The 72,089-nt window shown below is 41.9% G+C and overlaps 1 protein-coding gene across 1 annotated transcript; it reads left to right on the top strand.

Moving 5' to 3' along the window:
- Window positions 1-31,219: 31,219 nt before the first annotated feature.
- Window positions 31,220-54,210, top strand: slco4a1 (solute carrier organic anion transporter family, member 4A1). The gene is made up of 12 exons (XM_061735099.1): window positions 31,220-31,614; window positions 32,442-32,967; window positions 40,615-40,705; window positions 41,071-41,192; window positions 42,108-42,219; window positions 43,253-43,407; window positions 44,186-44,447; window positions 47,598-47,760; window positions 48,997-49,169; window positions 50,819-50,883; window positions 52,801-52,949; window positions 53,835-54,210. The coding sequence occupies exons 1-12, from the start codon at window positions 31,324-31,326 to the stop codon at window positions 54,060-54,062; spliced, it is 2,337 nt and encodes a 778-aa protein (XP_061591083.1). The 5' UTR covers window positions 31,220-31,323; the 3' UTR covers window positions 54,063-54,210.
- The last annotated feature ends 17,879 nt before the right edge of the window (window positions 54,211-72,089 follow it).

The raw sequence follows: 72,089 nt of genomic DNA, 5'->3' as shown, positions 1-72,089 counted from the left end.
TGTATTTCTGTAAGTTTGTGTCTCTTTTTACTTTATTTCTGTAAGTTTGTGTTTCTTTTTACTTTATTTCTGTAAGTTTGTGTCTCTTTTTACTTTATTTCTGTAAGTTTGTGTCTCTTTTTCATCTATTTCTGTAAGTTTGTGTCTCTTTTTCATGTATTTCTGTAAGTTTGTGTCTCTTTTTCATGTATTTCTGTAAGTTTGTGTTTCTTTTTCATGTATTTCTGTAAGTTTGTGTTTCTTTTTCATGTATTTCTGTAAGTTTGTGTTTCTTTTTACTTTATTTCTGTAAGTTTGTGTCTCTTTTTACTTTATTTCTGTAAGTTTGTGTCTCTTTTTCATGTATTTCTGTAAGTTTGTGTCTCTTTTTACTTTATTTCTGTAAGTTTGTGTTTCTTTTTCTTGTATTTCTATAAGTTTGTGTTTCTTTTTCATGTATTTCTGTAAGTTTGTGTCTCTTTTTACTTTATTTCTGTAAGTTTGTGTCTCTTTTTACTTTATTTCTGTAAGTTTGTGTTTCTTTTTACTTTATTTCTGTAAGTTTGTGTCTCTTTTTACTTTATTTCTGTAAGTTTGTGTCTCTTTTTACTTTATTTCTGTAAGTTTGTCTCTTTTTCATGAATTTCTGTAAGTTTGTGTCTCTTTTTACTTTATTTCTGTAAGTTTGTGTTTCTTTTTCTTGTATTTCTGTAAGTTTGTGTCTCTTTTTACTTTATTTCTGTAAGTTTGTGTCTCTTTTTCATGTATTTCTGTAAGTTTGTGTTTCTTTTTCATGTATTTCTATAAGTTTGTGTTTCTTTTTCATGTATTTCTGTAAGTTTGTGTTTCTTTTTCATGTATTTCTGTAAGTTTGTGTCTCTTTTTACTTTATTTCTGTAAGTTTGTGTCTCTTTTTACTTTATTTCTGTAAGTTTGTGTCTCTTTTTCATGTATTTCTGTAAGTTTGTGTCTCTTTTTCATGTATTTCTATAAGTTTGTGTTTCTTTTTACTTTATTTCTGTAAGTTTGTGTTTCTTTTTACTTTATTTCTGTAAGTTTGTGTTTCTTTTTACTTTATTTCTGTAAGTTTGTGTCTCTTTTTACTTTATTTCTGTAAGTTTGTGTTTCTTTTTACTTTATTTCTGTAAGTTTGTGTCTCTTTTTACTTTATTTCTGTAAGTTTGTGTCTCTTTTTCATGTATTTCTGTAAGTTTGTGTCTCTTTTTCATGTATTTCTATAAGTTTGTGTTTCTTTTTACTTTATTTCTGTAAGTTTGTGTTTCTTTTTACTTTATTTCTGTAAGTTTGTGTTTCTTTTTACTTTATTTCTGTAAGTTTGTGTCTCTTTTTACTTTATTTCTGTAAGTTTGTGTTTCTTTTTACTTTATTTCTGTAAGTTTGTGTCTCTTTTTACTTTATTTCTGTAAGTTTGTGTCTCTTTTTCATGTATTTCTGTAAGTTTGTGTCTCTTTTTACTTTATTTCTGTAAGTTTGTGTCTCTTTTTACTTTATTTCTGTAAGTTTGTGTCTCTTTTTACTTTATTTCTGTAAGTTTGTGTCTCTTTTTACTTTATTTCTGTAAGTTTGTGTTTCTTTTTCATGTATTTCTGTAAGTTTGTGTTTCTTTTTACTTTATTTCTGTAAGTTTGTGTTTCTTTTTCATGTATTTCTATAAGTTTGTGTTTCTTTTTCATGTATTTCTGTAAGTTTGTGTTTCTTTTTCATGTATTTCTGTAAGTTTGTGTTTCTTTTTACTTTATTTCTGTAAGTTTGTGTTTCTTTTTCATGTATTTCTGTAAGTTTGTGTTTCATTTTACTTTATTTCTGTAAGTTTGTGTCTCTTTTTACTTTATTTCTGTAAGTTTGTGTCTCTTTTTACTTTATTTCTGTAAGTTTGTGTCTCTTTTTCATGTATTTCTATAAGTTTGTGTTTCTTTTTATTTTATTTCTGTAAGTTTGTGTTTCTTTTTACTTTATTTCTGTAAGTTTGTGTCTCTTTTTACTTTATTTCTGTAAGTTTGTGTTTCTTTTTCATGTATTTCTATGAGTTTGTGTTTCTTTTTCATGTATTTCTGTAAGTTTGTGGGTAACACTTTACAATAAGGGTCCCTTAATTAACGTTAGTTAATGCATTATTAAGCATTAATTAACAGTTAATTAATGCATTATTAAGCATTAATTAACAGTTTAATAATAGTTAAATAACCATTATTATGTATTACTTAACATTAATTAGCATATTAGTTAATGCATTAATAAACAGTTAGTTAATGCATTATTAAGCATTAAATAACAGTTTAATAATAGTTAAATAACCATTATTATGTATTACTTAACATTAATTAGCATATTAGTTAATGCATTAATAAACAGTTAATTAATGCCTACTGCTCAGAGTTAATTAATACATTAGTAAGTTTGTGTCTCTTTTTACTTTATTTCTGTAAGTTTGTGTCTCTTTTTACTTTATTTCTGTAAGTTTGTGTCTCTTTTTACTTTATTTCTGTAAGTTTGTGTTTCTTTTTCATGTATTTCTGTAAGTTTGTGTCTCTTTTTCATGTATTTCTGTAAGTTTTTGGTTTCTTTTTAAAGTATTTCTGTAAGTTTGTGTTTCTTTTTCATGTATTTCTGTAAGTTTGTGTTTCTTTTTACTTTATTTCTGTAAGTTTGTGTTTCTTTTTCATGTATTTCTGTAAGTTTGTGTCTCTTTTTACTTTATTTCTGTAAGTTTGTGTTTCTTTTTCATGTATTTCTGTAAGTTTGTGTCTCTTTTTACTTTATTTCTGTAAGTTTGTGTTTCTTTTTCATGTATTTCTGTAAGTTTGTGTCTCTTTTTACTTTATTTCTGTAAGTTTGTGTCTCTTTTTACTTTATTTCTATAAGTTTGTGTTTCTTTTTCATGTATTTCTGTAAGTTTGTGGGTAACACTTTACAATAAGGGTCCCTTAATTAACGTTAGTTAATGCATTATTAAGCATTAATTAACAGTTTAATAATAGTTAAATAACCATTATTATGTATTACTTAACATTAATTAGCATATTAGTTAATGCATTAATAAACAGTTAGTTAATGCATTATTAAGCATTAATTAACAGTGTCATAATAGTTAAATAACCATTATTATGTATTACTTAACATTAATTAGCATATTAGTTAATGCATTAATAAACAGTTAATTAATGCCTACTGCTCAGAGTTAATTAAGACATTAGTAAGTTTGTGTCTCTTTTTACTTTATTTCTGTAAGTTTGTGTCTCTTTTTACTTTATTTCTGTAAGTTTGTGTCTCTTTTTCATGTATTTCTGTAAGTTTGTGTTTCTTTTTACTTTATTTCTGTAAGTTTGTGTTTCTTTTTACTTTATTTCTGTAAGTTTGTGACTCTTTTTCATGTATTTCTGTAAGTTTGTGTTTCTTTTTACTTTATTTCTGTAAGTTTGTGACTCTTTTTACTTTATTTCTGTAAGTTTGTGTCTCTTTTTCATGTATTTCTGTAAGTTTGTGTCTCTTTTTCATGTATTTCTGTAAGTTTGTGTCTCTTTTTCATGTATTTCTGTAAGTTTGTGTCTCTTTTTACTTTATTTCTGTAAGTTTGTGTCTCTTTTTACTTTATTTCTGTAAGTTTGTGTTTCTTTTTACTTTATTTCTGTAAGTTTGTGTTTCTTTTTCATGTATTTCTGTAAGTTTGTGTCTCTTTTTCATGTATTTCTGTAAGTTTGTGTCTCTTTTTCATGTATTTCTGTAAGTTTGTGTCTCTTTTTACTTTATTTCTGTAAGTTTGTGTCTCTTTTTACTTTATTTCTGTAAGTTTGTGTCTCTTTTTCTTGTATTTCTATAAGTTTGTGTCTCTTTTTACTTTATTTCTGTAAGTTTGTGTTTCTTTTTACTTTATTTCTATAAGTTTGTGTCTCTTTTTACTTTATTTCTGTAAGTTTGTGTCTCTTTTTACTTTATTTCTGTAAGTTTGTGTTTCTTTTTACTGTATTTCTGTAAGTTTGTGTCTCTTTTTCATGTATTTCTATAAGTTTGTGTTTCTTTTTCATGTATTTCTGTAAGTTTGTGTCTCTTTTTACTTTATTTCTGTAAGTTTGTGTCTCTTTTTACTTTATTTCTGTAAGTTTGTGTTTCTTTTTCATGTATTTCTATAAGTTTGTGTTTCTTTTTCATGTATTTCTGTAAGTTTGTGTTTCTTTTTCATGTATTTCTATAAGTTTGTGTCTCTTTTTACTTTATTTCTGTAAGTTTGTGTTTCTTTTTCATGTATTTCTGTAAGTTTGTGTCTCTTTTTACTTTATTTCTGTAAGTTTGTGTCTCTTTTTACTTTATTTCTGTAAGTTTGTGTTTCTTTTTCATATATTTCTGTAAGTTTGTGTTTCTTTTTCATGTATTTCTGTAAGTTTGTGTTTCTTTTTCATGTATTTCTGTAAGTTTGTGTTTCTTTTTCATGTATTTCTATAAGTTTGTGTTTCTTTTTACTTTATTTCTGTAAGTTTGTGTTTCTTTTTCATGTATTTCTGTAAGTTTGTGTCTCTTTTTACTTTATTTCTGTAAGTTTGTGTTTCTTTTTCATGTATTTCTGTAAGTTTGTGTTTCTTTTTACTTTATTTCTGTAAGTTTGTGTTTCTTTTTCATATATTTCTGTAAGTTTGTGTCTCTTTTTCATATATTTCTGTAAGTTTGTGTCTCTTTTTACTTTATTTCTGTAAGTTTGTGTTTCTTTTTCATGTATTTCTGTAAGTTTGTGTTTCTTTTTATTTTATTTCTGTAAGTTTGTGTTTCTTTTTCATGTATTTCTATAAGTTTGTGTTTCTTTTTACTTTATTTCTGTAAGTTTGTGTTTCTTTTTACTTTATTTCTGTAAGTTTGTGTCTCTTTTTCATGTATTTCTGTAAGTTTGTGTTTCTTTTTCATGTATTTCTATAAGTTTGTGTCTCTTTTTCATGTATTTCTGTAAGTTTGTGTCTCTTTTTCATGTATTTCTGTAAGTTTGTGTTTCTTTTTACTTTATTTCTGTAAGTTTGTGTCTCTTTTTACTTTATTTCTGTAAGTTTGTGTCTCTTTTTACTTTATTTCTGTAAGTTTGTGTTTCTTTTTCATGTATTTCTGTAAGTTTGTGTTTCTTTTTCATGTATTTCTATAAGTTTGTGTTTCTTTTTCATGTATTTCTGTAAGTTTGTGTCTCTTTTTCATGTATTTCTATAAGTTTGTGTTTCTTTTTCATGTATTTCTGTAAGTTTGTGTCTCTTTTTACTTTATTTCTGTAAGTTTGTGTTTCTTTTTCATGTATTTCTGTAAGTTTGTGTTTCTTTTTCATGTATTTCTATAAGTTTGTGTCTCTTTTTCATGTATTTCTGTAAGTTTGTGGGTAACACTTTACAATAAGGGTCCCTTAATTAACGTTAGTTAATGCATTAATAAACAGTTAATTAATGCATTATTAAGCATTAATTAACAGTTTAATAATAGTTAAATAACCATTATTATGTATTACTTAACATTAATTAGCATATTAGTTAATGCATTAATAAACAGTTAATTAATGCCTACTGCTCAGAGTTAATTAATACATTAGTAAGTTTGTGTTTCTTTTTACTTTATTTCTGTAAGTTTGTGTCTCTTTTTACTTTATTTCTGTAAGTTTGTGTCTCTTTTTACTTTATTTCTGTAAGTTTGTGTCTCTTTTTACTTTATTTCTGTAAGTTTGTGTCTCTTTTTACTTTATTTCTGTAAGTTTGTGTCTCTTTTTCATGTATTTCTATAAGTTTGTGTTTCTTTTTCATGTATTTCTATAAGTTTGTGTCTCTTTTTCATGTATTTCTGTAAGTTTGTGTCTCTTTTTACTTTATTTCTGTAAGTTTGTGTCTCTTTTTACTTTATTTCTGTAAGTTTGTGTCTCTTTTTACTTTATTTCTGTAAGTTTGTGTTTCTTTTTCATGTATTTCTGTAAGTTTGTGTTTCTTTTTCATGTATTTCTGTAAGTTTGTGTCTCTTTTTCATGTATTTCTGTAAGTTTGTGTTTCTTTTTCTTGTATTTCTGTAAGTTTGTGTTTCTTTTTCTTGTATTTCTGTAAGTTTGTGTCTCTTTTTACTTTATTTCTGTAAGTTTGTGTTTCTTTTTCATGTATTTCTGTAAGTTTGTGTCTCTTTTTACTTTATTTCTGTAAGTTTGTGTTTCTTTTTCATGTATTTCTGTAAGTTTGTGTTTCTTTTTACTTTATTTCTGTAAGTTTGTGTCTCTTTTTCATGTATTTCTGTAAGTTTGTGTCTCTTTTTCATGTATTTCTGTAAGTTTGTGTCTCTTTTTCATGTATTTCTATAAGTTTGTGTTTCTTTTTCATATATTTCTGTAAGTTTGTGTCTCTTTTTACTTTATTTCTGTAAGTTTGTGTCTCTTTTTCATGTATTTCTGTAAGTTTGTGTCTCTTTTTCATATATTTCTGTAAGTTTGTGTTTCTTTTTCATGTATTTCTGTAAGTTTGTGTCTCTTTTTACTTTATTTCTGTAAGTTTGTGTCTCTTTTTCATGTATTTCTGTAAGTTTGTGTCTCTTTTTCATGTATTTCTGTAAGTTTGTGTTTCTTTTTACTTTATTTCTGTAAGTTTGTGTCTCTTTTTACTTTATTTCTGTAAGTTTGTGTTTCTTTTTCATGTATTTCTGTAAGTTTTTGTCTCTTTTTCATGTATTTCTGTAAGTTTGTGTTTCTTTTTCATATATTTCTGTAAGTTTGTGTCTCTTTTTACTTTATTTCTGTAAGTTTGTGTCTCTTTTTCATGTATTTCTGTAAGTTTGTGTCTCTTTTTCATATATTTCTGTAAGTTTGTGTTTCTTTTTCATGTATTTCTGTAAGTTTGTGTTTCTTTTTACTTTATTTCTGTAAGTTTGTGTCTCTTTTTCATGTATTTCTGTAAGTTTGTGTCTCTTTTTCATGTATTTCTGTAAGTTTGTGTCTCTTTTTACTTTATTTCTGTAAGTTTGTGTCTCTTTTTACTTCATTTCTGTAAGTTTGTGTCTCTTTTTACTTCATTTCTGTAAGTTTGTGTTTCTTTTTCATGTATTTCTGTAAGTTTGTGTCTCTTTTTACTTTATTTCTGTAAGTTTGTGTTTCTTTTTACTTTATTTCTGTAAGTTTGTGTCTCTTTTTACTTTATTTCTGTAAGTTTGTGTCTCTTTTTCATGTATTTCTATAAGTTTGTGTTTCTTTTTCATGTATTTCTGTAAGTTTGTGGGTAACACTTTACAATAAGGGTCCCTTAATTAACGTTAGTTAATGCATTATTAAGCATTAATTAACAGTTTAATAATAGTTAAATAACCATTATTATGTATTACTTAACATTAATTAGCATATTAGTTAATGCATTAATAAACAGTTAATTAATGCATTATTAAGCATTAATTAACAGTTTAATAATAGTTAAATAACCATTATTATGTATTACTTAACATTAATTAGCATATTAGTTAATGCATTAATAAACAGTTAGTTAATGCATTATTAAGCATTAATTAACAGTTTAATAATAGTTAAATAACCATTATTATGTATTACTTAACATTAATTAGCATATTAGTTAATGCATTAATAAACAGTTAATTAATGCCTACTGCTCAGAGTTAATTAATACATTAGTAAGTTTGTGTCTCTTTTTACTTTATTTCTGTAAGTTTGTGTCTCTTTTTACTTTATTTCTGTAAGTTTGTGTCTCTTTTTAATTTATTTCTGTAAGTTTGTGTCTCTTTTTACTTTATTTCTGTAAGTTTGTGTCTCTTTTTCATGTATTTCTATAAGTTTGTGTTTCTTTTTCATGTATTTCTATAAGTTTGTGTCTCTTTTTCATGTATTTCTATAAGTTTGTGTTTCTTTTTCATGTATTTCTGTAAGTTTGTGTTTCTTTTTCATGTATTTCTATAAGTTTGTGTTTCTTTTTCATGTATTTCTATAAGTTTGTGTCTCTTTTTCATGTATTTCTATAAGTTTGTGTCTCTTTTGAGATGAGGGAAATCCAGAGTTTTCAGTTCCAGAAAGCGAGTTAACTCAAACTCTGAGTCAGTTACTATGGCAACTGAGCCTGTGAACCTAACCTGCTCGCTAGCAGGTTTACTCCAATAAAGCCTGAGTTTCTCTCTGTCTCCTCCCTCAGTGGCATCAATTCAGCCAACGGGGCAAGCAGCAGAGAGAGCAGAAAAAGCATATCTAACAAACGCAACGTATTTTATTCACTATGTCGGTGCAACAATATCACTGGGACATCCCAGTTTAACTTCCAACAGTTAAAGTCCAAATGCAAAAATCAGAGTGAGGTCAAAATAAAAAGTATAGGGGGGGTGGTATGAGTGTTGGGAAACATAATACCTAGTGAAATCCATCATGTTGTTCTGATATGCATTTGTAGTTATTTTATATGTATTAAGTAATAGAATAAATCATTACAAATAGACACCAAGTAATTCCATAAATGCATAAAAAAAAATTGAAAAAAACATTTTCCTCTGAAGCCAAGGCTGCCCCTGATCTAAATGACAATAAAATGTAATTAAACACCATTCCACCACTGCTTTCATCTGTAATACTATAAGACAGTGTGCTTTCTCAATCCTGTTCCTCGTGGGCCCCTGTCCTGCATGTTTTAGATGCTACCCTTCTTCAGCGCACCGTGATACAAGTACCTGTGTCATCAACAGAGCTGTGCAGACCTTGGTGACAAGCTAATGAGGACCTTTAATTAGAATCAGGTGTGTTGGTGCAGGGAAACATCTAAAACATGCAGGACAGTGGTACTCGAGGACCAGGATTGAGAAACACTTAAATGTTAAATGAATACTGCATTCAAACTTACACATTGATGCAGCAACTTTCCCCCACGCCATTTCTCTCCTCGTGTTTCGTGTTTTTTTTCTGAAATATGCTCTCATACTCGCCATACGCATGTATTGACACTTCTAACTCCAGTGGCGTGAAGTATGTGGATCTTCAGATGCAAACTAATGTTTCCTCAAAGGGATTTTGTAAATTGAAATGTTAAATAAAGTTTAAAACGAAAAAAGAAAAAGTATGTCACTCTTTTGTTGTCGCCGGTTGCCATGGTGAATCCTTGTTTCAGGGCTCTGCTGATGATGCTTTTTAACTCGAGCTTAACAAACTCAGAGTTGATTGAACTAACTCAAATCCGCTGTTCTGGAACCGAAAACTCCGACTTTCCTTTCTCAGGTTAAGTCAACTCAGAGTTCAGGTTTAAACTCGGAATTTGTTGAACCTGCTTCCTGGAATAAATACCCCTCTGGTCCTGGTCCTGGTCTTGGTCCTGGTCCTGGTCCTGCACCTAGTCCTGGTCCTGGACCTGGTCCTGGTCCTGGTCCTGGGGCCTGTACTACGAAAAAAGTTCAACATATCCAGGATATCTTTTCCTTATCCAGATTCACTAAGCGGGACAATTGCAATCACGCTAAGCGGTCACACGACGGCGGTTATCAACTCGGTATATCAACCCAGGTTTCTCCAATCTGGATATGAGCGCGTGCACATGAAAGGGGCGGTGTTTTCAGCGCATGACCAATCGCAAGCATGGAGAAGTCCGCTGTCAGAGCCGCTTATTTCAGTAGCGAAGAGCAAACTATAATTTTACGGAAATATGATGAGTATAGGCATATAATACAGGCAAAAAGCAACACAGTTGCAGCTGCAAAATGCAGGAAAGACAGCTGGCAAAAGATCGCTGACTGTATAAATGCGTAAGTTCATAGGGATATAAACATATATTTGAATATTCTGGGAATCTTAATCTTAAACTGTAAACCATGATCAGCAATATTAAAATAATAAAAGGCTTGCAATATTTCAGTTGATTTGTAATGAATCCAGAATGTATGACATTTTTTTTGTTTTTGTGTTTGCATTACAGAAAATCACAATATTCTAATTTTCTGAGACAGTCTGTATATATTGGTTCTATAACTATTGTTGTTGACCGATAACTTGTGCTGATGCTGTACCAAAGAATTGGGTTTTTTTATTTATTTTATTTAATTTTTTATTTTTTCAGGAGGGGGGTATTTAGTATTTTAAAGTGACTTCTCAGAATGTTCGAGGGACGAAATTGAAAATCCCTATTTTTTGCTATCCCCTTACAAATGCATCTTCTTTTTCATTTCTTCTTGATTTATTTATTTAATTGGTATTAGTTTTGGATTGACTGTACATCGGATTTTGGGTGATGATTTGTTTTATTTATTCATTGATTGATTTATTTTTTATTTTCTCCTCCACCTCTTTTTTCTTTTTTTCCTTTTTTTCTGGATCGTTCAAACAGGTACTCATCAGGGAAAGCAAAGGGGTTTTGGTGGTCCCTGAATACGCGTTCTCTTCGGAGGGATCCTCTCACGATCCGCGCACAGAGCTCCACTGATTCTCTTCGAAAGGGCATGCCATTTTCCAAGAGAGCTGATTGGTCAGTGGGCGGTGCTTTTACACCCGGCGATCTGTATCTCGAACATAACCTGCTCCGGAGCAGGTTAGCGGTTCAGCATAAGTTACCATGGCGATGTACCCCGGTGAGAAGTGAACCACCGTCGTAGTCCTGAAAACCCAGGGTTAAACCTGAAGTTACCTCGCTAACCCCAAATCCCGCTTCGTAGTACAGGCCCCCGGACCTGGACCTGGACCTGGTCCTGGTCCTGGTCCAACCAGCAGAACCAGAGAGGAACTACATAGATGATCAGGTGATTCCTTTAACCCTATTATCATACAATCAATACTAGACAATGTTTATAAGGAAGTGCAGGAAAAAAAGGTCATGATTGTTAGAGAACAAAAACTAAAGACAAATAAACAAACAGTTTGGGCTATCCAAGTATAAATATACATAGTGGGATGTCCATAAACATCTGCATCCATGTTTTTGTAGTATCAGTACCATGTGATATTAACAATTAAAAATGAAGTTTGTTGCTTTACATGAATACATCTAGTACAGAACTTAAGTTTGTGTCTCTTTTTCATGTATTTCTGTAAGTTTGTGTTTCTTTTTACTTTATTTCTGTAAGTTTGTGTTTCTTTTTACTTTATTTCTGTAAGTTTGTGTTTCTTTTTCATGTATTTCTGTAAGTTTGTGGGTAACACTTTACAATAAGGGTCCCTTAATTAACGTTAATTAATGCATTATTAAGCATTAATTAACAGTTTAATAATAGTTAAATAACCATTATTATGTATTACTTAACATTAATTAGCATATTAGTTAATGCATTAATAAACAGTTAGTTAATGCCTACTGCTCAGAGTTAAATTAATACATTAGTAAGTTTGTGTCTCTTTTTACTTTATTTCTGTAAGTTTGTGTCTCTTTTTACTTTATTTCTGTAAGTTTGTGTCTCTTTTTACTTTATTTCTGTAAGTTTGTGTTTCTTTTTCATGTATTTCTGTAAGTTTGTGTCTCTTTTTCATGTATTTCTATAAGTTTGTGTCTCTGAGGGAAATCCAGAGTTTTCAGTTCCAGAAAGCGAGTTAACTCAAACTCTGAGTCAGTTACTATGGCAACTGAGCCTGTGAACCTAACCTGCTCGCTAGCAGGTTTACTCCAATAAAGCCTGAGTTTCTCTCTGTCTCCTCCCTCAGTGGCATCAATTCAGCCAACGGGGCAAGCAGCAGAGAGAGCAGAAAAAGCATATCTAACAAACGCAACGTATTTTATTCACTCTGTCAGTGCAACAATATCACTGGGACATCCCAGTTTAACTTCAAACAGTTAAAGTCCAAATGCAAAAATCAGACTGAGGTCAAAATAAAAAGTATAGGGGGGGTGGTATAAGTGTTGGGAAAGATAATACCTAGTGAAATCCATCATGTTGTTCTGATATGCATTTGTAGTTATTTTATATGTATTAAGTAATAGAATAAATCATTACAAATAGACACCGAGTAATTCCATAAATGCATAAAAAAAAATAAAAAAAAACATTTTCCCCTGAAGCCAAGGCTGCCCCTGATCTAAATGACAATAAAATGTAATTCAATACCATTCCACCACTGCTTTCATCTGTAATATTATAAGACAGTGTGCTTTCTCAATCCTGTTCCTCGTGGGCCCCTGTCCTGCATGTTTTAGATGCTACTCTGCTTCAGCACACCGTGATACAAGTACCTGTGTCATCAACAGAGCTGTGCAGACCTTGGTGACAAGCTAATGAGGACCTTTAATTAGAATCAGGTGTGTTGGTGCAGGGAAACATGTAAAACATGCAGGACAGGGAACACGAGGACCAGGATTGAGAAACACTTAAATGTTAAATGAATACTGCATTCAAACTTACACATTGATGCAGCAACTTTCCCCCACGCCATTTCTCTCCTCGTGTTTCGTGTTTTTTTTCTGAAATATGCTCTCATACTGCCCATACGCACGTATTAACACTTCTAACTCCAGTGGCGTGAAGTATGTGGATCTTCAGATGCAAACTAATGTTTCCTCAAAGGGATTTTGTAAATTGAAATGTTAAATAAAGTTTAAAACGAAAAAAGAAAAAGTATGTCGCTCTTTTGTTGTCGCCGGTTGCCATGGTGAATCCTTGTTTCAGGGCTCTACTGATGATGCTTTTTAACTCGAGCTTAACAAACTCAGAGTTGATTGAACTAACTCAAATCTGCTGTTCTGGAACCGGAAACTCAGAGTTTCCTGTCTCAGGTTAAGTCAACTCAGAGTTCAGGTTTAAACTCGGAATTTGTTGAACCTGCTTCCTGGAATACCCCTCTGGTCCTAGTCCTGGTCCTGGTCCTGGTCCTGGTCTTGGTCCTGGACCTGGGGCCTGTACCACGAAGCAAGTTCAACATATCCAGGATATCTTTTCCTTATCCAGATTCACTAAGCGGGACAATTGCAATCACGCTAAGCGGTCACACGACGGCGGTTATCAACTCGGTATATCAACCCAGGTTTCTCCAATCTGGATATGAGCGCGTGCACATAAAAGGGGCGGTGTTTTCAGCGCATGACCAATCGCAAGCATGGAGAAGTCCGCTGTCAGAGCCGCTTATTTCAGTAGCGAAGAGCAAACTATAATTTTACGGAAATATGATGAGTATAGGCATATAATACAGGCAAAAAGCAACACAGTTGCAGCTGCAAAATGCAGGAAAGACAGCTGGCAAAAGATCGCTGACTGTATAAATGCGTAAATTCATAGGGATATAAACATATATTTGAATATTCTGGGAATCTTAATCTTAAACTGTAAACCATGATCAGCAATATTAAAATAATAAAAGGCTTGCAATATTTCAGTTGATTTGTAATGAATCCAGAATGTATGACATTTTTTTGTTTTTGTGTTTGCATTACAGAAAATCACAATATTCTAATTTTCTGAGACAGTCTGTATATATTGGTTCTATAACTATTGTTGTTGACCGATAACTTGTGCTGATGCTGTACCAAAGAATTGGGTTTTTTTATTTATTTTATTTAATTTTTTATTTTTTCAGGAGGGGGGTATTTAGTATTTTAAAGTGACTTCTCAGAATGTTCGAGGGACGAAATTGAAAATCCCTATTTTTTGCTATCCCCTTACAAATGCATCTTCTTTTTCATTTCTTCTTGATTTATTTATTTAATTGGTATTAGTTTTGGATTGACTGTACATCGGATTTTGGGTGATGATTTGTTTTATTTATTCATTGATTGATTTATTTTTTATTTTCTCCTCCACCTCTTTTTTCTTTTTTTCCTTTTTTTCTGGATCGTTCATACAGGTACTCATCAGGGAAAGCAAAGGGGTTTTGGTGGTCCCTGAATACGCGTTCTCTTCGGAGGGATCCTCTCACGATCCGCGCACAGAGCTCCACTGATTCTCTTCGAAAGGGCATGCCATTTTCCAAGAGAGCTGATTGGTCAGTGGGCGGTGCTTTTACACCCGGCGATCTGTATCTCGAACATAACCTGCTCCGGAGCAGGTTAGCGGTTCAGCATAAGTTACCATGGCGATGTACCCCGGTGAGAAGTGAACCACCGTCGTAGTCCTGAAAACCCAGGGTTAAACCTGAAGTTACCTCGCTAACCCCAAATCCCGCTTCGTAGTACAGGCCCCCGGACCTGGACCTGGACCTGGACCTGGTCCTGGTCCTGGTCCAACCAGCAGAACCAGAGAGGAACTACATAGATGATCAGGTGATTCCTTTAACCCTATTATCATACAATCAATACTAGACAATGTTTATAAGGAAGTGCAGGAAAAAAAGGTCATGATTGTTAGAGAACAAAAACAAAAGACAAACAAACAATCAGTTTGGGCTATCCAAGTATAAATATACATAGTGGGATGTCCATAAACATCTGCATCCATGTTTTTGTAGTATCAGTACCATGTGATATTAAAAATTAAAAATGAAGTTTGTTGCTTTACATGAAAACATCTAGTTCTGAATTTAATCTGCATTAGTTCAAAAAACAAGACATTGTGCATTTTTCCTTAACAAGCAGTATTTCTATAAATCCCAGCAGTGGCGTCTATTCAGTCTTACTAAGGTACGGCAAGGTTACGAGTCACAGAACTGAACTAGAGTATCAATAACACGTCCAGCAAATCCTCATCACAGAAGTTTATGTATCTGATCTGTGTGGTCAAGAAAACTGGAACTTTTTACAATGCAGTCTCACTCACTGCAAAAACTCAATCTTACCAGGAATATTTGTCTTATTTCTAGTTAAAATGTCTAATTTTTAGTCAAAAAATCTCATTACACTTAAAACAAGAGTCATCACCAGAAAAAATAACTTGTTATTTGACCATTTTCACCTGATTCAAGTAAATTTTCACTTAAAATAAATAGAAAAATCTGCCAGTGGAACAAGATTTATCTTCTCATTACAAGCAAAAACATCTTGTTCCACTGGCAGATTTTTCCACTTATTTTAAGTGAAAATCTACTTGAAACAGGTGAAAATGGTTGTTTTTGAGACTTGTCTTAAATATAATGAGATTTTTTTGACTAAAAAATAGACATTTTAACTAGAAATAAGACAAATATTCTTGTTAAGATTTTGAGTTTTTGCAGTGTATAATAACTAGTGAAATCGATCGTTGTTCTGATTTTAATTTGTAGTTATTCTATATGTATTAAGTAATAGAATAATCAATACAAATAGACAGAGTAATTCCATAAATGTATTTAAAAAACAAACATTTACATTTCCCCTGAAGCCGAGGTGGCGGCTGCCGGACCTTCAGACCCGACTGACGCCCCTGAATCCCAGTAATCTTTTCATTTACACACAAACAACAAGCAATGATCTTGTTGTATTTACTTTAACAATTTTAATCTATTGGGCAGATTGACCAACATTTAGATGAAACATGCTTTATTTGTTTAAGCAGAAACCACAGTAAAAAATATCTGGCTTGATCGACTTTAAAAAATGAAGGCAACTTTTTCACATGAGATTTTTATGTAGATCAAGAAAGACTAGTCTTAAACGACTTCATTTTTAGTATGTACAAAATTCATTTGCAAGTAAAGTCAATTTAATTTTGATAAATAAAGTAAATTTAACACAATTAAGTTGAGTGTACTTGCAAAATGTATTATTTACATACAGAAAATTAAGTAGTTTATGCAAAGACTAGTCTTTCTTGATCTACATAATAATCTCATGTGAAAAGTAGATCAAGCACAGATGACAGATTACAGTCGTGACGTCACGAACAGCTGTTCATCGCCTCATCTGGAGCCGATCACGTGACAGGAAGCCCGTCCGTGTTGCGTGAGAGGAGGCGGAGCGGCCGACGGCGTGTTTCCACCGGGATCCTGGTCCTGATGAGAGGGAGCAGGTCTGCATCCCTCCATCCTCCCTGCATCATCCCTGTATCCCTCCATCATCCCTCCGTCCCCGCATCCTGCATCCCTGCATCCATCCCTTCATCCCTCCATCCCTCCGCCGGCAGGTGAGTCTCCATCTCCGGGGAGACGGAGCCGGAACGGGGGGCTCGCTGGTCCTGCAGACCCGGTACCCGGACCCGGTACCCGGTCCCGGTCCCGGTCCCGGTGGTCCCGGTCCCGGTGGTGCCGAGCACGTGGCTTTAATCGGTGTAAAAACAGGCTTCCTATGGGGCGAAGTTGGTTTCGGTTTGGTGTCGGGTTCGGTTCCGCGTTCAGCGGCTCTGCAGCGTTTCCTCCTGACGGCGTCCGCACCACGTGACCCGCGGACCAGACACCTTATATATTATATTATTATATTATATGATGTTATTACGACGGAGTATTAGGGGCAAAATAAGACAAAAAAAGATTGGAAATTACGAGAATAAAGTCCTAATATTACGAGAATAAATTCTTAATGTTACGAGAATAAAGTCGTAACATTAAGAGAATAAAGTCAAAATGCTGCGAGAATAAAGTTGTAATATTATGAGAATAAAGTCGTAATATTACGAGAATAAAGTCGTAATATTACGAGAATAAAGTTTTAATATTACGAGAATAAAGTCATAATATTACGAGAATAAAGTCGTAATATTACGAGAATAAAGTTGTAATATTACGAGAATAAAGTCGTAATATTACGAGAATAAAGTCGGAATATTATGAGAATAAAGTCTTAACATTACGAGAATAAAGTTGTAATATTATGAGAATAAAGTCATAATGTTGCGAGAATAAAGTCGTAATATTATGAGAATAAAGTCCTAACATTATGAGAATAAAGTTGTAATATTACGAGAATAAAGTCGTAATATTACGAGAATAAAGTCGTAATATTACGAGAATAAAGTCATAATGTTGCGGGAATAAAGTCGTAACATTACGAGAATAAAGTTGTAATATTACAAGAATAAAGTCCTAATATTACGAGAATAAAGTCGTAATATTAAGAGAATAAAGTCGTATCATTACGATAATAAAGTAGTAATATTACGAGAATAAAGTCGTAATATTTTGAGAATAAAGTCATATTGTTGCGAGAATAAAGTCGTAATAGAATAAAGTTGTAATGTTACGAGAATAAAGTCGTAATATTATGAGAATAAAGTCATAATATTACGAGAATAAAGTTGTAATATTATGAGAATAAAGTCATAATATTACGAGAATAAAGTCGTAATATTATGAGATTAAAGTCATAATATTATGAGAATAAAGTCATAATATTATGAGAATAAAGTCATAATATTACGAGAATACAGTCGTAATATTATGAGAATAAAGTTGTAATATTACGAGAATAAATTCTTAATATTACGAGAATAAAGTCGTAATATTATGAGAATAAAGTCGTAATGTTACGAGAATAAAGTCATAATATTAAGAGAATAAAGTCATAATATTATGAGAATAAAGTCATAATATTACGAGAATAATGTCGTAATATTATGAGAATAAAGTTGTAATATTACGAGAATAAATTCTTAATATTACGAGAATAAAGTCGTAATATTACAAGAATAAAGTCGTAATATTACAAGAATAAAGTCATAATATTAAGAGAATAAAGTTGTAATATTACGAGAATAAAGTCATAATATTATGAGAATAAAGTCATAATATTACGAGAATAAAGTTGTAATATTATGAGAATAAAGTCGTAATATTATGAGAATAAAATCGTAATATTACGAGAATAAAGTCATAATATTACGAGAATAAAGTCGTAATGTTACGAGAATAAAGTCATAATATTACGAGAATAAAGTTGTAATATTATGAGAATAAAGTTGTAATATTATGAGAATAAAGTCGTAATATTACGAGAATAAAGTCATAATGTTACGAGAATAAAGTCGTAATAGAATAAAGTCGTAATATTATGAAAATAAAGTCGTAAAATTATGAGAATTAAGTCAATGTTGTGAGAATAAAGTCGTAATAGAATAAAGTCATAATATTATGAGAATAAAGTCATAATGTTGCGATATTAAAGTCGTAATGTGACGAGAATAAAGTCATAATATTATGAGAATAAAGTAATAATATTATAACAATAAACTCGTAATATTACGACAATAAAGTGGTAATTTATGAGAACTCTAACAGGAAGAGCATCTTCTCCCTGTGTTAAAATTAGTTATATTGAGCATCTCGTGAAGTTATATTTATATATTTATAATATATTTAATATTACGACTTTATTCTCATAATAATACGACTTTATTCTCGCAACATTATGACTTTATTCTCATAATTTTACGACTTTGTTCTCATATTATTATGACTTTATTCTCTTAATTTTATTTTTTTTTGTCTTAGTTTGGCCCTAATACTACTAATATTTTAAGGATATTTAAGGGTATTCTTCAGTGGTTTTCAGTGTAGGGGCCCCAAACGCCTCAAACTTCACCAAACTGTGGCATTAAAGGACTCAACTGAAAGTTGCTTCGCTGAATTTGAGGGACTCCGACTTTATATCAACGCTTTCATGCAGTTTTAATTGTTTTTAAGTATTTTTACAAACATCTTTAATAGATAACAGAAGAAGGTGGAAAATGAACTCTGGTGGTCTGTAGAGGACCTGCAGGTCTGGATCTGGACCCTAGTGGTCTGTAGAGGACCTGCAGGTCTGGATCTGGACCCTAGTGGTCTGTAGAGGACCTGCAGGTCTGGATCTGGACCCTAGTGGTCTGTAGAGGACCTGCAGGTCTGGATCTGGACCCTAGTGGTCTGTAGAGGACCTGCAGGTCTGGATCTGGATCCTAGTGGTCTGTAGAGGACCTGCAGGTCTGGATCTGGACCCTAGTGGTCTGTAGAGGACCTGCAGGTCTGGATCTGGACCCTAGTGGTCTGTAGAGGAAGCAGCAACGGGATGACCAGAGGGGGGGGGGGGGCCGGGACCGCAGGCCAGCACGCAGCTCCTGAAGCTCCGGCCTGCAAACATGCACAAAAGAGAAAAAAGGGGGGCCGGCACAAGAAACTACAGGAACGATGGACAAAAATGATGCTATGAGATATTTATGATAAATAAAAATGGAGAAGAGAGGCAGGGAAAAGGAGAGGAGAAGAAGGGTGAGAGGCACCGCCCAGCGGATCATGTCGGTGCCCCCTGCAGCATAAGCCTATAGCAGCATATCTACCACCAAGCTATATTTGAGACTAACTATTATAGTCTTGTTCTATAGCTGCAACTATGACTACTGACTCTAACACACTAGAGTTTACACTACCTAGAGATTTACCAACACCAGCTAGAGGTTTACTAAACACTAACTATTATAGTCTTGTTCTATAGCTGCAACTATGACTACTGACTATCTTTAGTGGACATCATCTTCATGGGATGTCCTTATCAGGGGACGTCCTTCTCGTGCGTGTAAACGATTGTAAACGCGGCGTCCTCCGATTGTGGACATTTTCCCAGCATGCCGTTCCTCCCGGGCCCCTGAGTCCAGAGTTCTGGGTGGGACGGAGTCTGGGGTCCCGCTGCGATCGGAAGTCCTGAAGTCCTGGAGTCCTGGACCTGGACTTCCCCCCCAGCTGGGGGGACAGTTATCGCGTCTCCAGCAAACAATGGAGAAACACATGAAACAAACACGGCAAGGGTCACCGAGGACGACCTGGTCCAGGAACAGGCTCCTGCAGGGGACGGGGGTTCTCAAGGAGCTGGTTCCTGGACTCATAGGAACCGGGAACCCTTCTCCTGGACCGGTTCTGGACCGCGACCCCCGTGGTCCTGGTACCCCGACCCTCGTGGTCCTGGTACCCCGACCCTCGTGGTCCTGGTACCCCGAGCCTCGTGGTCCTGGTACCCCGACCCCTGTGGTCCTGGCACCCCCCGACCCTCGTGGTCCTGGCACCCCCCGACCCTCGTGGTCCTGGCACCCCCCGACCCTCGTGGTCCTGGTACCCCGACCCCTGTGGTCCTGGTACCCCGACCCCCGTGGTCCTGGCACCCCCCGACCCTCGTGGTCCTGGTACCACAGCAGGACTTGAAAGGACCTCTTATGCAACAGGGAAGGAAACCTTCGCGCTCCAAAGACAACAACCTTCCTCTGTGAGGACGCAGCGCCGGGGGGGGGGGGGGGCGGGCTGGACCGGACTGGGTCGGGCAGGGGGGCCGGACCCGGGGGCCGGACCCAGTTCTTATTAACTGATCTCATGCTGGAAATAGAAATGAAAAGATGCAGAAGTTCTGCGGCCCGACAGAGGAACAACAAGCAGAACAACAAACAGAACAAGGAAGCCGTTACATCACCGCGCTACATTGTTAGCGTGGCCCGGTTCCACCGGGAGGCCCCGATCAGCCCACCGTCACATGACCACAGGCCCCGCCCCCAGCCCGGACTCCCCACTTATAGTCTTCTGCCTGGCTGAACCAGGACCAAGACCAGGACCCCCCCCCTGACCCGGACCCCTGGGCCCGCGGTTCTCTGGTGTCGGCTCAAAGGTGGACAGAAACTGCAGAGTTAGAGAAATAACAGGAATAATCGTTCAGTTGCGGTTACAAGCACCAAAATTGGCACACATACTCCTTAGAGGTTGCTCTTTTGATAAAACCAAAGATACTCTATACAGAAGATAACGCGTTTCTGCCAATGGTATGAAATGGTCTACACTTCCTGTCTCCTAAGTGGGCGTGGTCGCCCCTCTCCCCACATCGTTTTGGAACATACAACACTAGATACCGTACAACTTTAATCTTTGCGCCTTATTTTGCCGCTCGTTTTTTTTATCTGCTACTTTAATGTCTGATATCAACCTGATATCAATCATCGGATCAGTCTAATATTCTTTTTTTCCCTTCCAAAAAGACTTCAATAATAACAATAACAATATTATTAAGCAAAGAAGCAAGTTTTATTTTAATTTTAAATTTCAGTTTATCCGATGGGAAAACGACTTTGGCAGTTCTGCAGTGACCGACGACTCTGAGCAAAGCTATGTATTATTATTATATTATATTATATTATTAGCTATGAGAGCCAAATCTGGCGAGAGTGTGTTGCTCAGACAGAGACAGGTCTCAAACAAAGTTAATTTTGTCTGAAAATGTCCATTTTGGTGTCAGAATGTTCAGAAGGTTTGTGGCTTTTGAAAAATGGGTCCCATATTTACTTAGGTTACTATGGGGCGAAGGAATTGGTAATAATCTGTGCTCACGTTCACTTTTCCCATAGGACTCAATACACTCAGGACCTACTTCCTGTCTCCAGTCACGTGACACAGATACAGGAAACACAACCGGAGTGGGCTGTCTCGTTTATTGAACGTCTCTGATCTCTGTTGGCCGCCATCGAATATACAGTAATATTGCATTTCGCAATAAAATCCAATAGAGTTGTCCTATTGGAATGATCTTGGTGTCAAATCATAACCTTTTTACTATGTATAATCTAAATTTGGACCCATGGACTTACACTTCGGCTTCCTTGTACCATATATCAGTCCCAGAATCCTAATGTTCTGCAAAATTTGAGGTTTTTTTGTTATGTTTGACACTGTTTAAATGGATGGCAGTGTATACTTTAGTATTGTTAGAGGTTTTGGCCCTGTCCCAATACTCACTACCCCTAAATGTTGCGCATTCCCGTGAGGGTAGTGGTGTCCCAATTCGTCTTTCCACCTAGTGGTAGTGGAGAAAACTAGTGTAGTGGCTATGAAATGTCCCTACGGAGCGAGGTTTTTGCGATCCTCACTCGCTGACCTAGGGACCAAAAAATTTCCCAGAATGCTTTTCGTCGTCATTTGCGGACTGAATCAAAAAAAAAAACATGGCGGACATTTCTTATTTTTTAGTGAATAAAATCAATATTTTGAGTTAGTTTCTGCATAAAAATGCGTTTTGATTACATTTCTAGCGAGAAATATATATTTTACTTTCATAATATTCAATCAGTGAATGTAAATAATCACTCGTTTGCCCATTGTTGCGAAGATCACGCCAGAATAAAGGCTGATTTATGGTTCCGCGTTACACCAACGCAGAGTCTACGGCGTAGGTTACGCGGCGACGCGTGCCGTACGCCGTACCCTACGCCACAACCTACGCCGTAGGCTCTGCGTCGATTTAACGCAGAACCATAAATCAGCTCCAGAGCCGGCAGGCAGAAATCCTGAAATTTTCGGAGCAAATTTCTTAACAGGCGTAGCTACAACTGTTAGATTTCATCTATTAAACCAACATTTATCTTCCTAAATGATTTATTTCAGCCAGCGGTAATTCTCCACAGAGCTGCAGGTTTCTCCCCCGGGACGGGGGCTACAGATGAAATTAAAACAGCTTTTGGCGGGGCACGGTGGCGCAGCTGGTGGTGCAGCGGTCTCACAGCAAGAAGGTCCTGGGTTCGATTCCCGCCGGGGGACGCTGTGGGCGCTGAAGTGCGTGTTAGTTCCCCCATGACTTCAGCACCCACACCCTGGGTGGGGTTGGTGAAAGGGCCTTTCTGTGTGGAGTTTGCGTGTTCCCTTGGGTAGCAAGGTAAGCTACCCTCACAAAAACATGCACACAGTCCTAGGGTAAAAATGGGAAAAAACCGGGATAAAAATATTTAAAAAAAAAAAACAGCTTTTGGCTCTCAGCTTCCTGATTAGGGGTAGGGATGAAAACGAGGGGTAGGGGGAGTATTGGGACAGGCCCCTGGGAAGATTTCAAGTGCCCTAAAATCTGTCCCTTCTTTTTTAGGGGTAGTGAAGAAAATTAGGGCTAGTGAAGAAAAGTAGGGGGAGTATTGGGATTGGGCCTTTGTGTGTGTTTTTTTTAGCACAATGGTTTTATCAAAAGAGCAACCCCTAAGGAGTATGTGTGCCACTTTTGGTGTTTGTAGCCACAACTGAACGATTCACCTGTTTTCTGCCTGTTGTTTCTCTAACTACCCCCTCCCCGTGTGTTTAGCTCCAAACACGTGGATTAAAGGGGCGGGAAGCTCCGCCCCCTGGAGGGAAGCCCCGCCCTCCAGGAGGGGAAGCTCCGCCCCCAGTGAGGGAGGCTCCGCCCCCAGGTGAGGGGGGCTGGTGACGCTGCTGGCCCGGGCTATAAGAGGCTTTGAGAGCCAGAGCCGGTTCTGGTGAGGTCACGTCCCTCCGTCCCTCTGCATGAGACGCTTCAGTCCCGACTCCTGATCCAAGGTAGGACCCGGTCCGGTGGTCTGGACCCCTGCAGGTCTGGACCTGCAGGTCTGGACCCAGCAGGTCTGGACCTGCAGGTCTGGACCCTGCAGGTCTGGACCTGCAGGGTCCAGACCTGCAGGTCTGGACCCAGCAGGTCTGGACCTGCAGGTCTGGACCTGCAGGTCTGGACCTGCAGGTCTGGACCCAGCAGGTCTGGACCTGCAGGTCTGGACCCAGCAGGTCTGGACCCAGCAGGTCTGGACCTGCAGGTCTGGACCCAGCAGGTCTGGACCTGCAGGTCTGGACCCCGCAGGTCTGGACCTGCAGGTCTGGTGGCACCTGAACCGCTGAGCTTATTCCTCTTTAATCTGAATCAGAATCATCTTTATTGGCCAGGTTCGAACATTGTCCAACAAGGAATTTGACTCCGGTAATTTCGCTCTTTGGTGATAAAATAGAATAAACAATAGAACAAATGTGGAATTTCTATGATACAGAATAAACAGTATAAACATTTAAGGTGCAGCAGTTTGAGGTAGAGAGAGAAAAGAAAAGAAAAGAAAAAGTAACAGTTCTGAATAAAAATAAACTTAACCTATTTACAATTTTACAGGTCAATTATACAAAAAAATACAAAAGATTATACAAATTATACAAAGAAATACACAGTGAGGGGTGAAGCTGAGTGAGGCAGACATGGTTGTCAAGGATGGTGCTAGATGGTTTTTGCACGTGATTGGTTACTCTGACACTTGTTCAAACAAACAAGTTATTTTAACCCTAAACTTGTACCTGAGGACCTGGATCTGAGGATCCTGAACCTGGACCTGGATCTGAGGACCCTGAACCTGGACCTGGATCTGAGGATCTCAGGTCCGGGTGTCTGAATGTTTGGGTCCACCTGGAGACCAGGGGACCATCTCAGGACCTGCCAGAGTCCAGACCACCACAACGTTGAGGTCCGGCTGTGGGGTCTGGTCTCAGGTCTCGGCTCTTGGGTCTCGGGTCTCGGGTCTCGGTTCTCGGGTCTCAGGTCTCTGGTCTCGGGTCTCGTGGTTCTGTCAGGGACAGTCGGACCCTCTTTTACTGGGTCCGGTCCAGTTCCCTCCAAGTCTGCATTGTTCTGGCAGCAGGACTCTGGTGGTGGACCAGGACTCTGGTAGTAGGGCTGGGCGATTTTGGACAAAAATAAAATCCTGATTTTTTTCTCTGAAAACCCGATTTTCAATTTGGATTTGGATTTTTTTGGTAAAACTACAAAAGACAATGGAATAAATTGTTTCAAATATTCTATCTTTATTTTTAAAGAAAAATAGCAAACAAATGTCCCTATTGGGAATGAAGTGCAATTGAAAGATCCTGTAAATCCTCCTTGAGTTTAGTAAAGTGACAACATTTACCATTTTCTTGACCAAACAAAGATGACTAGACGAGCTCTGTCTGTAATGCAGCTGCAAAAAAGGAAAATCCATTTTCCGATTTTCCATTTTTTAACATCGTCTTGATTAATAAATCCGATTTAGATTTAAAAACGATTAATCGCACAGCCCTATCTGGTGGGGGACCAGGTTCCTCTGGGGGACCAGGACTCTGGTAGACCGGTGGACCGGGGGACCGGTGGACCGAGTATCTTTCTAACTTTTCCAGAATATCTCGGTAGCCAAGGAGACTGGACCTGAGTCAGGTGTAGTTCCATCCTTAACTTCAAAATAATGTTTAAAATTAAGATTATCAACGGGTATAAAAATATACTGTAATGGGATCAAATCCAATCCATCGACACCAAATTTCATAGTGTAACTTTTTCTTTGCACCCACCGTATATTATATGTGTGTGTGTGTGTGTGTGTGTGTGTGTGTGTGTGTGTGTGTGTGTGTGTGTGTGTGTGTGTGTGTGTGTGTGTGTGTGGGTAGACACATTCATATTTTGCTGTACAATTAATGTATATACGGTATTTTCTGGACTATAAGCTGCATCCGCTCTATTTAAAAAAAAAAGATATTTAGCCGCAGATATTTATGTTGTTAGATTAGATATTTACTACATGTACAGAAGGATTTTGAACTGTAAATGATGTACATGTTAGGGCTGGGCGATATGGACCAAAAGTAATATCTCGATATTTTCTAGCTAAATGTTGATACTCGATATATATCCATATTTGTTCTGTGCCATAATTGGGGTTTCCCCCAAAGCATTATAGCATAGCAGCTCTGTTAGCATCTCTGTTAGCATCTCTGTTAGCAGCTCTGTTAGCATCTCTGTTAGCATCTCTGTTAGCATCTCTGTTAGCTTCATTTTTTCTGAGGCAAACCCTTAAAAAAACAGTCAGTTTTAATACAAAGCCTCGTGCCAAATGTCACACAGGTTCCTTTATTAACAGAGGTCTGCGCAATATCAAAATGTATAAAACAAATGAAATAAAAATAAACTGCCTGCATATATAGAATAAAAATGCTTCTTGAAAAAAATACAACAAATATCCCTTTCCTGCATAACAATTACATTAAAATACACTGTGCAATTAATACAATGTAGTAACAGGCAGACATTTCCACTGAGGTTGAAAGTTGTGCAAATAACAAAACATTTGTGCAAATCTCAAATAAAACATTCAAGTCAATTTGTCACAAAATAAGCTATATCGCAGAGAATGTTGATATTTTTAAAAGGAGGCTCAAGACACACCTTTTTAGTTTGGCTTTTATCTGATCTCATTTACCTAGTCTTTTTAGCTATGTATTGTGTCTACTTCTTTAGCTCTTTTATTATCTTTAAAACTTGAATCCATTTTAGTGACTTTTTACTTTATGTTATTTATTATTCATCTTAAGTTTTATATAGATTTCTCTAAAATTTTATACTTTTAGGCATTTCTTACTTTCTTTTAATCTTTTAGTTTTTAGCTCCAGTGTTTCCTCAGGGGGGTCGTCCACACTGGGAGGTGTGCCTGCTCCGCCCATGGGGGTGTCGTCATGGGGATCCCTCAGGCCTGGGTAGCTGGGGGTGGGACTCCACCTTCTGTGTGGGGTCTGCCCCGGTCTGTCCGGGTTGGGGGGGTCTCTGTGGCGATGCTCCTTGTGGTCGTGGTCGGTGGAGCCTCTCGGTGTGGACGGCCACCCATAGGTAGTGTTTTTCCTCACCTGGATCGTGCTAAGCCATGTCACCAGTCCACTTACTGTGTGTGTGTGTGTGTGTGTGTGTGTGTGTGTGTGTGTGTGTGTGTGTGTGTGTGTGTGTGTGTGTGGGCGTGTGAGTGTGTGCACAGGTATATGAGTGTGAGTGAGGGTGTGTGTACGCGTGGGAGGCGGGGTCGTATGGAATGTTTTAAATTGTGTTTTTTTTATTGTCATTTTATTCTGCATGTAAAGCACCATGTGTTGCATTTTATATTGTATGATTTGGTGCTATACAAATAAATAAAGTTTAAAGTTTAAAGTATATCAAAATCATAATAAAAAAAATAAAAAATATTTTTTTTTAATAAATCGATATAAACGATATTGTCTCGTACCATATCGCGTTTGAAAATATATCGATATATATTAAAATCTCGATATATCGCCCAGCCCTAGTACATGTTTGTACCTAAATACATCTTTCCTAACAGTGTCTTTTAACACGGCAGCAACTTTGCTGATTAAAACGGGACAGAACCAAGAGAAAATAACCGGTATTTATTTATCTATTTATCTGTTTGAAATCTGCTTCTACTTCTATCTGCTAAAGAAGAAGTAGTTTATTCTTCTTTGCATTTATTTGGTCTTAGTTTTGATTCTAATTCCGGTTAAAGCGCCCCGAGCATTTATCGAAATGTCTGGAAAAAAAGTCGAAATGCAGAGAAAAAAAGTTGAAATGTTGAGAAAAAAGTTAAAATGTAGAGAAAAAAAGATTACATTTTGCTAAAAAAGTCAAAATTTGGAGAAAAAAGTCAAAATGTCGAGAAAAAAAGTCAAAATGTCAAGAAAAAAAGTCGAAATTTTGAGAAAGTTATCTGTTTATCTGTTTGAAATCTGCTTCTACTTCTATCTGCTAAAGAAGAAGTAGCGTATTCTTCTTTGCATTTATTTTGTCTTAGTTTTGATTCCAATTCCGGTTAGAGCGCCCCGAGCGCTGGAAGAAAAATCCACAGAATAGCTGCACCTTTGTATAAGCTGCACGGTTGAAAACCTATGAAAAAAGTAGCGGCTTATTGTCCAGAAAATACGGTATTACTGATACTAGAAAAACATGGAGGCAAATGTGTGTGGACATCCCACTACACGTATATTTATACTTGGATAGCCCAAACTGTTTGTCTTTTGTTTTTGTGCTTTAACAATCATGACCTTTTTTTCCTGCACTTCCTTATAAACATTGTCTAGTATTGATTGTATGATAATAGGGTTAAAGGAATACCTGCTCATCTCTGTAGTTCCTCTCTGGTTCTGGTTCTGCTGGTTTCCCCATGTGATCCCCATCTGGACCCTAGTGGTCTGTAGAGGACCTGCAGGTCTGGATCTGGACCCTAGTGGTCCGTAGAGGACCTGCAGGTCTGGATCTGGATCCTAGTGGTCTGTAGAGGACCTGCAGGTCTGGATCTGGACCCTAGTGGTCTGTAGAGGACCTGCAGGTCTGGATCTGGACCCTAGTGGTCTGTAGAGGACCTGCAGGTCTGGATCTGGACCCTAGTGGTCTGTAGAGGACCTGCAGGTCTGGATCTGGACCCTAGTGGTCTGTAGAGGACCTGCAGGTCTGGATCTGGACCCTAGTGGTCTGTAGAGGACCTGCAGGTCTGGATCTGGACCCTAGTGGTCTGTAGAGGACCTGCAGGTCTGGATCTGGACCCTAGTGGTCTGTAGAGGACCTGCAGGTCTGGATCTGGACCCTAGTGGTCTGTAGAGGACCTGCAGGTCTGGATCTGGACTGGTCTGTGGAGGAACCACAGGTCCAGGTCCTAGTGGTCGGTAGAGGAACCGCAATTTTTGAGAAAAAAGTTGAGAAAAAAGTCGAAATTTTTAAAAAAAGTCGAAATTTTGAGAAAAAGGTCAAAATTTTGAGAAAAAAGTCGGAATTTTAAGAAAAAGTTGAGAAAAAAGTCGAAATTTTGAAAAAAAGTCGAAATTTTGAAAAAAAGTTGAAATTTAAAAAAAAAAAGTTGAAATTTTGAGAAAAAGTCGAGAATAAAGTAGGAATTTTGAGAAAAAAGTTGGAATTTTGAGAAAAAGTCGAGAAAAAAGTAAAAATTTTGAGAAAAAAGTAAAAATTTTGAGAAAAAAGTCAAAATTTTGAGAAAAAGTCGAGAAAAAAGTCAAAATCTTGAGAAAAAAGTTGAAATTTTGAAAAAAAGTTGAGGAAAAAGTTGAAATTTTGAAAAAGAAAAGTTGAAATTTTGAGAAAAAGTTGAGAAAAAAGTCGAAAACTAATGTACTGGTTCTCCAGAGAAACCACAGGTCCAGGTCCAGGTCCTAGTGGTCGGTAGAGGAACCACAGGTCCAGGTCCTAGTGGTCGGTAGAGGAACCACAGGTCCAGGTCCTAGTGGACGGTAGAGGAACCACAGGTCCAGGTCCAGGTCCTAGTGGTCGGTAGAGGAACCACAGGTCCAGGTCCAGGTCTTGGTGATTGGGTTGAACACGAGTGTCGGCTAATGTGAAATATTTGTGACTGAAATATTTGGTGAAGCTATATACAGGGAGGAATCCTCGCGAAAATTTTGAGGGTTTTTTTCACCCAAAACAGCGCGTAACAATGATTTGAGCATAATTTGACCAATATAATAGCAGGATTACCGGCAGTGCAGTCTCCTCCTCCTCCCGGGTCATCGCTGCTCATATGGCCGGCTGCACCATCAGGTGAGCCGGTGTTAGACACTGGGGGGGTCGCTGACGCGGTGGCTGCAGCCAGGGCAGCGGTGCAGTCGCCATATCCATATATCCATCTTGGTCTTGACTTGGAGCTTTGTGTTGTGTTTTGAAAGGAGCGCTGCTGGCTGTGCATTTGTAATTGGCGGACAAAAACGCGGATGTTTACAACAACATAATGCATTGCGGTTCTGATCACCTGAGCGGTCCGCAGACCAGGGGGGTGTGACTGGCTACTTTTCATTTTTTTTAACCAAAGCCTTGCTGAATTATCACCGCATTGTCACTAGGGAGCTGAAGCAACAACACACATTCAATATTGCAGCTTTTTATTAATGTTGCACACATATTATATCATTTTTGCAAAATACCTGGCATTGTATTTGGGGAGGCTTAGCCTTCCCTAGCCTTCATTACCCGCCACCCATGGTTGCCGTGGTAACGGAGCTCTGACCTCCGTCAGCGTTTATCTGCTGACTGGTGGACGGACAGATCGTCCCCGGAGACGTCTCCACGGTTCTCGGTCGGCTAATTACCAGCTGATAAACCTTGTTGTGGAATGAGGAGGACTATGGGCTCAAATCTGTAAATAAACTTTGTACTACAAGGTAGTGCCGAAAAACAATATATATCCCCCCTCACAAAAATAGAGACATATTTTTTTATCAACAAAACAAATAGAAAAAATTCAAATAACAAAATAACATATTTGAACAATTTTTCAGACGATAAAATAACAATAAAATGTAATGTAATGTGTAAAAATGTAAAATATGCTTTGTTAATGAGAGAATATGTTTGTCTATTTTTCTTATTTTTGTGAGGGGGGATATACATTGATTTTCGGCACTACCTTGTTGTCTATAGCTGATATAACATGAATTACTTCTATGTGGGATCAATAAAGTTCTTATTTTTGCCATCTGAGAAAGTTAAATATATTATATTTGGTGCCTAACTGTTTCCCAAGTATATTAGTGCGTGTGTGAATGAATAAATGAGACGTAAAACGTACATTTCTTTGTAGAAAGGCGCTTTATGAAAATAAGTCAATTTACTTGTATTAGTTTACAGCGCAGTCTTGAACATCCAATATGGCGGCGACGTCAGTAGGAGATGCAATGTGCTGATTGGCTCTCCAGAAACGCTTTGAAACCCGTGCCAAAGATCGCTGATTGGCTCTTAGTTTTGGCACGTCAAAACAGTGCCATAACTCGTAGTTGTAAAAAAAGTTTGTAGCTTTTGTAAAAAAGGTTTGTAGCTTTGTATCTACAAGTACAAATATGTTTTGCAAGTACAAATATTTTTTGCACACGCACAAAATATTTCAACAAGTACAAAGGTTATTTACAGATACAAAATACTTATGGCTTTAATTTGAGCCCATAGAGGACGAGCAGTTCCTGCTTAGGACCCGTATCCGTCTTCTCAGACCCGTATCCGTCCTCTCAGACCCGTATCCGTCTTCTCAGACCCGTATCCGTCCTCTCAGACCCGTATCCGTCCTCTCAGACTCCGTATCCGTCCTATCAGACCATAACTTGTCCTCCGTCTTCTGTCCTCAGGATGCCGCTGCTCCGGACCGTTGTGATGCTGCGTCTCCACCCTGGACCTCCTTGTGCAGATAAGAACCAGAACCTGGAGAACCTCAACAAAAACCCAAAGCTCTGAAGACCCACTGCTCGGAACCGGCGGCACATGAGGTCCATGAAACGGGTCAAGACCAGATCCCTCAGGACAAGAGTCCACCGGAGGTTTGACCTCCACGAGTAGACCTCCCGCTGTCTCCTCGGCTCGGAGGACTTGCCTGAAGGACTTGCCCGGAGGACTTGCCCAAAAGACTTGCCCAAAGGATTTGCCCGGAGGACCGGTTTGGAGGACCAGCCCGGAGGATTTGCCCGAAGGACTTGCCCGAAAGACGTGCCCGAAGGACTTGCCCGAAAGACTTGCCCAGAGGACCGGTTTGGAGGACCGGCCCGGTGGATTTGTCTGGAGGACCGGCTCAGAGGACTTGCCCGAAAGACTTGCCCGAAAGACTTGCCAGAAGGACTTGCCCGCAGGACTTGCCCGGAGGACTTGTCCGAAAGACTTGCCCGAAGGACTTGCCTGGAGGACTTGCCTGGAGGACTTGCCCAGAGCACTTGCCCGGAGGACCGGTTCCGAGGACTTGCCCAAAAGACTTGCCCAAAGGACTTGCCTGGAGGACTTGCCCGGAGGACTTGCCCAAAGGACTTGCCTGGAGGACTTGCCCGGAGGACTTGCCCAAAGGACTTGCCCGGAGGACTTGCCCGAAAGACTTGCCCGAAAGACTTGCACAGAGGACCGGTTTGGAGGACCGGCCCGGTGGATTTGTCTGGAGGACCGGCTCAGAGGACTTGCCCGAAAGACTTGCCCGAAAGACTTGCCCGAAAGACTTGCCCGAAAGACTTGCCCGAAAGACTTGCTGGTTCCGAGGACCGGCCCGGTTCCCCCTCGGACCGCGATGCCAGTCCTACTCAACGCCGACGTGTCTTTCAGCTCCAAGCAGGAGTTGCTGGACCTGCAGGACTGTCCCCTCAATGGGGGGCCGTCCCCGGACACCCCCAGTCCAGTGGACTCCCAGACCAGCAGCCCAGTCGGCCCCGCGCGGCCCCCCATCTACACCGGGGCGTCCACGCTCTACAGGCTGGGGTCTCAGTCCGGTCCGGAGACCCCCCCTCTGGGGCTGAAGCTCCGGTCCCCCGACCCGGACCAGCTCTGCGGGTGGGGGGCCCTGACGCCCCGGATCCTGCAGGTAGGAGGGCCATATTTTACCGTTTTACCGTGAAAATTGTTTTACTGTGAAAATCGTTTCACGAAAAGAAAAACCGCGGTAAAAACGATAAATTCCCGTTGATGACGTTTTTATGTAAAACTGATTTATGGTTCTGTGTTAAATCCACGCACAACGTACGTGAAGGAAGGAAGGATGGAAGGAAGGAAGGAAGGAAGGAAGGAAGGAAGGAAGGAAGGGAAGGAAGGAAGGAAGGAAGGAAGGAAGGAAGGAAGGAAGGAAGGAAGGAAGGAAGGAAGGAAGGAAGGAAGGAAGGAAGGAAGGAAGAAGGAAGGAAGGAAGGAAGGAATGATGGAAGGAAGGAAGGGAAGGAAGGAAGGAAGGGGGGAGGGAGGAAGGGAGGGAGGGAGGAAGGAAGGAGAGAGGAATGATGGAAGGAAGGAAGGAAGGAAGGAAGGAAGGAAGGAAGGAAGGAAGGAAGGAAGGAAGGAAGGAAGGAAGGAAGGAAGGAAGGAAGGAGGAAGGATGGAAGGGAAGGATAAATTCCTGTTGATGAGGCTTTTGTGTAACAAACATGGTGGATCTGAGTCATTCCAGTTTTGCAGTGCAGGTGGACTCATTTAGTTTTTTTTTATTAATTCAATTTAATTGGTGTAGTTTAGTAGTATTTAGTATCTTTTAGAGCAGTGATTTGTGGCTTCAAAGACTGAATTTGGTGATAGATTTATAGTTACACAGGTGGAGTTGAATGGGTATTTTTTTTATCGTCATTTTTATTGTTATGGGGATAAATGCCAGAAATGATGGTGATACATGTTTTCGTCCGTACCGCCCGTCCCTGCCTGCAGGTCTTCAACACGCCCCGCTGGGTGCTGGTCTTCCTGTGCGCGGCGTCCTTCCTGCAGGGCATGATCATCAACGGCCTGGTCAACACGGTGGTGACGTCCATCGAGCGGCGCTTCGACCTGCGCAGCTACCAGGCCGGCCTGATCGCCAGCGCCTACGACATCGCCGCCTGCGTGTGCCTGGCCTTCGTCAGCTACTTCGGGGGGACGGGCCACAAGCCCCGCTGGCTGGGCGGGGGCGTCCTGGTCATGGCCCTGGGCTCCCTGGTCTTCGCCCTGCCCCACTTCACCACGCCGCCCTACCTGGTGGACCTGCCGGCGCAGACCGGGCTGTGCCCCGCCAACCGCACCGGCGACCAGTGCCGGGACGGGGACGCCGCCACCAGCGCCGGGGGCGGGCTGTCCGGCTACCGCTTCGTCTTCATGCTGGGCCAGTTCCTGCACGGCATGGGGGCCACGCCGCTTTACACGCTGGGGGTCACCTACCTGGACGAGAACGTCAGCTCCGCCTACGGGCCCGTCTACATCGGTGAGTCCACGTCCAGGCTAATTCCTGCAAGAACTGCGGTCTGACCGAGTCCAGTTCAGCAGGTAGTCCAGATTCAAACCTGCAGGTCCTCTATAATAATAATAATAATAATAATAATAATAATAATAATAGTAATAATAATAATAATAATAATAATAATAATAATAATTAAAGCTGCAAGCAGCGATGAACGGGCCCTCGCACTCACGGCCACCGCCCCCCATAAGCATATCAGAAACAACACCACCCACGACTTTCTATATCAAACCATTCAAAAGTTATGCCAGAAAATAGGGACTGTCAAATATTGACCAATCAGAAGAAGGGGCGGGGCTAATTCATGCCAATGAAGGTCAAGTACTCAATACCGAGTCCGATGACACCACCCACGAGTCTTTATGTCAATCCATTCAAAAGTTATGGCAGAGAAAAGTTTTCTAGGGGGCGCTGTTGAGCCATCTTGCCACGCCCATTAACGCAAACCATGAAATATCAAATGTATTAATTTAACATCCACTCATCTTGCTTGTAGCACGGATGCATACTAGAAGACATGGCAATTCCTGGTGCCAACAGGTGGCGCTACAACCGATCCTGAATATTCCACCATAGATGCCTTCAGGCTCAGTCTACAATCATGCACATACGTTTTCGACCACATCAAATCAGGTATTGCTGAATTACAGCCAATTGATGTTTGATGGCGAGGCTTAAAAATGACCTCAAACTTTGCCGGATCACTACGGTCACGCCCTCTGGTAAAAACTTAAAACCTTTGAAATTTAGCGTCGGCCATTTGTCTAGATTGTACAAACAAAGTTGTGAGCCAATCCGATAAAATCTCTAGGAGGAGTTCGTTAAAATACGAGGCCTGGAAATTACCATAATTCATAAAAAATGCCATTTTCTGTTCAAAATGCCGGACCTCCTGTGTAACTTAGAGCATGGGTTCAAGAGACTTTTTTGTAGGGCTTTGTCTGATATAATAGACACATAAAGGTCATTGCTGTAAGTCGAACCATATTGTGGGGCTCGTCGAAAAACATAAAATAGGTGGCGCTATAGAGCCCATTCTTGTCGACCCATGCCTGTCGCCCATAAAATACGTAATTTTTCGCTACTCTGGAAGCGTGTGCAAAATTTGGTGAGTTTTCGAGTATTTTAAGGCCTCCAAAAAGGCAATTTATTTCCCGCGAGAAAAATAATAATAATAATAATTAAAGCTGCAAGCAGCGTTGATCGGGCCCTCGCATCCTTGTGCACGTTTAGGCTGCAGTGGAAGCTTGTATGACTTCATGTAGATTCTTCAGGGCTGGACATTTAGCGGATGACAACAGCCACGACTCTGTCAAAGTATTCAAATTATGGCAGAAAATAGCATCTATCAAATATCGACCAATCAGAAGAAGGGGCGGGGCTAATTCAGGCCAATGAAGGTGAAGGAGTCAAAACCAAGTTTGATGACACCACCCACGACTCTGTATGTCATACCATTCAAAAGTTATGGCAGAAAATAGGGACTATCAAATATTCACCGATCAGCAGAAGGGGCGGGGCTATTTCAGGCCAATGAACGTCAAGTATTCAATACCGAATCCGATGACACCACCCACATGTCTTTATCACAACCCGTTCAAAAGTTATGGCAGAGAATAGGGACTATTAAATATTGACCAATAGACCCTTTTTCAGCCTACGTCACATAATGTTGCGCGCGCATTTTGGCAACGGAAGTGGCGTTGTTCTCCTGCAGTTCTGACTGAAACAACTGGTTAGCGGGCATTTAACAAACTGTTCCCAGCATCAACATGTCTGGTTGTTGCGTATACGGTTGTACAATCGCTATTCCACCGGCGGACTCAAGTTTTATAGGATTCAGACAGGAATCACGACCATTTCAGAGCAACCGGTGCTCCTGCGGCGGCTCGTACCTTCAGGGACAGCGGGACATCGACGTCTCTGGCCCGCAGGTTCCCGGGGACCCCGCACACCCGGCCGGAGCCGCGCCGGATCCTCTGGGAGCTCCGGGAGCTGGTCCCGATCCACCAGAACCTCCAGGAGCCGCTACAGAACCTCCAGGAGCCGGTCCCGATCCTCCGGGAGCTCCAGGAGCCACTCCCGATCCTCCAGGAGCCAGTCCCGATCCACCAGAACCTCCAGGAGCCGCTCTGGGAGCTCCGGGAGCTCCGGGAGCTCGAGGATCCGCTGGCCGCTCATGACCCTCTCAGTCCGAGTTGGAGGATCCGCAGCTCCGCGGGGAGGGGGGAGGGACCGCCCCGGCCCCGGGGACCCCGCACACCCGCTCCGCCCGCCGCCGCAGGCTCTCCAGGGCAAGCCAGAGCCGCTCCCGATCCTCCAGAACCTCCAGGAGCCGGTCCCGATCCTCCGGGAGCTCCGGGAGCTGGTCCCGATCCACCAGAACCTCCAGGAGCCGCTCCGGATCCTCCGGGAGCTCCAGGAGCCGGTCCCGATCCACCAGAACCTCCAGGAGCCGCTCCGGATCCTCCGGGAGCTCCAGGAGCCGGTCCCGATCCTCCAGGAGCCGCTCCAGGAGCTCGGGGATCCGCTGGCCGCTCATGACCCTCTCAGTCCGGGTTGGAGGCTCCGCAGCTCCGCGGTGAGGGGGGAGGGACCGCCCCGGGACGACAACCCATTTGGCCACTTGCTAACGTCTTCAACCCACTCATTAATAGAACACGGATCTGGAAGTCGGACACCATTTGTCAAAGTCAACTTGTTAAGGTAAGATTCGTGATTTTTAGTTGATAATCCCCTTGCAGAGCTTGACACGCTGTTTATCTCCGCCAGCTTCTGTTGCCAAAATGCGCGCGCATACGTTTTACGTCATCATTGTTTACAAACACAAAAAGGGTCTATAAGAAAAAGAGGCGGGGCTAATTTGCACCAATTATGTGCAAGGACTCAAAACCAAGTCCCGTGACACCACCCACAACTGTTTATATTAAACCATTCAACATTTATGGCGGAAAGTAGGAACTATCAAATATGGTTGCGACATGATACAGGTGTGTACCGATTTTCGTGCATGTACGTCTAACCGTATTGTGGGGCTTGAGGCACAAAGTTTTCTAGGGGGCGCTGTTGAGCCGTTAGACCACGCCCATTAATGCATCATGAAATATCAAATTTATCGCCAGGCCTGGCTTGCGTGCAAAATGTGGTGACTTTTGGGGAACTATCAAATATGGACCGATCAGATGAAGGGGGGGCGCGCTTTTTAGTATCCAGCATCGCCACGGTAACGCTTTTGAAAGAGAAAAGTTATGCGCGTCGTTGCAGGATTGAGACCACATTTTTATGTATAACACACCTGGGTGCACGTTACGGTTCAGGCCGTATTAACGGCCGAAGAAATGGCATAAATTGCGCCAAAATTACACGATTAATTCAAAATGTTGAAAATGGCCGACTTCCTGTTGGGTTTGGGCCATGGCGCCAAGAGACTTTTCTTTAAATTGCAACATGATACAGGTGTGTACCGATCTTTGTGGCTATACGTCAAACTGTGTTGTGGGGCTTGAGGCATAAAGTTTTCTATTATTAATGGCATTAATTCAAATACACGGATATGATACCTTAGAACATGATTTTACTGCTTTTTGGTATATATCTATTTTGTAGTCTGGTAGAGTCCTCCCATAGGAAAAACAACACCAACCACCGCTGGGTTTGTGTGCAGTTTCCCATTGAAATAATATCTCACACTACTGAGCTTAGGTGAAAAACATTAATTAGATGAAATGGGTAATTAAAGATTACAATATTTAGATATCACTCATCACACCAGTAAACAGGAGAAACCACAATGGTCAATTATCGCCAAATAGAGTAAATTCCAATTGTCCCTGAACGCACCAGTGGATGAAAGATGCAGTGGATGAAGAAATAATCATCAATTTCCAAATTCCGATGGTGTATATTTTTATTTGCACCTTTTGCTATAAAAAAAAAACAAAAAACAGTCAATGAAAAATGAACAATAGGAAGCCAAGAGGACTTATAATATTACAAAGTTCACTCTCACTCTCAAATAAATAAATAAATATATATAAATAAATACAACAACACACCCCTCTCCCCTTCAAATAAATTCAAATGAACAATCAAACTTGTTTCTTTATACAATTTATACAAAAACCATATGTCTTTGTAAAAGAGCATAATACAAAGTCTTTCAGCATAAATGTACGTATTTTTAACGTGTGACAGCGTCCTGTATCATAACTAAATCTCTGCCGTTTGTAACAAACCAAACCGTGTGAAAATCGGTTAAAAATTCGGGTAGTTATGGATTGTGATTGCATAGGAGCCTCTCCAAGATGCCGGGTGCATCGATGCCTGTGCCTTATCCAAGATGGCGGCCGCGAACGTCAGCTCCAATGCCCCGCCCCCCTGCGCGCGCATGACAAGCCCCCCACCCCACCCCGTCCCCCCGCGGGAGATGCACCCCTCCTCCCTCTCTCCTCTCCAGGAGGACATAAAAATTCATTAAAATCACTTGTGGCTCTTAGGCTTATGGAATTCACAGGATATTTTCAGTAAACAATATATTTACGAAGTCTGATGTTAATTGGACATTTTATGGCAAAGTCATAGCTTTTTACGTTATTAGTTAATATTTTCAAAAAAGAGAGTGATTTAGTCCTGTTGTAAGCTATCTGAATCTGCCATTTAATTTTCCTTACACAAAATCTCTGATTTTTAATTAATATTTTTCCAGAAATACAGAGTGACATAATATGGCAATTCCTTTCAAGTTATGACCACGATACGCGACACGGTCAATAAGGAACCTACTGACAATCATATGTGTCGATTGCATTAAGATTGGAGGAACGAAACAGCAATTACAGCACATAATTTGATGAAAAATGTATACCTGACCAAAAGGTGGCGCTATGGAGTTCATCCAAGATTGTCATATCCATTTGTTCAGAATGGAAGCCTGATTAAATGTATTGATTTTGGATTCATTCTGACCAATTATGTTTAAGTTACAACAACTTTTATGTTCATGGCGAGACACCGAAATTTGACTACCACTAACGGCGACGCCCTTTGACACAAACTTACAGTTTTCTCTGTCAGCCATCGTCAATGTCTTACCTATTATCTGACCAACTTTGAGATCAATAAACTGATCTCGCTTGGAGCACAGATGCATACTAGAAGACATGACAATTCCTGGTGCCAACAGGTGGCGCTACAACCGATCCTGAATATTCCACCATAGATGGGTTCAGGCTCAGACTAAAGTCATACACATACGTTTTTGACCCCATCAAATAATATATTGCTGAATTACAGCCAATTGATGTTTGATGGCGAGGCTTAAAAATGACCTCAAACTTCGTCGGATCACTAGGGTCACGCGCTCTGGTAAAAACCTAAAAGCTTCGCAATTTAGCGTCGACCATGTGTCTAGGTTGTACAAACCAAGTTATGAGCCAATCCAATAAAATCTCTAGGAGGAGTTCGTTAAAATACGAGGCCTGGAAATGACCATAATTCATAAAAAATGACATTTTCTGTTCAAAATGCCGGACCTCCTGTGTAACTTAGAGCATGGGTCCAAGAGACTTTTTTGTAGGGGTTTGTCTGATATAATAGACACATTCTTGTGGACCCATGCCTGTCGCCCATAAAATACGTAATTTTTTGCGACTCTGGAAGCGTGTGCAAAATTTGGTGAGTTTTCGAGCATTTTAAGGCTTCCAAAAAGGCAATTTATTTCCGGCGAGAAAAATAATAATAATTAAAGCTGCAAGCAGCGATGAACAGGCCCTCGCACTCACGGCCACCGCCCCCCATAAGCATATCAGAAATGACACCACTTACGACTTCCTGTGTCAAACCATTCAAAAGTTATAGCAGAAAAAAGGGACGACCAATCAGAAGAAGGGACAGGGCTAATTTTTTACCAATTATGGTCAAGGACTCAATACCGAGTCCCATGACACCACCCACGACTCTTTATGTCAAACCTTTCAAAAGTTATGGCAGAGAAAGGTTTTCTAGGGGGCGCTGTTGAGACATTTTGCCACTGGTAACACTTTTGAAAGAGAAAAGTGATGCGCGTAGTCACAGGATGGAGACGCATATTTTGATGTATAACACATCTGGGTTCACGATACGGTTCGGGCCTTATTAATTCTCGAGGAATGGCATAAATTGCTCCAAAATTACACGATTAATGCAGAATGTTCAAAATGGCCAACTTCCTGTTCGGTTTCGGCCATGGCGCCAAGAGACTTTTCTTTTAGTTGCGACATGATACAGGAGTGTACCAATTTTCGTTCATGTACGTCAAAGCGTATTATGGGGCTTGAGGCACAAAGTTTTTTCTGTCTGAACCAATCAGATGAAGGGTGGGCACGCTTTTTGGCGTCTAGCGTCGCCACGGTAACGCTTTTGAAAGAGAAAAGTAATGCGTGGTGTCGGAAGATGGAGACGCACATTTTGATGTATAACACACCTGGGTGCACGTTACGGTTCGGGCCATTTAACTGCCGAAGGAATGGCATAAATTTCGCCAAAATGACACGATTAATTCAAAATGGCCGACATCCTGTTCGGTTTCGGCCATGACGCCAAGAGACTTTTCTTTAAGTTGTGACATGATACAGGTGTGTACTGATTTTCGTGCATGTACGTCAAACCGTATCGTGGGGCTTGAGGCACAAAGTTTTCTAGGGGGCGCTGTTGAGCCATTTTGCCACGCCCATTAATGCAAACCATGAAATATCAAATTTTTCGCCAGGCCTGGCTTGCGTGCAAAATTTGTTGACTTTTTGGGCACGTTTAGGGGGGCAAAAAGGCCCTCCTTTCGTCAGAAGAATAAAAATAAAAAGAAAGAAAGAAAGAATTCCTACAGATACAATAGGGCCTTCGCACTGTAAGTGCTCGGGCCCTAATAATAATAATAATAATAATACATTTTATTTATATAGCGCTAATAATTAAAGCTGCAAGCAGCGATGAACGGGCCCTCGCACTCATGGCCACTGCAGGAAAAAGGACACAAAAAAATACATAAATAAATTAAAAACATAAACAAGTTGTTTTAAGATGAGAATATAATGCCAACTTAAAACAATGAAAAGAGGTAATGGAACGCAAAAAGAGGGGAAGATTATTCCAATCTGATGGAGCTTTAAAATAAAATGATCTTTTACCAACCTCTATTAAAAATCTAGGAACAAAGAAAAAAGGAAAATTCATATGCCTGAGTGAGTATGGAGAGTTATATAGAATCATGAGTTCTTTTAAATATGAAAAACAGTGAAAATAAACACATTTAAAAAAGAAGTGAAGCCAGTGAAACTGACTCTAGATTTGGGTTGAAACCAGTTCAATGAGTCAAACATAAAACAATGACGTGTTTCTGAAAGGACAACGTAACACAAATCTACATAATGAATAAAATAATACTCTACATAAAGAATTAAAGTCTCTGATCCGTCCCGGTCCCGGCCGAGCGGCCCGCAGATCCGTGTCCAAACACAACGCTCATTGTTCTGCTGGTTCTGAGGAAGTCTTTGAGGTCTTTGAGGTCTTTGAGGTCTTTGAGGACCGGAGGTGAGTGGGAAACAGGAAGTGAGCCGTGTTTGTCTCTCGTCCCTGCAGGGATCTTCTACACGGCGGCCATCGTGGGTCCGGCGGCCGGGTACCTGCTGGGCGGATACTTCCTCAACATCTACACCGAGATCCACCTGACGTGAGTCCTGGTCCAGCTCCGAGGATCTGGACCCCCCCAGGAGGGTTCAGAGGGGGTCTGGATCTGGACCCTAGTGGTCTGTAGAGGACCTGCAGGTCTGGATCTGGACCCTAGTGGTCTGTAGAGGACCTGCAGGTCTGGATCTGGACCCTAGTGGTCTGTAGAGGACCTGCAGGTCTGGATCTGGACCCTAGTGGTCTGTAGAGGACCTGCAGGTCTGGATCTGGACCCTAGTGGTCTGTAGAGGACCTGCAGGTCCAGATCCAGCAGGGATAGAAGCAGGTGGATGAATATTATGGGATAGCAGCAGAACCGAACGTCTCCAGAGTCCAGAATCCAGCAGGTTCCTGGTTTTGTCCCCACAGGACCGAGATGACCCCGGAGAACCCCCACTGGGTCGGCGCCTGGTGGGTCGGGTTCCTGGCCGGAGGAGCGGCGGCCCTGCTGGTGGCGTTCCCCGTCCTCGGTTACCCCCGGCAACTCCCAGGTGCGGTCACACACCCGTCCCCCCGGTACCCCCGGGCCGCCGGGCCCTGCAGGGAGGAACGGTGACATCAGGGTTACACAGGACGTTACACAACACGTTACACAGCGAGTTACACAGCACGTTACACAACATGTTACACAGAACATTACACAGCACGTTACACAGCACGTTACACAGCACGTTAATCAGAACATTACACAGCACGTTACACAGCACGTTACACAGCACGTTAATCAGCACGTTACACAGCACGTTACACAGCGAGTTACACAGCATGTTACACAGCACGTTACACAGCGGGTTACACAGCACGTTACACAGCACGTTAATCAACATGTTACACAGCACGTTACACAGCATCTAACACAACATGTTACACAGCACGTTACACAGCACGTTACACAGCACGTTACACAGCACATTAATCAGCACGTTACACAGCACGTTACACAGAACATTACACAGCACGTTACACAGAACATTACACAGCACGTTACACAGCACGTTACACAGCACATTAATCAGCACGTTACACAGCACGTTACACAGCACGTTACACAGCACGTTACACAGCACGTTACACAGCACGTTAATCAGCACGTTACACAGCACGTTACACAGAACATTACACAGCACGTTACACAGCACGTTACACAGCACATTAATCAGCACGTTACACAGCACGTTACACAGCACGTTACACAGCACATTAATCAGCACGTTACACAGCACGTTACACAGCACGTTACACAGCACGTTACACAGCACGTTACACAACACGTTACACAACACGTTACACAGCACGTTACACAGCACGTTACACAGCACGTTACACAGCACGTTACACAGCACGTTACACCCCTGTCCTGGTCCCGGTCTTTGTCCCGGTCTGAGTCCCGTCTCTCGTCCCTGCAGGGTCCCAGGAGCGGGTGGCCATGCGGGTCTCGGAGGCCCACCAGCTGAAGGACGGGAGCCACACCACCGCCGCCGACCCGCAGTTCGGAAAGTCGGTCAAGGACATGCCAAGGTGCGGTAGGGGTTCGGGTCCCCGAGGGGTCCGGGTCTCCGGTGCGTCCCCCGTTTTTCTCAACATTTCGACTTTTTTCTCGAAATTGTACGTCCCCCGTCCCGGTCTCTGGTCCGCCCCCCGATCAGGTCTCGCGTCCGCTCTACAGGACGTCCCCTACAGCAGTGTCTCCGGGCCCCCCCCCGGGGGGGGCGCGAAACTTTGTCTGCTTTGAAATTATGCAGTCGTAAAAATTATATTTGCGAATGAGCCATTCATAAGATATTGTTAGGAATAATTTATGAATGTCTTGAATATTTTTTGTGTTTTTTATACACTGGTGACAAACACAGGAATTGATTTCACTCCTTATTATTATATCATTACTCAACATTTAATCTACTCCGACAGGTTGTTAAAGGAAAAATGTTAAAAAATGTTGGTCTCATATTAAGAGAGACATTTTTCAGAAATATTTGTATGTCCTTTTATGTCCTTTTGTGCGTATTTTATACATTGGTGACATTGGAGAAAAACAAAGTCATATGTAAACAGAGTAAACCAAAGAGAAATGTATCAAAAAAACATAATTAATGTTCATTTTTTCAATTAAAAACTATTCTGGTGCTAGTACGTACGGGTCGGGGGGGCTGGCTGGTCTTACACACAAGTAGGGGGGAACAAGGAAAAAAGGTTGGGAACCACTGCCCTACAGGACGACCCCTACAGGACGACCCCTACAGGACGACCCCTACAGGACGACCCCTACAGGACGACCCCAACGGGACGACCTCTACAGGACGTCCCCTAGTCCCGTCTCTAGGGTCTCGTCCGGGACACAGCGTTCGCAGCGCGTAACGCGTTGCGCTACGCAGCGCGTTACGCAACGTTTTACGGGCGTCTCTGGGTCCTGGTTCTGATCTGGATCCCGGGACCGGGACGGGATCACCGGTCCTGAGTGTCCCTGTCTGCAGGTCCTGGTTCTGGTCCGGTTCTGAGTGTCCCTGTCTGCAGGTCCTGGTTCTGGTCCGGTTCTGAGTGTCCCTGTCTGCAGGTCGGTGCTGCTGCTCCTCAAGAACCCCACCTTCCTGTTCCTGTGCCTGGCCGGCGCCACCGAGGCCACGCTCATCGCCGGCATGTCCACCTTCGGGCCCAAGTTCCTGGAGTCGCAGTTCAGCCTCAGCGCGTCGGAGGCCGCCACCTGGTTCGGTGAGTCCCGGACCAGAACCACAGGTCCAGACCCGGTCCCGGACCAGAACCACAGGTCCCAGGTCCCCGGTCCTGGACCCCAGCCAGGGTCTGGACCTGGTCCAGCTTACTGTGTGATCTTTAAAAAAAAACAAAATTCAGGACAGCCAAAGAATGCAAATCAAACATTACATTTAAAAGAATAATAAAAGCCAGTTTGATGAGGAAATATCATGATAATTGTTAAGTTAGGAGGGTTTTCTTTTTTTTTCTCTCTCTCTTTTTAGCACCATTGTCATATTTTTTTTCTTTGAATCAAAAAAGAATACGACTATCTGTGTTTAACGACAGCTATTTTGTGTTATTTTATAACTTTGTTGTAGTTTGGGTTTTGTGCGGAAGCGTATTGCAATTCACTTGAGAGAAAAAAAAAATCTGCTTTGTTTTTCTGAATTAACAAGTTAATTATCTCAGAATTCCGAGAAAAGTTTTAAAAAATCTGCTCTTTTTTCTGAATTAACGAGATAATTATCTCAGAATTCTGAGAAAAGTTTTAATGAAAAAAAAACAAATCTGCTCTGTTTTTCTGAATTAACAAGATACTTCACAGATACCTTTTTTTTCATTAAAACTTAGATAATTATCTCGTTAATTCAGAAAAACAGAGCAGATTTTTTTTTTCTCAAGTGAATGCAATACGCTTCCGTAGTTTTGTTTTTTTAATGAATTTTTAATTTCTTTTAATGATTGAAATAAAGAATAAATGAAATGACTGAAATGTGGTCCTCCCCCCCCCAAGGGTACATGGTGGTGCCAGCAGGGGGCGGCGGCACCTTCCTGGGCGGCTACATCGTGAAGCGGCTGAACCTGCGCTGCCGCGGCATCATCCGCTTCTGCATGATGTGCGCCGTGGTCAGCCTGCTGGCCATCTTCATCTTCCTCATCCACTGCCCCAACGTGCCCATGGCCGGCGTCACCGCGCCTTACCGGGCCGGCCCGGTGGAGGGACGTCAGCCGGACCACCTGTACGACCGACCGAGCCAGGCGCCGCCCACAAACAGGTAGGTGGAGCTCATCTTTCTGACCGTTGTTTGGTTTAGTGGTTATTAATTACACCTGTTTCATGGTCATAACACCTGTTTCATGGTCATAACACCTGTTTTATGGTCATAACACCTGTTTTATGGTCATAACACCTGTTTCATGGTCATAACACCTGTTTCATGGTCATAACACCTGTTTCATGGTCATAACACCTGTTTCATGGTCATAATACCTGTTTTATGGTCATAACACCTGTTTCATGGTCATAACACCTGTTTTCTGGTCATAACACCTGTTTTATGGTCATAACACCTGTTTTATGGTCATAACACCTGTTTCATGGTCATAATACCTGTTTCATGGTCATAATACCTGTTTTATGGTCATAACACCTGTTTCATGGTCATAACACCTGTTTTCTGGTCATAACACCTGTTTCATGGTCATAACACCTGTTTCATGGTCATAACACCTGTTTTATGGTCACAACACCTGTTTTATGGACATAACACCTGTTTTATGGTCAAATAACACGTCTTATGACGTATGACGTGATGTTCATTTACGTCACAACCCGTCCCCCTCTCCTCTGGTGTACCCCAAGGATCAGTGCTTAGACCTCCTTTTCATCATCTACCTCCTCCCCCTTGGCAGTATTTTCCGTAAATATAACATTCATTTTCATTGCTATGCGGATGACACCCAGCTCTACCTGTTTTATGTATTGTACTTTGTTATGTTTTTGATGATTGCCATGTTTTTATTGATTGTTTTTATTGTCCTTTTGTACGGCGAACTTGAGTGTCCTGAAAGGCGCCTATAAATAAAATGTATTATTATTATGATCATAGCACCTGTTTTATGGTCATAACACCTGTTTTATGGATAAATAACACCTGTTTTATGGATAAATAACACCTGTTTTATTGACATAACACCTGTTTTATGGACAAATAACACCTGTTTTATGATCATAACACCTGTTTTATGGACAAATAACACCTGTTTTATGATCACAACACCTGTTTTATGGACAAATAACACCTGTTTTATTGACATAACACCTGTTTTATGGACATAACACCTGTTTTATGGATAAATAACACCTGTTTTATGGACATAACACCTGTTTTATGGATAAATAACACCTGTTTTATGGTCATAACACCTGTTTTATGGATAAATAACACCTGTTTTATGGTCATAACACCTGTTTTATGGTCATAACACCTGTTTTATGGATAAATAACACCTTTTTAATGGTCAAATAACCACTGTTTTATGGACATAACACCTGTCTTATGGATATAACACCTATTTTATGAAAAAGTGTCCTGAAAGGCACCTATAAATAAAATGTATTATTATTATGATCATAGCACCTGTTTTATGGTCAAATTACACCTATTTTATGGTGAAATAACACCTGTTTTATGGACATAACACCTGTTTTATGGTCATAACACCTGTTTTATGGACATAACACCTGTTTTATGGTCATAACACCTGTTTTATGGACATAACACCTGTTTTATGGTCATAACACCTGTTTCATGGTCATAACACCTGTTTCATGGTCATAACACCTGTTTCATGGTCACAACACCTGTTTTATGGTCAAATAACACCTGTTTTATGGTCATAAGACCTGCTTTATTGTCAGAACACCTGTCTTATGGATATAACACCTGTTTTATGGACAGATATCACCTGTTTTATGGACATAACACCTGTTTTATGGACATAACACCTGTGTTATGGTTAAATGCCCGTTTTATGGACAAATAACACCTTTTTAATGGTCAAATAACAACTGTTTTATGGACATAACACCTGTCTTATGGATATAACACCTATTTTATGAAAAAGTGTCCTGAAAGGCACCTATAAATAAAATGTATTATTATTATGATCATAGCACCTGTTTTATGGTCAAATTACACCTGTTTTATGGTCAAATTACACCTATTTTATGGTGAAATAACACCTGTTTTATGGTCAAATAACTCCTGCTTAAGGGTTATAAAACCTGTTTTATTGACATAACACCTGTTTTATGGTCATAACACCTGTTTTATGGTCATAACACCTGTTTTATGGATAAATAACACCTTTTTAATGGTCAAATAACCACTGTTTTATGGACATAACACCTGTCTTATGGATATAACACCTATTTTATGAAAAAGTGTCCTGAAAGGCACCTATAAATAAAATGTATTATTATTATGATCATAGCACCTGTTTTATGGTCAAATTACACCTATTTTATGGTGAAATAACACCTGTTTTATGGACATAACACCTGTTTTATGGTCATAACACCTGTTTTATGGACATAACACCTGTTTTATGGTCATAACACCTGTTTTATGGACATAACACCTGTTTTATGGTCATAACACCTGTTTCATGGTCATAACACCTGTTTCATGGTCATAACACCTGTTTCATGGTCACAACACCTGTTTTATGGTCAAATAACACCTGTTTTATGGTCATAAGACCTGCTTTATTGTCAGAACACCTGTCTTATGGATATAACACCTGTTTTATGGACAGATATCACCTGTTTTATGGACATAACACCTGTTTTATGGACATAACACCTGTGTTATGGTTAAATGCCCGTTTTATGGACAAATAACACCTTTTTAATGGTCAAATAACAACTGTTTTATGGACATAACACCTGTCTTATGGATATAACACCTATTTTATGAAAAAGTGTCCTGAAAGGCACCTATAAATAAAATGTATTATTATTATGATCATAGCACCTGTTTTATGGTCAAATTACACCTGTTTTATGGTCAAATTACACCTATTTTATGGTGAAATAACACCTGTTTTATGGTCAAATAACACCTGCTTAAGGGTTATAAAACCTGTTTTATTGACATAATACCTGTTTTATTGACATAACACCTGTTTTATGGACAGATAACACCTGTTTTCTGGTCACAACACCTGTGTTATGGTCAAATACCTGTTTTATGGACAAATAACACCAGTTTTATGGACATAACACCTGTTTTATGTACAAATAATACCTGTTTTATGGTCAAATAACACCTGTTTTATGGTCAAATACCACCTGTTTTATGATCATAACACCTGTTTTAAACCTGACAGTAACTTGTTATCACTCCTGTTCGTCCCTGCAGCTCGTCGGTGGACGACCGGCTGACGGCCGGCTGTAACGCGGCCTGCGAGTGCGTCAGAGAGCAGTACAACCCGGTGTGCGGAGCCGACGGCGTCATGTACTACTCGCCCTGCCACGCTGGCTGCACCTCCGTCAACCACACCCACCCGTCCACGGGCCGCCAGGTACCAGACCAGACACCCCCCTCCTAACTAACCCATCCGCCTATGGGCAAGCAGGTACCAGACACCCCCCTCCTAACTAACCCATCCGCATATGGGCAAGCAGGTACCAGACACCCCCCTGAAACCTCCCCCCACGGGCCAGCAGGTACCAGCCACCCCCCTCCTAACTAAGCAGGTAACAGACACCACCCTGCCCTCCGTGATACTGAAACTTCCTCCCACGAGCTGAAACTCAGATCTTATCAGGACTCCGTGTTCCTGCATTTCAACATGCAACAGTAAACAACAACTCCTGAAACTCAAAGTTCTAGTGTTTGATTCGCCTTAAAAGCTCTTAAAAGCTGCAGAGCGTAGGGATGCCCCGATACTGCTCTCATATACTCGTACTCGCAAAAGTTCTCCGATACCACGCACCGATACCACTTCATTGTTGTTGTAGTTACTGGTTAGCGCCTCTAGGGGGAGATGTTGAGCTGCAGTCAGCATTGATGAGAAGAGAGTGATACATGAGTGAGACTGGCAGCACCGTTTCAGGCAAGATAGCGACAATTAATGCAGCAGGACCTGTTTTATTGTCAAATACCTGTTTTATGGACAAATAACACCTGTTTAATGGTTAAATAACACCTACTTTATGGACAAATAGCACCTGTTTTATGGACATAACACCTGTTTTATGGTCATAACACCTGTTTTATGGAGAAATAACACCTGTTTTATGGTCAAAACACCGGTTTTATAATCATAACACCTGTTTTATGACCATAACGACTGTTTTATGGGCATAACACCTGTTTTATGGCCAAATAACACCTGTTTTATAGTCAAACCACCTGTTTTATGGTCATAATATCTGTTTTATGGACAAATAACACCTGTTTTATGGATATAACACCTATTTTATCGTCAAATTACACCTGCAGGTCCTCTACAGACCACTAGGGTCCAGACCTGCAGGTCCTCTACAGACCACTAGGGTCCAGATCCAGACCTGCAGGTCCTCTACAGACCACTAGGGTCCAGATCCAGACCTGCAGGTCCTCTACAGACCACTAGGGTCCAGATCCAGACCTGCAGGTCCTCTACAGACAACTAGGGTCCAGATCCAGACCTGCAGGTCCTCTACAGACCACTAGGGTCCAGATCCAGACCTGCAGGTCCTCTACAGACCACTAGGGTCCAGATCCAGACCTGCAGGTCCTCTACGGGGTTGTTCACGGGTCCTTCCTGTCGCAGGTGTACTCCGGCTGCAAGTGCATTCTGGGTAACGGGTCCCGGGGCGAGGGCCTGGCCCTGACGGGGAAGTGCAGCAGCTCCTGCCACCACATGCCGGCCTTCCTGTCGCTGCTGTTCGTCGTCATCTCCTTCACCTTCCTGTGCAGCATCCCGGCGCTGACCGCCACGCTCAGGTGGGTGGCAACGCCGGTCCACACGGTTTTAGACCAGAGTTACACAAAATAAAAGGTTTTATGATCATAACACCTGTTTTATGGTCAAATAACACCTGTTTTATGGACATAGCACCTATTTTATGGACAAATAACACCTGTTTTATGGACAAATAACACCTGTTTTATGGACATAACACCTGTTTTATGGACAAATAACACCTGTTTTATGGTCATGACACCTGTTTTATGGACATAAACCTGTTTTATGGTCATAACACCTGTTTTATGGACAAATAACACCTGTTTTATGGTCATAACACCTGTTTTATGGACAAATAACACCTGTTTTATGGTCATCATAACACCTGTTTTATGGTCATGACACCTGTTTTATGGACAAATAACACCTGTTTTATGATCATAACACCTGTTTTATGGACAAATAACACCTGTTTTATGATCATAACACCTATTTTATGGACAAATTACACCTGTTTTATGGACATAACACCTGTTTAATGGCCATAAAACCTGTTTAATGGACAAATAATACCTGTTTTGTGGTCATAACATCTTTTTTATGGACATAACACCTGTTTTATGGACAAATAACACCTGTTTTATGGACAAATAACACCTGTTTTGTAGTTTTAATACCTGTTTTATGGACATAACACCTGTTTTACGATCATAACACCTTTTTTACGGTCAAATAATACCTGTTTAATGATAATAACACCTGTTTTATGGTCGTAACACCTGTTTTATGGACCGAACACCTGTTTTATGGATAAATAACACCTGTTTTATGGACAAATAACACCTGTTCTATGGACAAATAATACCAGTTTTATGGTCAAATAATACCTGTTTTATGGTCATAACTCCTGTTTTATGGACAAATAACACCTGTTTTATGGACATAACACCAGTTTAATGGCCATAAGCCCTGTTTAATGGATATAACATCTTTTTTATGGACATAACACCTCTTTTATGGTGAAATAACACCTGTTTTACGATCATAGCCCTTGTTTTATGGACAAATAACACCTGTTTTATGGACAAATAACACCTGTTTTGTAGTTTTAATACCTGTTTTATGGACAAATAATACCTGTTTTATGGACAAATAACACCTGTTTTATGGACATAACACCTGTTTTATGGACAAATAACACCTGTTTTACGATCATAATAACCCTTGTTTTATGGACAAATAACACCTGTTTTATTGACAAATAACACTTGTTTTATGGACAAATAACACCTGTTTTATGGACAAATAACACTTGTTTTATGGACATAATACCTGTTTTATGGATACATAACACCTGTTTTATGGACAAATAACACCTGTTTAATGATCATAACACCTGTTTTATGGATAAATAACACCTGTTTTATGGACAAATAACACGTGTTTAATGATCATAACACCTGTTTTATGGTCAAATAACACCTGTTTTATGGACATAATACCTGTTTTATGGACAAATAACACCTGTTTTATGGTCATAACAGCATAACAATATAAAAGTTACACAAAGTAAAAGATTCACTGGATAACAAGGCCTTGTATATTTTATATAACACTATGATTGTGCCATATCTGACCTATTGCATTGAAGTTTGGGTCTGGTGTAACCTGCTCCCGTCCTGCACAGGTGTGTCCCGGACAGCCAGAAATCCTTCGCTCTCGGCATCCAGTGGATCGTGGTCCGGACCCTCGGTAAGACCCGTCCCCGCCTTCCGGCCTCCGCTGCGGCCTCAGATTCCCAGGATTTTATTTTTTTTTTTATTTATCCTTTATTTATCCAGGAAAGTCCCATTGAGATACAATATCTATTCTGCCAGGGAGTCCTGGTCAAGATGGCAGCAGAAAAATAAATTCAGTTTCATATAAAAGAAAATACATACAAGGACAAGTAACTTTACAAAAAAATAAAAACATATCAAAACAAGAAACAAACAAACATAAAACATACAAGGATCAGAAAGCTAAAAAGAATTCATGACAAATAATGACACTTGATTAAAAACAATGACATTGTTCTGTGAAAACTAATTTTAACATATGTTTGAACATGTTAAGAGAGGGTAAATATTTCAAGTTGAGTGTGTGTTGTAGCTCATTCCCAGCTTGCGGTGCATAAAAGGAAAAGGCTGATTTACCAACTCTGTTCCAGTGCCTGGGACCATGAGGAGAATTTTCTCTGATGATCTAGTTCAGGGGTCGGTCACCCGCGGCTCCAGAGCCGCATGCGGCTCTTTAGCGCCACCCTAGTGGCTCCTGGAGCTTTTTAAAAAATGTTTGACCTTTTTTCCCTTTTTTTCCTCCTTTTCTTCTTTTTTTTCTCTTTTTTCCTTTTCTTTCTTCTTTTTCAAATTTTTTCTTCTTTTTTCCTTTTTTTCTCTTTTTTCTTACTTTTTCCTTTCCTTTTTAATGTCTATTTCGACTTTTCTCTCAAAATTTCGACTTCTTACTTAACATTTCAAATTTTTTCTCAATATTTTGACTTTTTTCTCAATATTTTGACTTTTTTTCTCGACATTTTGACTTTTTTCTCGACATTTCGAATTTTTTCTCAAGATTGTACTTCAACATTAATCTTGACATTTCTACTTTTTTCTCGAAATTTCTACTTTTTTCTCGACATTTTGACATTTTCTCGACATTTCGACTTTTTTCTCAAAGTGCACAATGAAAAAATAATCTTCCCCCAGTTATAACTAATATAGAAACATGCAGCATGTGTTGCCTTCATTCTAAGGCTGATACAAGACTTTTAATTTTTTGCGGCTCCAGACATATTATTTTTTTGTGTTTTTGGTCCAATATGGCTCTAAAACATTTTGGGTTGCCGACCCCTGGTCTAGTGTTATAGCTACGAGAGTAATATTTTAATGAAAATTGGATATGTACAGTGGTAGTTTACCCAGTAATGCTTTTGCAATAAATATGAACATATGTGATTTTCTCCTTAGATTCAGTGAAGTCCATTCAACCATTTGATACAAATTACAATGATGTGTACTTGCACTTGAACCAGTTACAAACCGCAAGGCAGCATGATTAGTTAGAGAAATAACAGGCAGAAAACAGGTGAATCGTTCAGTTGCGGCTACAAGCAGCAAAATTGGCACACATACTCCTTAGGGGTTGCTCTTTTGATAAAACCATTGTGCCAAAAAAAACACACACAAAACCTAAAGTATACACTGCCATCCATTTTACCAGTGTCAAACATAACAAAAAAAACTCAAATTTTGCAGAATATTAGGATTCTGGGACTGATATATGGTACAAGGAAGCCAAAGTGTAAGTCCATGGGTCCAAATTTAGATTCTACATAGTGAAAAGGTTATGATTTGACACCAAGATCATTCCAATAGGACAACTTTATTGGATTTTATTGCGAAATGCAATATTACTGTATATTCGATGGCGGCCATCTTGAAAAAAGGCTGCCATCTTTTTTTTTTTTCTGGCACAATGGTTTTATCAAAAGAGCAACCTAAGGAGTATGTGTGACAATTCTGGTGCTTGTAGCCACAACTGGACGATTATTCCTGTTATTTCTCTAACGAGATAGACTACATCCAGTATTTTCAAAGGAAATAAAAGGATGTTCACTTCTCCCCCCAGGTGGGATCCCGGGGCCCATCGCCTTCGGCTCGGTGATCGACATCTCCTGCCTGCTGTGGCAGGACCAGTGTGGAGACCAGGGATCCTGCTACCTGTACCACAACCACGCCATGAGCCAGTACACGCTGGTGGCCGGGATCATCTACAAGGTAGCCCTGGACCCGGTCCTCTACAGACCACTAGGGTCCAGATCCAGACCTGCAGGTCCTCTACAGACCACTAGGGTCCAGATCCAGACCTGCAGGTCCTCTACAGACCACTAGGGTCCAGATCCAGACCTGCAGGTCCTCTACAGACCACTAGGGTCCAGATCCAGACCTGCAGGTCCTCTACAGACCACTAGGGTCCAGATCCAAGCCCCAGGTTGGGGTGCAGGGTCGGGGAAAGGTTGAGAAGGGGCAGGGCCAGGGAGAGGAGTCTTGACGGACAAATCTCTCCCCCGCCTGCCCGGGCCGTTACCCTGCCCCTCTCACTCCCACGCTGCAGGTTCCGGTGTTGTGCATTCAGAGATGCTCTTCTCCACTGGCAGATGATGCTGCACCATGTACAAAAGAGAAAAAAGAGAAGAAAAGGGGGGCCAGCACAAGAAACTACAGGACTGACTCTAACACACTAGAGTTTACACTAACTAGAGATTTACCAACACCAGCTAGAGGTTTACTAAACACTAACTATAGGCTTTACTAAACAGAAAGGTTTTAAGTTTAGTTTTAAAGGTGGAGGTGGTGTCAGCCTCCTTAACCCAGATTGGAAGTTGGTTCCAGAGTAATGGTGCCTGATAGCAGAACGCCCGCCCTCCAAATCTACATTTAGATACTCTATGAACTACGAGTAAACCTGCACTCTGAGAACGGAGAGCTCTGCCAGGAACATAAGGCACTATCAGGTCTTGCAAATAAGCAAGACTACTAGGGTCCAGATCCAGACCTGCAGGTTCACTACGGACCACCAGGGTCCAGATCCAAACCTGCAGGTTCACTACGGACCACCAGGGTCCAGATCCAGACCTGGTCCTGACCACCCCTCTGTTGCAGGTGATGGGGACCATCTTCTTCCTGGTGGCCAGCGTTCTGTACCAGCCCCCCCCGGAGTCGCCCCAGAGCAGCTGCGACAGCACGGACCAGGACCTGGGACCCGTCAAAGACCTGGACCGGGTCAGAGACCTGGACCGGGTCAGAGACCTGGACCCGGTCCAGGACCTGCCGGTCAAAGACCTGCCCGGGGACGGAGGCGTCATCGTCAACCTGCACGCCCGCTTATGACGTCAGAGACCGGAACCACGTTGTAGTCTAGATCTTAGTGGAAAAGAAGCCCCAGAATGCCTTTCTGCTGACACACACACACACACACACACACACACACACACACACACACACACACACACACACACACACACACACACACACACACTCACACACACACACGCACGCACGCACGCACGCACGCACGCACGCACGCACGCACGCACACACACACACACACACACACACACACACACACACACACACACACACACACACACACACACACACACACACACACACACACACACACACACACACACACACTCCTCTCAGCTGCTCTCCACCAATCAGATGGTGAGACGTTGTCGTCCGTCTCGGTCCTCAGAGGGAAACTTTAAGCATTTAAGACGTGAAGAAGAAGTTCTTCTTCTTCTTCTTCTTCTTCTGTTTCATCCGTAGTTTTTCTTCTCTGGCTGAGATTTAAACAAAGAAACCGAACGATCGACAAACGCAACCGATTTAAAGCAAAAACTCCGGCAGTCGCTTCACCAAGTATTCAGACCAGTTCAGACCAGTTCAGACTGGTTCAGACCGGTTCAGACCGGTTCAGACTGGTTCAGACCGGTTCAGACCGGTTCAGACCGGTTCAGACCAGTTCAGACCGGTTCAGACCGGTTCAGACCGGTTCAGACCAGTTCAGACCAGTTCAGACTGGTTCAGACCGGTTCAGACCGGTTCAGACCGGTTCAGACCGGTTCAGACTAGGGCTGTTCGATTTTGCCCAAAAATAAAATCTCGATTTTTTTTCTCTCAAAATCCGATTTTCGATTACGATTATTTTGTGAATTGACAAAAGGCAAAGAAATTATTTCAAATATGCTGTTTTTTTATTGAACATTTGCCCCATTGGGCTTTAAGTGCAAACTTTGCTCTTATTAAACCAAAAATGAATGAATAAAGTGCAAAACTGCAAAAAAAAAATCAGCAAATCAGCACTTGCAAACATACAGTAAGTTATATTTCCAATTAAATAAAACAAGACATTTTCTAATTAAACTAAACTGGGTCTTTGCATGCTAAATAATAATCAACCCATGAAGGAGGTAGAGGTGTGGAATGTCAGTCATTACATTTGCTTTTCACATTTGCAAGTTTTTTGCAAGGAACACGAGCCGGTCCGATGGGGCACTTGTTGCAGGTATTGAGAGGTATTTCCATCAATCATTAATATGTGTACAGACAAGGTGTAAAAAAAAAAAAAAAAAAAGTGAAAAATCGATTTTACGATTTTCACGTTTTAGCATCGTTCAATTACATCGTTCAATTACATAATCGCGATTACGATTTAAAATCGATTAATCGAACAGCCCTAGTTCAGACCGGTTAAGACCTGTTCAGTTTTCATCACTTTGAAGCTGCAACCAGATCCCGACCAGGAAACCAAAGACCGGGACATTTAGAGTAAACAACAGATGAAATTTAAATGTAAAAAATTAACTGACGAACTCACCAAAACTGGCCGGCGTGATGTGGACGTCCGGCGGCGACTCCTGAATCCGATCAATAACCAATCAGGACTCGCTGGAGCCTGAATACTTCCTGAAACGACGAGCCGAGCAGCACAAATACGGGCGTGGCGCTTGTTTTATAAAGGGGCGGGGCATGCGGGCAGGGGGCGGGGCTTGTGGGCGGGGGCGGGGCCTGATGTCGGCCGCAGCGGCGTCTCGTGTTTCGCTGCGTAAACGCACTTTAAAAAACGACTAACGAGGCTAACGAGGCTCCGCCCTCTCCATGACCGTCCCAGGAGGCCCCTCCCCTTCCAGACCGCTGGTCCAAACCTGCCCTGGTGACCCCTGACCCCTGACCCCTGACCCCTGACCCGGGACCCTGACCCCTGACCCGGGACCCTGACCCCTGACCGGGACCCTGACCCGGGACCGGGTTCAGACCGGTTTGAGACCCACGTAGGGGGGCGTTTCCAGCCTGGTGCATTCTGGGATGCATAAAATGGGCGGAGCTAGACCCCGTCTGTGGCTTTGGGCCCCCCCATGTTAGGGCTGGGCGATATGGACCAAAAGTAATATCTGGATATTTTCTAGCTAAATGTTGATACTCGATTTATATTGATATTTTTTCTGTGCCATAATTAGGGTTTCCCCCAAAGCATTATAGCATAGCATCTCTGTTAGCATCTCTGTTAGCATCTCTGTTAGCATCTCTGTTAGCATCTCTGTTAGCTTCATTTTTTTCTGATCAAACCCTTAAAAAAACAGTCAGTTTTAATACAAAGCCTCGTGCCAAATGTCACACAGGTTCCTTTATTAACAGAGGTCTGCACAATATCAACATGTATAAAACAAATGAAATAAAAATAAACTGCCTACATATATAGAATAAAAATGCTTCTTGAATAAAATAAAACAAATATCCCTTTCCTGCATAACAATTAAATAAAAATACACTGTGCAATTAATACAATGTAGACAGTAACAGGCAGACTTTTCCACTGAGGTTGACAGTTGTGCAAATAACAAAACATTTGTGACAATCTCAAATAAAATATTCAAGTCAATTTGTCACAAAATAATCTATATCAAAATCATTAAAAAAAAAATATATATATTTTTTTTTAAATCGATATAATCGATATTGTCTCGTACCATATCGCGTTTGAAAATATATCGATATATATTAAAATCTGGATATATCGCCCAGCCCTAGCCCTGGTGTTGATGTGGACTCTGACCTGATGACGAGTCACGAAGACAAACGTAGGAGCCCTGCCTCGCTGGGATTGGCTCGGTACCTTCTGTACCGGTGGAACCGGACGCTCTGTACTTGAGGCTCCGGGTCGTCGGGGTTTTTACTCCCGACGAGACGTTTGTCGGTCAAAAACGACAGAATCAGAATCTACAACGATGGCGTGTTGAAGGATGGGTCAACGCTCCTGCAAAGCATCCTGGGAAGGTCACCTGACAGGTCACCTGACAGGTCACCTGACAGGTCACCTGACAGGTCGACAGGTCACCCGACAGGTCACCTGACAGGTCACCTGACAGGTCACCTGACAGGTCACCTGACAGGTCACCTGACAGGTCACCTGACAGGTCACCTGACAGGCGGATTCAGGCGGTTTGGGGGGAACGGCGTCCGAGGTCGTCGCCGTACGAGAACGAGGACGTCGTCGTAGCGAACGCTCCACATCGATCATTTCAACAATTATCTGCTCACAAAATACTCGAAAAATAGCTTTTTCCCCCTAAAATGATTCTTTTTTTGTGAAACTACGACGTCTTGAAAAAGCTTGACTGCTGGTAAAACTCCATCTCTATCCTGTTCGACCTGAATTTCTGATAAAGTTCTGGCTTTTCTTTTCTTTCTTTACGTCTTTAAGACTTTTTGAAATTATTTTCTTTCTTTTGATGAAAAAAAAAATAGTTTTTCATAAAAGGACTTTTCTCATGATATTCCACTTTTTTATCTAATTGATTTTTCATTTTTAGGAAATGAAATTATGACTGTTTTTTGCATAAAATTCTGTGTTTTGGTAAAATTATTTTTGTTTTTCACAACGTTACAACTTTGAAAAGCTCTGTTTACCAGATGTTGCTTGTTTTATTTATCTTTTTTTTCTCTGTGAAATTATGACTTTTTCCTCCTGATTCCTTTTCCTCAGAAAAGTATTTTTCTTGAAATGTAATTTTCAAGCAACATTTTTCCAAAAACCTCGAAGACGTCCAACGTCATAAAAACCCAACTTTATCCTCTTAAATCATCTTTACTCCTTTACTCTTCACTCCGCCGTGAAGAAGCTGCTTTACCCTCCTGCTGTCGGTTCACCAGTTAAACGTTTTAAAGTTTTAATCCCCGACTTTCCAGAAGTGGCCTGGTCAGCTTCTGATTGGTCAACAGCTTTAACGACCAGATTCAGCCCCGACATCCGAGCCGACTATCGCAGTACTGCAGGTCTGCACACGTGCCAAAGCAGCTGTCCCATAACCGCTGTGCTCTATGTTTCTAACTTATTTTATTTATGCAACGACTTATTTATGTTTCTACGGATGAGTATCAGGGCCAGGCAGGAGAAAAATACAAATATTTTAGAGGAAGATTGTTTTTTCATTATGCACTTCGAGAAAAAAGTCGAAATGTCGAGATGTCTTCTTCCGGCTCTCAGCGAAGGCGGACGCTTTTTCTGCTCCTCTCCCTTCTCTATCTGTACTGCTACTGCTTTGTCTGTCTCGTCTTCAGAGTCTCTTCTTTTTCACTCCTCCGAAAACTCTACAACCCTAAAACATGGAATTGATTAACTGGTCTCTCAGCACAATTGACCAAATTTTTGCGACAAGAAGCCAGGGGGTTAGGGAGCCCTCCTGCCCTGATGGGACATTCTTTTCTGGATACACAATGGATTCGTACAAAAATTGGAAGCCTTTGTGTCTCAAAATTCTGTCGGTCGAGGACGTTGAAGATGCTTCATGATTGGATTTATGATAGCAGGATTTCTCCTGATCATCCTCCTGATAGGAGGAGGGGGATTGCTTGTGTATCGACAAACGCGTAATACGTTGACAGCTGTTTTGGCTCTCTCAAAGCTGCCGGACGTGGCTGAAGGGTCAAGCAAGGTGATCAATGCACAGAATCTGACGCTGGGAGAGCAGGGCCATAAGCTAGATGCGATTCTCGAACAGAATCGCAGGTTAGCGGCGTCTTTGAGCTCATTGGTAAGATTGATAACACCCTGGAGAAGTTGGAAGCTCGGCTTGGCGGGAAGTGATCACAAATTCGTCTGATTGGAGTCGCCATTGAGGAACCAGAGACCGAAAGGCAGACGGAAAATTACAGAGGCTGCCTGTTTTCAATATAATTGTTGATTCTATAATTTGCCCTTGAAAGAGCGGTCTTGGCCCGACCGCTCCTGCTCACAATCTTCCTGGTGGAATGTAAACAAGACTACTCTGCTCCCACTAGCCCTCCATCTCTCACGAACACCGCGGACCCTGTTTTCAGAACTGTACGAGCCGCCTGATAACACCAAGGACATATTAATGGACATTATAAATCCGTATTAATGGTGCCATCGGTGTAAACCGGAGTCAAGTTCTCTCGTCTGATTTATGTCTGACCTGGCAATAAAGCTTTTTTCTGATTCTGATTACTACTTTTTTCTTGAAATTGTATTTCAACATTAATCTCAACATTTCTACTTTTTTCTTGAAATTGTATTTCAACATTAATCTCAACATTTCTACTTTTTTCTCAACATTTCAACATTATTCTCGACATTTCGACTTTTTTCTTGAAATTGTATTTCAACATTAATCTCGACATTTCTACTTTTTTCTCGACATTTCGACTTTTTCTGGAAATTGTTTTTCAACATTAATCTTGACATTTCAACTTTTTTCTCACATTTTGACTTTTTTCTCGATGTGCACAATAATAAAAAAACTCTTCCCCGCTCACATATCTTTTCTCCTGCCTGGCCCTGATTCTCTTCCGTTTGTGTCTGAGGGTGAAACCCGTTTCTGTATCTGTATCTGTGACTGTGATGCTGGAACCTGCTGCTGCTCCTGTTGTGTTTCTCTCTGCTGCACACGCAGAGTAGTAGTACGTAGTACGTTAGTACGTTAGAACGTTACTACGTTACTACGTTACTACGTTAGAACGTTACTACGTTAGTACGTTACTACGTTACTACGTTACTACGTCCCTCCGACAGCAAACGTCCTTCCGCTGATGTCAGACACTGGTTTCCGTGTGTTTTTGTTCCTGTTTCTTCACGTGCTTTTCTATCCTTCTTGACCTGAAAAACATTGTTTCCCTTTTTTTTTTTTTAAATCAACTTCAAATCTGTGATTTTTTTTTTATGGAAAAATTAAATGATGTCAAATGTTTTATAAATACAAAATCTTAACATATGAACATCACGTGTCCTCAAAGTTATTTTGTGTCTGTGTTTGCTTTGAGATGAAACCATCTTTTACTGAAGTTGAATCCAGGAGCTTCAGACGGTGAAAGAAGCTCCAATCAAACAGTTTTCTGCTTTGAAACAAAAATAATTTCCAAGAAAAGAGAAATATGTGAAGATAAAAAGAAATTGAACGACAGAAATGAAGCATCATAATTTAACAACTGTTAAACCCTGATTATAAAAGTATCTTATACTGTATGATTTAAAGAAGAGCAGATCATTTGAACAACTTTCTAAAAATTTTAATCTCCCAAACTCACATTTTTTCAGATATTTACAGGTCGACTTTCTTCGATGCCGAATACCAAATTTTCCTGTGGGACAGATTTGAATATCGATGACTCATTTCTCTGTTTACAACCATCACATAAAGGGTTAATATTGGTTATTTACGGTAAATTACTCTCTGTAAGGCAAGCCCTCCTAATAAAAGTTAAAACGGCGTGGGATCTGAATTTGTCTATACCTGAAGACACGTGGGTGACAGTGTTTAAGTTGATAAATGGCACATCTCTCTGTGCTCTCTGTGCTTTTACCCAGATGTAGATCCATGTTGTGACAAATGTAAGACAGAGGAGGCTTCTCTTATCCACACGTTCTGGACGTGTCCCAGTCTGGAGAAGTTCTGGAGTCTTCCAAGTCTTCCAAACTTTATCCCTCATAGTCGGTTTGGACACGGAGCCCAACCCTTTAGTTGCTCTCTTTGGTACCAGGGGAGGCTGATGCTCGTCTGAGCCTGGATCAATGTCCAACTTTGTCATTTGCTTCTCTATTTGCCAGGCGGGCAATTCTGTTGAGGTGGAAGGATGCTGCTCCGCCCACCCACGCTAAATTCAATTCAATTCAATTTTATTTATATAGCGTCTAATACAACAGAGTTGTCTCTAGACGCTTTCCAGAGACCCATACCCAGAACATGACCCCCGAGCAGTTATTACATAAACAATGGCAGGTAAAAACTCCCCTAGTGGGAGAAAAACCTTAAGCCAAACAGTGGCAAGGAAAAACTCCCCTTTAGGAGGAAGAAACCTTGAGCAGGACCAGGCTCATAAGGGGGGACCCTCCTGCCGAGGGCCAGACTGGTGGGTCAGGGACGGCAACAGCACAGCAGGCAGGTGGAAGCAGCAACGGGATGACCAGGGGTGGGGACCGCAGGCCAGCATGCAGCTCCCGAAGCTCCGGCCCAATCAGCAAGTCCCAGGTTGGGGTGCAGGGTCAGGGAAAGACTTGTGCTCCGTAATGCAAGCTACAGCCACCCACGACCACCTGCAGAGAGAGAAAAGGGAGGAGAAGGGGGGCCAGCAACGGGATGACCAGGGATGGGGACCGCAGGCCAGCACGCAGCTCCCGAAGCTCCGGCCCAATCAGCAAGTCCCAGTCATCAGTGGGTGATGGATATTGTGTCCTGCCTCAGGCCACGTTTACACATAGCCGGGTATTTACAAAAACTGATATTTCTCCCTCTACGTTTTGAAAAATACCATTGTAGCAAGGCTAGTGCTACGGGGGTCGCCCAACAGGGGAGAGGACACAGGGTTTAGTGCAGGAACTCCTTTATTTCACCCAAACACACGTGCACAAGCAGAACCTTCAGCAGAGCCCTCTCCCAGCAGAACTCTTGCTCGTGTGCAGCTGCTCTTTATGAAGCCAGGCAGGGTGGAGAGGCTGATTGGGCACAGGTGTGCCCAATCTGCTGAGTGTCTGCTCCTCCACCCTGCCACAATCATCATTTCCACAAACCCGCATAAATAGCTGTTAAGGTGCTATGAACAGCCAAACCTACAGGGGGCAGTGTAACGAGAAGATAAAGTCATGCTAGCCAATCAGAATCCTGGAAAAAAACATCAACAAATGACACGAGTAACTTCCAGTTACTTCCAAGATGAACGAGAGTCTTTGGTTTGGAGTGACAGAGAAGTGGAGTTACTTCTCAACATTTTGACTTTTTTCTCAACATTTCGACTTTTTTCTCAAAATTTTGACTTTTTTCTCGACTTTATTCTCAGCATTTTAATTTTTTTTCTCAAAATTTCCACTTTTTTCTCAAAATTTCCACTTTTTTCTCGATATTTGTCTTTTTTCACAAAATTCTGACTTTTTTCTCAAAATTTCGATTTTTTTCTAAAGAATATTGACTTTTTTCTTGACTTTCTTCTCGACATTTCGACTTTTTTCTCAAAGTTTCAACTTTTTTCTCAAAATTTCTCAAAAACGGATATTTGCCCATCTACGTTTTGAAAAATCCCATCATTTCCAGGAACCTGCATAAATATCTGTTAAGGTGCTATGAGCAGCCAGACCTATAGGGGGCAGTGTAACGAGAAGATAAAGTCATGCTAGCCAATCAGAATCCTGGAAAAAAACATCAACAAATGACACGAGTAACTTCCAGTTACTTCCAAGATGAACCAGAGTCTTTGGTTTGGAGTGACAGAGAAGTGGAGTTACTTTTAAGTGTGACGTTAGAATATAAAACAGGTCAAATACAAGAAAATATTGACGGTGGCCAAATAGTAAACACAGGTGTCCAGAGCCGCCTGGGAGATTTGCGAGGCCCTGTGCGAAATGGCTGGGAGGGGCCCTCGCGAAATTTTTTCGGTTTTTCGGGTCGGATCGGGTGTCTATATGCACAATTTTAACTCTCCAATTAGCAAAATACTGGATACCTTCCCCTGCCTCATCATCATTTGGCTTGCCTCGACGCGGGGCCCCACGGTTGTAACAAATTTATCAAACAAGCCTTTCAGAGAGGCATTAAACTCTTCCATTTTCTTTAGTTTTTTTTCTTTTTTCATCCCCTGATGGAAATTTCCTGATTCTGTCTCGTTCTCTCGACATTGTGTGACAGTTTGTTCCAACTCCACCGTCTGGATCAGAGCAGCTTGTGTCTGCGCTTGGTCTGACGCAGTTGTATTGAACAACAGACACGCGCATCATTGCACATATATTTATTGATACGCACAGACTAGTACACATTTAGGTCTGTAATGGAACATGACTGTTGATATTTATAAGGGAAAAAACAAAAAAAAAACGAAAAAAAAAAAACTTTTTGAAAAAAAAAAAAAAAAAAAAAACGGCCCATAGCGCGAGGCCCCTTGGGGCGCGAGGCCCCGTGCGATCGCACGGTTCGCACACCCCTTGCGGCGGCCCTGCAGGTGTCACTCATGACGCTGGTGACGTTTCTGTCTCATAATGTGACGTTCTGAAGCCTAAATGTCCGTTTCCCTCCGTTTACAAGCAAACGTGAAGACGGAGTTTTTGGAAATCTCCACTTTGGCCGGAGTTTTCAGAAGTCATGGTTTTTGGAGACTTTGAGCTTCGTTTTCGTGTAAACGAACGAACAAAACGCATGAAAACACCACCGTTTTTGCTACGTGGAAACGGAGCCTAAATCTGGAAAAAATATACTATTCCATAAATAACTTTAAAGAAAGGTTTCATACGGTGTGGGGGCCTTTCTTAGAACACTTCACCAATCTTTGGATCAGTGGCACCATCCCTACTTAAATCCCCTTAATATTATCATTATTATTGTTTCCTTTTCTTTTTATTTCTTGAGTATATGTTTGGAGATAGGTTTCCTTCCCTTCATGTGTATTTTCTACTGCTCACTTCTTTACTCTCCGACTGAAACCTGAGCTCCAGCTATGGTTTTTTACTGCATGTCTCTGTATGTGCACCTGCTACCGTGGGAAGAATTAATACAAATATGTTTGAGAAAAAAGAAGAGCAGATCCAGAGCAGATTAAAGGTCAGTAGCTGTTGCAGGTCCGTCCCACCAGAACCAGAACCAGAACCAGATCCAGCCCTGGGACCGGAACCACAGCAGCAGGTGTCAGTACTGGTTTCAGCCACCAGGTGGCGGCGGCGTCCTGCGTCACGGAGAGAGCCTCAGCCAGGAAACCATGTGTAGCTCATGTTCAAGCCGGACCAGAACCTTTCTACCCCAAACCAGAACCTTCTACCCCAGACCAGAACCTTTCTACCCCAGACCAGAACCAGAACCTTCTACCCCAGACCAGAACCTTCTACCCCAGACCAGAACCTTCTACCCCAGACCAGAACCTTTAGAACGGTTCTGGTCTGGGGTGGAAAGGTTCTGGTCTGGGGTAGAACTATCCCAAACCAGAACTTTTTCTACCCCAAACCCAGTGTTGGTCAAGTTACTTGGAAAAAGTAATTAGTTACTGATTACTGATTACTGAAGCAAAAAAGTAATCCTGTTACTTTACTGATTACTTATTTTCAAAAGTAATTAGTTACATTACTAGTTACTTTACTTAGTTACTTTTCAAAAACATGATGCACAACTTGAATACACTTTACTGGAACAATATAAAACAATAGAACTTTCAGTTTAATTCTATTCTTTGTGCATATTCCACCATATAAAATTAAATGACAATAAGTAAATGAAACGGTCTATTTTTAAACTTGTTTTTATTATTTTCAGTCTTAAATTTATCATGATTCATGAGATATTTTCACAAAACATACTGCATTCCTGCATTTAGTAACGCAGTAACGCAGCCTACTTTCAGAAAAGTAAAGGTAATCTAATTACTGTTTTTGCAATTGTAATCCCTTACTTACTTGTTACTTGAAAAAAGTAATCGGATTACAGTAACGCGTTACTTCTAACGCGTTTCTGGTTGGACACAATCAATCAATCAACCAATCAATCAATCAATCAGAGTAAACAAGGAGCTAGGCCAAGCTAACATGGCTAACTACTGTGGTAAATGCGGTAAGTTTATGGTGTTTGCTTTTGTCGTAGCCTTCCAGACCAACCGAGAGCTGCAACCAATCAACCGATCGACCGACCAACTGACCAACCAACCGATTGATCGATCGCACAACTGACCGATCAACCGACCAACCAACCAATCGGACCAACCAACCAACGGATCGATGGACCGACCAGCCAACCAATCGACCGACTGACCGATCGATCAACCATAGATAGATAGATAGATAGATAGATAGATAGATAGATAGATAGATAGATAGATAGATAGATAGATAGATAGATAGATAGATAGATAGATAGATAGATAGATAGATAGATAGATAGATAGATAGATAGATAGATCGATCGATAGATCTTTATTGTCATTATCACTATGTACAACGAAATTAAAGTGCTCATATAAAAATAAAATAACTGAAAAATAAATCAATAAAATGAAATAAAATATATATATATATATAGATATATATATATATATATATATATATATATATATATCTAAACACATTCACCCCGCCACACACACATCAACACATGGACCTCACAAGAACCTTCATCAGCATACAATCATTTTTGTTATTGTTATTTCACATTAGCTCCTGTTTTTGTTAAGGGTGGTTATTGCTGTTTGGTAAAAGCTGTTTGAGTCTGTTTGTCCTCGTTTTCATGAGTCTGTATCGTTTCCCAGATGCAGCAGTTCAAACAGTGAGTGTCCGGGTGTGAGGTGTCTTTTATTATATTTAGGGCTTTTTTCTGGCAACGGGAGTGGTGGAGGTTCCAGTGTGGAGAGAGGGAGTACTACAGTACTACAGTACTATAGTACTGTAGTACTGTAGTACTATAGTACTACAGTACTACAGTACTATAGTACTACAGTACTACAACGGGAGTGGTGGAGGTTCCAGTGTGGAGAGAGGGAGTACTACAGTACTACAGTACTATAGTACTACAGAACTACAGTACTATAGTACTACAACAGGAGTGGTGGAGGTCTAGTACTACAGTACTACAGTACTACAGTAATACAGTACTACAGTACTACAATGGGAGGTGGAGGTTCCAGTGTGGAGAGAGGGAGTACTACAGTACTACAGAACTACAGTAATACAGTACTATAGTACTGTAGTACTGTAGTACTATAGTACTACAACGGGAGTGGTGGAGGTTCCAGTGTGGAGAGAGGGCAGCCAGTACTACAGTACTACAGTACTACAACAGGAGTGGTGGAGGTCTAGTACTACAGTACTACAGTAATACAGTAATACAGTACTATAGTACTGTAGTACTGTAGTACTGTAGTACTACAACGGGAGTGGTGGAGGTGTTCCAGTGTGGAGAGAGGGAGTACTACAGTAATACAGTAATACAGTACTACAGTACTACAGTACTACAGTAATACAGTACTACAGTACTACAACGGGAGTGGTGGAGGTGTTCCAGTGTGGAGAGAGGGCAGCCGATGATCTTCTGGGCGGTGGTGATGACCCTCTGGAGGTGTTTCCTCTGAGCTGCTGTACCAGATGCAGATACGGATGCTGTACCAGATGCAGATACAGCTGCTGTAGCAGATGCAGATACGGATGCAGATACAGCTGCTGTAGCAGATGCAGATACGGATGCTGTAGCAGATGCAGATACGGATGCAGATACAGCTGCTGTAGCAGATGCAGATACGGATGCTGTAGCAGATGCAGATACGGATGCAGATACAGCTGCTGTAGCAGATGCAGATACGGATGCAGATACAGCTGCTGTACCAGATGCAGATACAGTTGCTGTAGCAGATGCAGATACAGTAGGTCAGAATGTTCTTGATGGAGGCTCGGTAGAAGGAACCAGCAGCCTCTGTGTGATGTTCTCCCTCCTGAGGATCCTGAGGTCCTCACCATCCAACCATCCATCCAACCGATCGACAGACCGACTGACCGATCAATCAACCAACCAACCAACCGACCGACTGACCGATCGACCAACCAACCGACCGACTGACCGATCAATCAACCAACCGACCGACCGACCGACTGACCGATCGTTCTGTTCTTGTTTTGCACTTTTAATAATTGGGGTTGACCAAAGTGCTTCATGATTAAAAATAAAAAATAAAAACATTGACTAGCAATTATCATAAAACATATTAAAAACCTAATAAACAACAATATTCCAATAAAAACCCAATAAAGATTAAAACGGTTAGAAAAGTGACGGTTCAGTTATGTATCAGATGTGGTTCTGATCCGGTGTTCACTTTGTCAGTGCAGGAAATGCAGGTCTGGATCTGGACCCCACATGAGGAGGTCCAGGATGGAGGTAACCCACATGAGGAGGTCCAGGATGGAGGTAACCCCACATGAGGAGGTCCAGGATGGAGGTAACCCCACATGAGGAGGTCCAGGATGCTGGTACCCCACATGAGGAGGTCCAGGATGGAGGTAACCCCACATGAGGAGGTCCAGGATGGAGGTAACCCCACATGAGGAGGTCCAGGATGGAGGTACCCCACATGAGGAGGTCCAGGATGGAGGTAACTCCACATGAGGAGGTCCAGGATGGAGGTAACCCCACATGAGGAGGTCCAGGATGGAGGTAACCCCACATGAGGAGGTCCAGGATGGAGGTAACCCCACATGAGGAGGTCCAGGATGGAGGTAACCCCACATGAGGAGGTCCAGGATGGAGGTAACCCACATGAGGAGGTCCAGGATGCTGGTACCCCACATGAGGAGGTCCAGGATGCTGGTACCTCACATGAGGAGGTCCAGGATGGAGGTACCCCACATGAGGAGGTCCAGGATGGAGGTAACTCCACATGAGGAGGTCCAGGATGGAGGTAACCCCACATGAGGAGGTCCAGGATGGAGGTAACCCCACATGAGGAGGTCCAGGATGGAGGTAACCCCACATGAGGAGGTCCAGGATGGAGGTAACCCCTCATGAGGAGGTCCAGGATGGAGGTAACCCCTCATGAGGAGGTCCAGGATGCTGGTACCCCACATGAGGAGGTCCAGGATGGAGGTAACCCCACATGAGGAGGTCCAGGATGGAGGTAACCCACATGAGGAGGTCCAGGATGGAGGTAACCCACATGAGGAGGTCCAGGATGGAGGTAACCCCACATGAGGAGGTCCAGGATGTTGGTACCCCTCATGAGGAGGTCCAGGATGGAGGTAACCCCTCATGAGGAGGTCCAGGATGTTGGTACCCCTCATGAGGAGGTCCAGGATGGAGGTAACCCACATGAGGAGGTCCAGGATGGAGGTAACCCACATGAGGAGGTCCAGGATGGAGGTAACCCCACATGAGGAGGTCCAGGATGTTGGTACCCCTCATGAGGAGGTCCAGGATGGAGGTAACCCCACATGAGGAGGTCCAGGATGTTGGTACCCCTCATGAGGAGGTCCAGGATGGAGGTAACCCACATGAGGAGGTCCAGGATGGAGGTAACCCACATGAGGAGGTCCAGGATGGAGGTAACCCCACATGAGGAGGTCCAGGATGTTGGTACCCCTCATGAGGAGGTCCAGGATGGAGGTAACCCACATGAGGAGGTCCAGGATGGAGGTACCCCACATGAGGAGGTCCAGGATGGAGGTAACCCCTCATGAGGAGGTCCAGGATGGAGGTAACCCCACATGAGGAGGTCCAGGATGCTGGTAACCCTCATGAGGAGGTCCAGGATGGAGGTAACCCCACATGAGGAGGTCCAGGATGGAGGTAACCCCACATGAGGAGGTCCAGGATGGAGGTAACCCCACATGAGGAGGTCCAGGATGGAGGTAACCCTCATGAGGAGGTCCAGGATGGAGGTAACCCCACATGAGGAGGTCCAGGATGCTGGTACCCCACATGAGGAGGTCCAGGATGGAGGTACCCCACATGAGGAGGTCCAGGATGCTGGTACCCCACATGAGGAGGTCCAGGATGGAGGTACCCCACATGAGGAGGTCCAGGATGCTGGTACCCCACATGAGGAGGTCCAGGATGCTGGTACCCCACATGAGGAGGTCCAGGATGGAGGTAACTCCACATGAGGAGGTCCAGGATGCTGGTACCCTCATGAGGAGGTCCAGGATGGAGGTAACCCCACATGAGGAGGTCCAGGATGCTGGTACCCTCATGAGGAGGTCCAGGATGGAGGTAACCCCACATGAGGAGGTCCAGGATGGAGGTAACCCCACATGAGGAGGTCCAGGATGGAGGTAACCCCTCATGAGGAGGTCCAGGATGGAGGTAACCCCACATGAGGAGGTCCAGGATGCTGGTACCCCACATGAGGAGGTCCAGGATGATGGAGGTAACTCCACATGAGGAGGTCCAGGATGGAGGTAACCCCACATGAGGAGGTCCAGGATGGAGGTAACCCCTCATGAGGAGGTCCAGGATGGAGGTAACCCCTCATGAGGAGGTCCAGGATGGAGGTGACCCCACATGAGGAGGTCCAGGATGGAGGTACCCCACATGAGGAGGTCCAGGATGGAGGTAACCCCACATGAGGAGGTCCAGGATGCTGGTACCCCACATGAGGAGGTCCAGGATGATGGAGGTAACTCCACATGAGGAGGTCCAGGATGCTGGTACCCCCACATGAGGAGGTCCAGGATGGAGGTAACCCCACATGAGGAGGTCCAGGATGGAGGTAACTCCTCATGAGGAGGTCCAGGATGGAGGTACCCCCACATGAGGAGGTCCAGGATGCTGGTACCCCTCATGAGGAGGTCCAGGATGCTGGTACCCCTCATGAGGAGGTCCAGGATGCTGGTACCCCTCATGAGGAGGTCCAGGATGGAGGTAACCCCACATGAGGAGGTCCAGGATGGAGGTAACCCCACATGAGGAGGTCCAGGATGGAGGTAACCCACATGAGGAGGTCCAGGATGGAGGTAACCCCACATGAGGAGGTCCAGGATGGAGGTAAATCCACATGAGGAGGTCCAGGATGGAGGTAACCCCACATGAGGAGGTCCAGGATGGAGGTAACCCCACATGAGGAGGTCCATGATGGAGGTAACCCCACATGAGGAGGTCCAGGATGCTGGTACCCTCATGAGGAGGTCCAGGATGCTGGTACCCCACATGAGGAGGTCCAGGATGCTGGTACCCCACATGAGGAGGTCCAGGATGGAGGTAACTCCACATGAGGAGGTCCAGGATGGAGGTAACCCCACATGAGGAGGTCCAGGATGCTGGTACCCCACATGAGGAGGTCCAGGATGGAGGTAACCCCTCATGAGGAGGTCCAGGATGCTGGTACCCCACATGAGGAGGTCCAGGATGGGGGTAACCCCACATGAGGAGGTCCAGGATGGAGGTAACCCACATGAGGAGGTCCAGGATGCTGGTACCCCACATGAGGAGGTCCAGGATGGAGGTAACCCCTCATGAGGAGGTCCAGGATGGAGGTAACCCCTCATGAGGAGGTCCAGGATGCTGGTACCCCACATGAGGAGATCCAGGATGGAGGTAACCCCACATGAGGAGGTCCAGGATGGAGGTAACTCCTCATGAGGAGGTCCAGGATGGAGGTAACCCCACATGAGGAGGTCCAGGATGCTGGTACCCCTCATGAGGAGGTCCAGGATGGAGGTAACCCCACATGAGGAGGTCCAGGATGGAGGTAACCCCTCATGAGGAGGTCCAGGATGGAGGTAACCCCACATGAGGAGGTCCAGGATGGAGGTACCCCACATGAGGAGGTCCAGGATGGAGGTAACCCCTCATGAGGAGGTCCAGGATGGAGGTAACCCCTCATGAGGAGGTCCAGGATGGAGGTAACCCCACATGAGGAGGTCCAGGATGGAGGTAACCCCACATGAGGAGGTCCAGGATGGAGGTACCCCACATGAGGAGGTCCAGGATGGAGGTAACCCCACATGAGGAGGTCCAGGATGGAGGTAACCCCACATGAGGAGGTCCAGGATGGAGGTAACTCCACATGAGGAGGTCCATGAACGAGGTAACTCCACATGAGGAGGTCCAGGATGGAGGTAACCCCACATGAGGAGGTCCAGGATGGAGGTAACCCCACATGAGGAGGTCCAGGAAGCTGGTACCCCACATGAGGAGGTCCAGGATGGAGGTAACCCCACATGAGGAGGTCCAGGAAGCTGGTACCCCACATGAGGAGGTCCAGGATGGAGGTAACCCTCATGAGGAGGTCCAGGATGGAGGTAACCCCACATGAGGAGGTCCAGGATGGAGGTAACCCCACATGAGGAGGTCCAGGATGGAGGTAACCCCACATGAGGAGGTCCAGGATGGAGGTAACCCACATGAGGAGGTCCAGGATGGAGGTAACCCCACATGAGGAGGTCCAGGATGGAGGTACCCCACATGAGGAGGTCCAGGATGGAGGTAACCCCACATGAGGAGGTCCAGGATGGAGGTAACCCCACATGAGGAGGTCCAGGATGGAGGTAACCCCACATGAGGAGGTCCAGGATGCTGGTACCCCTCATGAGGAGGTCCAGGATGGAGGTAACCCACATGAGGAGGTCCAGGATGCTGGTACCCCTCATGAGGAGGTCCAGGATGGAGGTAACCCCTCATGAGGAGGTCCAGGATGGAGGTAACCCCACATGAGGAGGTCCAGGATGCTGGTACCTCACATGAGGAGGTCCAGGATGGAGGTAACCCCTCATGAGGAGGTCCAGGATGGAGGTAACCCCTCATGAGGAGGTCCAGGATGGAGGTAACCCACATGAGGAGGTCCAGGATGGAGGTACCCCACATGAGGAGGTCCAGGATGGAGGTAACCCCACATGAGGAGGTCCAGGATGGAGGTAACTCCACATGAGGAGGTCCAGGATGGAGGTAACTCCACATGAGGAGGTCCAGGATGCTGGTACCCCACATGAGGAGGTCCAGGATGGAGGTAACCCCACATGAGGAGGTCCAGGATGCTGGTACCCCTCATGAGGAGGTCCAGGATGGAGGTAACTCCACATGAGGAGGTCCAGGATGGAGGTAACCCCTCATGAGGAGGTCCAGGATGCTGGTACCCCACATGAGGAGGTCCAGGATGCTGGTACCCCTCATGAGGAGGTCCAGGATGGAGGTACCCCTCATGAGGAGGTCCAGGATGGAGGTAACCCCACATGAGGAGGTCCAGGATGGAGGTAACCCCACATGAGGAGGTCCAGGATGGAGGTAACTCCACATGAGGAGGTCCAGGATGGAGGTAACTCCACATGAGGAGGTCCAGGATGGAGGTAACCCCACATGAGGAGGTCCAGGATGGAGGTAACTCCACATGAGGAGGTCCAGGATGGAGGTAACTCCACATGAGGAGGTCCAGGATGGAGGTAACCCCACATGAGGAGGT

Source organism: Cololabis saira, chromosome 12 (genome assembly GCF_033807715.1).
Source record: "Cololabis saira isolate AMF1-May2022 chromosome 12, fColSai1.1, whole genome shotgun sequence".
NCBI lineage: Eukaryota > Metazoa > Chordata > Actinopteri > Beloniformes > Belonidae > Cololabis > Cololabis saira.
This window is presented reverse-complemented; position numbering and strand designations above follow the sequence as displayed.

Excerpts from the sequence above, each read along its gene's own strand:
- slco4a1 (XM_061735099.1), top strand. The coding sequence starts at position 31,324 with ATGCCAGTCCTACTCAACGCCGACGTGTCTTTCAGCTCCAAGCAGGAG. Across the intron at positions 43,408-44,185 it reads GGAGGCCGCCACCTGGTTCG|GGTACATGGTGGTGCCAGCA; the intron begins GTGAGTCCCGGA and ends CCCCCCCCCAAG. Across the intron at positions 49,170-50,818 it reads GCGCTGACCGCCACGCTCAG|GTGTGTCCCGGACAGCCAGA; the intron begins GTGGGTGGCAAC and ends CGTCCTGCACAG.